The following is a 71,186-nucleotide window of genomic DNA, read 5'->3' on the forward strand; positions in this document are numbered from 1 at the left end:
TAGAAGATAAGCTGACATGGTGATGGAAGCAGCCTCTGCAGCCCAGGAGGATGTGGTCCTAGGCTGTACAGCATGACTCTACAGCAGCGCTAGGCTACTGGGTTTGATTCCTGCGGCTACCTTTACAATGGAAAAGGATGGCTGTAGGTGGCTTAGGATGAGTGTCTGCTAAAAGCCATGTTGTACTACATTGTTTAGTTGGATCAACAAACACCAATGATGTTTTCAACTACAGACTTGATGCATTTGTCCACCTCTAGAACCTCCCCTGTCTGAGGTAAATATATTATTGTAGCTATTAAATACATTATAAAAAGTTTCCATATAATAGCTATTGAATACATTATAGCGGAGTTCAGTATAATAGCTATCAAGTACAGCATAGCAGTGTTCAGTATAATAGCTATCAAGTACAGCATAGCAGTGTTCAGTATATTAGTTATCAAGTACAGTATAGCAGTGTTCAGTATAATAGCTATCAAGTACAGCATAGCAGTGTTCAGTATATTAGTTATCAAGTACAGTATAGCAGTGTTCAGTATAATAGTTATCATATCAGTCAGTAAACAAGTCAGCTAGTCAGCTAGCTAGCCATCCATCCCACCAGTCAAACAGTCAGCCAATTAGTCAGCAACCAGTCAGCCATCAGTAGTGATATAACAGTTGGGAGAGAAAGCCACTTCCTTCTGGCAGGGCTTGGGATTCTGGGTAGTCTGACTGCGGTGGATTTTGATGATGCAATCGGGTTCCTGGGATTGAACAGACCTTGACTTTCAATCACTTCTAAGTGATTGTTTGTCTGTATGTGTGTGTGTGTGTGTGTGTGTGTGTGTGGTAAATGAAATCAGTCACGTAGCAGGTTGGTCTGGATGTTATTGTAAAATATAGAGGTTCAATATTAAACACAACAGACATGCTTGTTGGTAGGATGATATATGGATAGGGTTAAATTAGCTAGTAATATGATATATGGATAAGGTTAAACAAGCTAGTAGTATGATATATGGATAGGGTTGAATGAGCTGGCAGTATGATATATGAATATGGTTAAACTATCTAATAGTATGAATAATGGATAGGGTTAAACTCGCTAGTAATATGATATATGGATAGGGTTAAACTAGCTAGTAATATGATATATGGATAGGGTTAAACTAGCTTGTTGTATAATGTGTGGAAAGGGTTAAACAAGGATTACTCAGAAGATTAGGAAACATTCCAACATTTATTATGCTGTATCTACACAGAAGACAAGGAAACATTCCAACATTCATTACACTGCATCTACCTAGAAGACAAGGAAACATTCCAACATTCATTACACTGCATCTACCTAGAAGACAAGGAAACATTCCAACATTCATTACACTGCATCTACCTAGAAGACAAGGAAACATTCCAACATTCATTACACTGCATCTACCTAGAAGACAAGGAAACATTCCAACATTCATTACACTCCATCTACCTAGAAGACAAGGAAACATTCTAACATTCATTACACTGCATCTACCTAGAAGACAAGGAAACATTCCAACATTCATTACACTGCATCTACCTAGAAGACAAGGAAACATTCCAACATTCATTACACTGCATCTACCTAGAAGACAAGGAAACATTCCAACATTCATTACACTGCATCTACCTAGAAGACAAGGAAAGCTCGGTGGTAATCAGCCAATCAGACTCTGCCTTCTCTAAATAATACAGTGTTTGTTTGCTGCCCTCCCCTGAGAAGGATGTAGATGCACATCAACAGGATGGGCAGAAGAGGATTGTCTGGGAGACGGGGGAGAAAGGGTGTGAGGAATAGGGAGAGAGACGGAGAGAGAGATTGAGCGATGGAGTCTGGATTAGGGGGTTATTTCCCTCGGGGAGAGAGGGGGAGCGGACTCAGACAGCAGCTTTCAGTCTCTATGACTGACACAATGAGCCCCCCACCCCCACCCACACCACTCCCCTCCCCCCAGCCTCCCACCACCCCCCCCCCCCACTCCTTTCTCCCACCACTCCCCCCACAACTCCTTTCCCCTCTCCACACGTCTCACCCCAGCCCCCCAACCACTCCTTTCCCCACTCTTTCCCCCATTCCTCTCCCCTCCCCACTGCTCCTCCCCCCACCACTCCTCCCCCTCCTCTCCACACCTCCCCACCACTTCTCCCCCCACTTCACTCTCACCCCACAACTCCTCCCCCTCATTGGGTCCAGTAAAGTACAGGGTAATTGCCAGGTTCCAGAAGCTACAGGTTGCCACTGAGTGTGGTTGTGTTTGTGTCTTTTTGTGTCTATACGTTTGTGTGTGTGTGTGTGTGTGTGTGCACGTATTAATTCAAAGACTCAAATGGCTAAAAGATGCTCGGGCATTCAATTGCATCAAATTGTAAAAATCTGTAAATAATTATTAACAGTATATGAGACACTATGGATTAGCGTATCACATATTGTGAAGCATCACATTTTTACATTTAGTGTCCTTAAAGATAATAATGTTTGACAGCCTTGTTTTTTTTTTCAGTAGTATGGTACAGTGTTTCAAAATTCTTATTACAAGACTCCAAACAGATCATACTTGTAAATCATTATATATTGCATTCAAAACAACTGATTTTGCTTTCATCATTTAGTCCAAGAACAAACAATGTAAGACACAAAACTCTTTGAAGTGCTAAAGGTAATCTGTTACAGTTAATTTCACTGTTTTCACATTAGACAAAACTCTAACTGTACATTTCCCATCATAACTGACAGAAAATAATTTCCAGAATTTATTTTGATCAAAAGTTTGATCAATGAACGAATCTTCTACAATCATTGATGCAAAAAAGTAATTTTTATTGCAACATGGTTTTTTATCTAATCAATTGTAACAAACACAATCAGAATAAAATAAAATAAATGTCAGTGTTTAGCGCACACTACACTAATTTGTATCAATTCTGTCTTTATTTTTCATGCACTGCGGGCAGTTCTTTTGGTGTGGCGAATCCAACCGTGACATTGGTCATCAGTGATGTCATGTCATGTCTTTTCCATGAGCTGTAGGAGGGTGACATGCTCATGGGGACGGTGGTCATAGACCTCCACCTCCATAATGAATAGGAGATTATGGGGCAGGTCTAGGGTCAGGAATCAGGGATTGGCCCAAAACTATTCCTGAAACACCTCTGAATGGTGGGACCTAACATTGTTCCACACAATTTCCCCCATGTTGTCGAGGCACATGGACAGTTGCTCATTGGACAATGATATTTCGGTGACAGTTTTGGCCCAGTAGAAGCCTGTGTTATCAACAAAGATGTACTTATGATGGTTCACTGCAGTTTAGTTTGTAGTTTGACTGGAGAGCTGGACAGGGCCATAGAAGGGCATCAACCCAGCAGCATGACCGGTATCTGCTCCTTTGTGCAAGGAGGAACAGGAGGAGCACTGCCAGACCCCTACAAAATGACCTCCAGCTTGTGTGCATGTTTCTGACCAAACTGTCAGAAACAGACTCCATGAGGGTGGCATGAGAGCTCAACTTCCTCTACTGGGACCTGTGCTCACAGCCCAGTACCATACAGCTTGACTGGCATTCACCAGAGATCACCAGAATTGGCAGGTCCGCCATTGGCGCCCAGTTATCTTCACAGATGAGAGCAGGTTCATACAATGCCGTGGTGAATGTTATGTTGCCTGCAAAATCATCCAGCATGACCGGTTTAGTGGTGGGTCAGTGATGGTCTGGGGAGGCATATCCTTGAAGGGTCACAGACCTCCACATTCTAGCCAACAGTAGCCTGACTGCTGTTAGTTACCGGAATGAAATCCTCAGACCCACCATCAGACCTTACGCTGGGGCAGTGGGACCTGGGTTCCTCCTGGTGCAGGAAAATGCCCGGCCTCATGTGGCCAGAGTGTGTAGGCAGTTCCTGGATGGCAAAGGCATTGATGCCACTGACTGGCCCTCATGTTCCCCTGACCTGAATCCAGTTGAGAACCTCTGGGACATAAAGTATCGGTGCATCTCACGCCACCAAGTAGCACCAGGAGCTCACTTATGCCCTGATCCAGGTCTGGGAGGAGATACCCCAGGACATCATCCACCATCTCATCAGGAACATGCCCAGACATTGTTGGGAGTGCATACAGGGACATGAGGCCCATACACACTACTGAGTCACTTTATGAGTTGCTGTGTTGAAATTCACGAAAGTTGGATCAGCATGTGATTTCAATTGTTTACTTTGATTTTGTTTAGTTTGAATCCATCCCTCAATCGGTTGGTGATTTTGGTTCCCATTGATCGCTGTTACGTGATTTTGTTCTCAATTAATTACACAATGTACAGTAAAGATTTTGATCTTTAATATATTTTGTTCATTGAGACCTCAATTAAGTGTTCCCTTCATCTTTTTGAGCAGTTTATACACTGAGGGAAAAAATATTTGATCCCTGCTGATTTTGTACGTTTGCCCACGGACAAAGAAATTATCAGTCTATAATTTTAATTGTAGGTTTATTGTTGCAATGATCATGAGAACGATGATAAATCAGCCCAGAACTACACAGGAGGATCTTGTCAATGATCTCAAGGCAGCTGCGACCATAGTCACCAAGAAAACAATTGGTAACACACTACGCCGTGAAGGACTGAAATCCTACAGCCCCTGCAAGGTCCCCCTGCTCAAGAAAGCACATGTACAGGCCCGTCTAAAGTTTGCCAGTGAACATCTGAATGATGTAGCCTAGCCAGTCTCCAGACCTTAAACCAATAGAAAATCTGTAGAGGGACCTGAAGGTTTGAGTTGCCAAACATCAGCCTCGAAACCTTAATGACTTGGAGAAGATCTGCAAAGAGGAGTGGGACAAAATCCCTCCTGAGATGTGTGCAAACCTGGTGGCCAACTACAAGAAACGTCTGACCTCTGTGATTGCCAATAAAGGTTTTGCCAACAAGTACTAAGTCATGTTTTGCAGAGGGTTTGAATACTTATTTCACTCATTAAAATGCAAATCAATTTATAAAATTTTTGACATGCGTTTTTCTGGATTTATGTTGTTGTTATTATGTCTCTCACTGTTCAAATAAACCTACCAATAAAATTATAGACTGATAATTTCTTTGTCAGTGGGCAAACGTACATAATTAGCAGGGGTTCAATACATTTTTCCCCTCATTGTATATGCCCTGTCAGATCGTTTGATTTTCTATGTGTGTTTGTGTGTATGTGTATTTGTCTGCAGAGACCAGAGAAATTAGAGAGCAGATGTGTAAACAACACACCTCATAATCTCTGGGTCAACCAGAGTCAGCATATATATTACAGCAGGTTTAAAGGTCATAGGTTTTGTGTGTTTAACATCTGCCCTCTATCCCCCTATATGATAGATAGATGATTAGGCTCTGGAATGATTAAGGGACATCTCATCAATGACACACCCCAACCAGAAAAGCAGATCAATCACTGATACACATGTACTAACTATACCAGCTGATTGGACATTGTTCCACATCACTGGACCAACTAGACCAGCTGATTGGACGTTGTTCCACATCACTGGACAAACTAGACCAGCTGATTGGACGTTGTTCCACATCACTGGACCAACTAGACCAGCTGATTGGACGTTGTTCCACATCACCGGACCAACTAGACCAGCTGATTGGACATTGTTCCACATCATTGGACCAACTAGACCAGCTGATTGGACATTGTTCCACATCATTGGACATACTAGACCAGCAGATTGGACATTGTTCCACATCACTGGACCAACTAGACCAGCTGATTGGACATTGTTCCACATCACTGGACCAACTAGACCAGCTGATTGGACGTTGTTCCACATCACCGGACCAACTAGACCAGCTGATTGGACATTGTTCCACATCACCGGACCAACTAGACCAGCTGATTGGACATTGTTCCACATCATTGGACCAACTACAGCAGCTGATTGGACATTGTTCCACATCACTGGACATACTAGACCAGCGGATTGGACATTGTTCCACATCACTGGACCAACTAGACCAGCTGATTGGACATTGTTCCACATCACTGGACCAACTAGACCAGCTGACTGGACATTGTTACAAATCACTGGACCAACTAGACCAGCTGACTGGACATTGTTACAAATCACTGGACCAACTAGATGATTAGACGATGATACACATCATAGTAACCAGAAGAGCTGATTGGATGTTGGTGTTAATATGTGGTTTCCATTATCTCAACCCAGACACAACCTGACAGAGCTGGCTATATTGATTCCATGTTATAATATCAAGATGTCCCCACTTAGATATTTGAAGTGTTAAGGAAAGTGTCTGTTTGTTACTGTTTTGAATTGCATTAAGTCCCACCAGTAGTAATCCACAATTTGAATTAAAAGATAATGGCCAGAGCTCACCCATGATGTTGTTAGGAATTATGTCACTAGATTAATCAATTTAGTGAAATACTCTTTTTTTTTTACTGGCAAATCTGACAGTTTCAACAAGGGATTTGCTCTTCATTTTACATTTCAGGCATTTAATAGGCATCCTTATCCAGAAAACTGACAGTAGTGAGGTTTGAATAACTTTATTTTAAGGGTGGGAATTCCCCCTGTGGGAATCGAACCAACAACCCTAGTGTTGTAAGCAACCTGCTCTACCAACTGACCAACACATCTCGCTTCTCCCATCCAATGACCTGGTTTTTATTTTCAGCCTATTTTTTATTGAAGTGGAAGCTCCTACCAGTGTGGCGCAGTGTTTATTAATCAACGTTCTTCACAAGTTGCTACGGGAGACAAGGGTTTTGCTGTAGCCTTTGGTACCTTCATAATCAAACGGGAAGTGTGAATTTACCAGATAAGACTGAGTAAAATCCACTTGAGTGGTCCTCCAACTGGTAATTGCTAGGGACCAACTCCTCTAGCGTTCTAAGCACCCATTTCTCCCACATAGTGACCTCGGACACTTATACTGAGGAAATGACGTTTATGACAACACTTTCAGCAGGAAAACACAGCAAAATATTATTTATATCAATCTGTTAATGACTTGTAAACACAGTTTACAAGCACAATAGCTTTATTTTCAGTTTGTGATTAACATAGGAGCTTAACTGGTAATGTAACTACACTAAACCCCCACAGAATACAATTAGCCCCAGCACTATACACTTGGCCCCAGGACTATTAACTAAACCCCAGCACTATACACGTAGGCCAAGCACTATTAACTAAACCCCAGCACTATACACTTAGCCCCAGGACTATTGACTAAACCCCAGCACTATACACTTAGCCCCAGCACTATTAACTAAACCTTAGCACTATACACTTAGTCCCAGCACTATTGACTAAACCCCAGCACTATACACTAAGTCCCAGCACTATTGACTAAACCCCAGCACTATATACTTAGCCCAAGATATTTAATGTTAAATAATTACAAAGTGCTTGTGTATTCCATAATGATCTTGAATTGATTTAGCTGTCTGTAACGCTCAGCTAAAATGATAACAGAAAGACATTAGAATAGCTATAGGAACATGTCAATGTACGAAATCAAATATGCATCAAATATGAACAATGTCTGGAATCTTATGGAGTTTCATAGCAATTATGAAATGGCATGTCAGACAAGCAGACCCACATTCTACCTGACACACATCTCTCCTCTAGTTGGATGTCAGTCATTTTACTGAAATAATTATTTACACCTGTCTGAAATGGTGCTAACATAAAATTCGTTAGCTAGCTAAGGTTAGCATGCTGGTGAGTTATACTTCAGTACCCACATTTCTTTATATATTACTTTTTATTAGCATATTGTATCACCTTGCACTTTCCGGACTGACTGGATCTATATCAGAAGAGGGAAATGCCCTCTGGTGTGGGGCTTCGATGTTACTGTTGAAACCTTTTGACAGTCACATAGGCTTGCGCCTGTGGTTTGGCTTGGGGACTTGGATCGCTGAGTGGAGGAAGAGGGACATTTCGGGGACCTTCCAGCATTTATTGGACCTTGACAAGCATCTAATTATTGTGGGCTAAATGTAGTGAAGATACTCCAAACATTGTGCTCCGACCACTGTGGTGTTTGTGTGTGAAGGGCTTGGCAGGGTTGATCATCTGGAACATGGAGGATATTCATCATCAGGTTCGCTCTCACACAGACACACACACACAGACTGGGGCAGTAGCTTTAAATGGCCTACATGTCAGTCATTCCCTGATAGAGCAGCTACAAAGTGGAGGTAATAAAATATATTGATCAGCTTGACCCTTAATGTGGGTATGTGTGTTATGGGGGGACTCCCAGTCTCTCTGTTTCAGATTCAGCAGAACACAACAGCTCTCTGTTGGAAATAGAATAATGACATTTCATGCCCTGACCTTTTATATCCACACTAAAGATAATTGTATGTGTGTTAGTGTGTGTTTCTTTGGTGTGTGTCTGTGTTCTGTAAATTGTTATATTGAAAGTCTGAAAGGTTCTTCAAGGCCCATCCTAGCCAGCTTTGCTTCCTGTATTTTTAAATGCAGAAATAAGTGATGATGATGAACTCTGTGGCCAGTGTAGATTTGGTCCAAACATCTCGTACCGGATCAGACATTTGGCCTCCAGAATAGCTTAGATTCTTGTGGCCCTAAAGCCTGTACCATTGATACCAGACAGGATGGATCCACATCATTACACCACCTCCACCCTCCACCAGTCTGTACCATTGATACCAGACAGGATGGGTCTACATCATTACACCACCTCCACCCTCCACCAGTCTGTACCATTGACATCAGACAGGATGGGTCTACATCATTACACCACCTCCACCCTCCACCAGTCTGTACCATTGACATCAGACAGGATGGGTCTACATCATTACACCACCTCCACCCTCCACCAGTCTGTACCATTGACATCAGACAGGATGGGTCTACATCATTACACCACCTCCACCCTCCACCAGTCTGTACCATTGACATCAGACAGGATGGGTCTACATCATTACACCACCTCCACCCTCCACCAGTCTGTACCATTGACATCAGACAGGATGGGTCTACATCATTACACCACCTCCACCTTCCACCAGTCTGTACCATTGACATCAGACAGGATGGGTCTACATCATTACACCACCTCCACCCTCCACCAGTCTGTACCATTGACATCAGACAGGATGGGTCTACATCATTACACCACCTCCACCCTCCACCAGTCTGTACCATTGATACCAGACAGGATGGGTCTACATCATTACACCACCTCCACCCTCCACCAGTCTGTACCATTGATACCAGACAGGATGGGTCTACATCATTACACCACCTCCACCCTCCACCAGTCTGTACCATTGATACCAGACAGGATGGGTCTACATCATTACACCACCTCCACCCTCCACCAGTCTGTACCATTGATACCAGACAGGATGGGTCTACATCATTACACCACCTCCACCCTCCACCTGTCTGTACCATTGACATCAGACAGGATGGGTCTACATCATTACACCACCTCCATCCCTCCACCTGTCTGTACCATTGACATCAGACAGGATGGGTCTACATCATTACACCACCTCCACCCTCCACCAGTCTGTACCATTGATACCAGACAGGATGGGTCTACATTTTACGATCTAGAACTAAAATGGATTTATTAGGATTTTCTTTCCCTGATCTACACAAAGTATTACATAATGTTGGAAAAACTAACGAAAAGTTCTCACTTGAATTAGTGTTTAGCTCCTTTGTCATGACACTTAGATGAGCTGTGGTGGAACCAGTTAACTGTGGAAGACCCTGGAGTTCTATAGACCTGTTGGGGGATGTAGTGTAGGACTATGTTGATAGTGTCTACAGACCTGTTGGGGGATGTAGTGTAGGACTATTTTGATAGTGTCTACAGACCTGTTGGGGGATGTAGTGTAGGACTATTTTGATAGTGTCTACAGACCTGTTGGGGGATGTAGTGTAGGACTATGTTGATAGTGTCTACAGACCTGTTGGGGGATGTAATGTAGGACTATTTTGATAGTGTCTACAGACCTGTTGGGGGATGCAGTGTAGGACTATTTTGATAGTGTCTACAGACCTGTTGGGGGATGTACTGTAGGACTATTTTGATAGTGTCTACAGACCTGTTGGGGGATGTAGTGTAGGACTATTTTGATAATGTCTACAGACCTGTTGGGGGATGTAGTGTAGGACTATTTTGATAGTGTCTACAGACCTGTTGGGGGATGTAGTGTAGGACTATTTTGATAGTGTCTACAGACCTGTTGGGGGATGTAGTGTAGGACTATTTTGATAGTGTCTACAGACCTGTTGGGGGATGTACTGTAGGACTATTTTGATAGTGTCTACAGACCTGTTGGGGGATGTAGTGTAGGACTATGTTGATAGTGTCTACATACCTGTTGGGGGATGTAGTGTAGGACCTTGTTGATAGTGTCTACAGACCTGTTGGTGGATGTAGTGTAGGACCATGTTGATAGTGTCTACAGACCTGTTGGGGGATGTAGTGTAGGACTATGTTGATAGTGTCTACAGACCTGTTGGGGGATGTAGTGTAGGACTATGTTGATAGTGTCTACAGACCTGTTGGGGGATGTAGTGTAGGACTATGTTGATAGTGTCTACAGACCTGTTGCAGTGGGAAGCATCAGCGATGGTTTTTACAGGAATACGTGATCAAAGGTTTCCAAGGTGACCGATGTGACTGGTACAAGTCAATAATTATAATTCAAATCTCTAATGTGATCATTTCATTAACGTCTGTAACTTGATATTCCCTAATTCATAACATTCTCATCCAATCCAATCTGTAATTTAATATTTAATCCTAATTAATATCTCAGATTTGATTTATAATTGTAATTAATCTCTCTGATTTGATATATAATCCTATTTATTTTTACTGACGTATAATCCTAATTGGTATCTCTACTGTTGGCTGCTGTTCCTCTTCAGGTAAGAGGGTCTTAATCACCATGATGTCAGGTAAGAGGGTTTTATGCCAGAGTGGAGATAGGTGGGAAGAGAAAAGAGAGACTGACAGACGCAGACAGACAGACAGGCAGACAGACAGACAGGCGGACAGACAGGCGGACAGTCAACCTCATGTTTTCTGGTTTAACTGATTGCACTGGGCTGATTTAATAGTTTAAGACCGGAAGGAACCGGAAGCACAGTAAGTGGCTCAGAGGAACAAGATCCAAACACTGAGAAGTTCTGAACACTTGTTGACAGAACATGTTCTGACCTTGGGAGCCGGCCTGCTAATGCTAAGGCCACACAGGAATGAACAGACAAAATAGTAGTCATATAACTTCGGATCGCTCTCCATCCAGGCTTCCATACGTCACACGAATATCTGGCATTCGCAAAGTGCCCTGATTGGCCAGATGGGAGCTCTATTATCATTGATTGAGAATGCTAGTTATGCTCATTCAGATAGTAAATACATCCATCACCTCACAGGAATGAATGTGCCCCAGGGACACACAAGATCTATTATAAAAGATTTTCTGAAAAACACTGAAAAGCTGTACCCTGGCAGAGTTGACGTTCTGCACAAAACCTGGTATGTAGCATCTATGCCAAAAGGTTTACCAGTGCAATGTTTTTTAATAGTTTGAATGTTTTTGATAGTATTTCAAACTACAATATTGACTAAAAAGCAATCACATGGGCTGAGTTTGACATTTGACAAGGATGTCTGAATTTTTACATTTTGTATACATATTGCAGTTGAGGCTCAAGTGTAAGGACATTTATATTGATCACGCCAATGGGCACATTTTCTCTTGTATGTATTTCTATTTGTTTGACAAAAGAATGACTTTTAGAGATATGAGACTTGTTAACCCACACAATATTTCAAGACATCAAAACAGGTTTTGACTTGTATTTACATTAAATGTGTGAGGGTTTATATGTGAGGTCTACCTGTGAGGGTTTATATGTGAGGGCTACCTGTGAGGGCCTATATGTGAGGGCCTATATGTGAGGGTTTATATGTGAGGGTTTATATGTGAGGGTCTATATGTGAGGGTCTATATGTGAAGGTTTAAATGTGATGGTTTATATGTGAGGGTTTATATATGAGGGTCTATATGTGAGGGTTTATATATGAGGGTCTATATGTGAGGGTTTATATATGAGGGTCTATATGTGAGGGTTTATATATGAGGGTCTATATGTGAGGGTCTATATGTGATGGTTTATATATGAGGGTCTATATGTGATGGTTTATATATGAGGGTCTATATGTGATGGTTTATATATGAGGGTCTATATGTGATGGTTTATATATGAGGGTCTATATGTGATGGTTTATATATGAGGGTCTATATGTGAGGGTCTTTATGTGATGGTTTATATGTGAGGGTCTTTATGTGATGGTTTATATGTGAGGGTCTTTATGTGATGGTTTATATGTGAGGGTCTTTATGTGATGGTTTATATGTGAGGGTCTTTCTGTGATGGTTTATATGTGAGGGTCTTTATGTGATGGTTTATATGTGAGGGTCTATATGTGATGGTTTATATATGAGGGTCTATATGTAATGGTTTATATGTGAGGGTCTTTATGTGATGGTTTATATATGAGGGTCTATATGTGATGGTTTATATATGAGGGTCTATATGTGATGGTTTATATATGAGGGTCTATATGTGAGGGTCTTTATGTGATGGTTTATATGTGAGGGTCTTTATGTGATGGTTTATATGTGAGGGTCTTTCTGTGATGGTTTATATGTGAGGGTCTTTATGTGATGGTTTATATGTGAGGGTCTTTATGTGATGGTTTATATGTGAGGGTCTTTATGTGATGGTTTATATATGAGGGTCTAGGTGTGAGGGTTTATTTGTGAGAGTTTATATATGAGGGTCTGTGTGTGAGGGATTATATGTGAGGGTTTATATGTGAGGGTTGATGTGTGAAGGTTAATATGTGAGGGTCTCTGTGAGGGTTTGTAAGGTTTTCATAGGTTAACCACCAAAATAGAAACATTAAATGAGGCTTACAAATGATAGCATGGCATACCGTTGCCATAGTGATTCATCTGCCTCTTTCTCGCTGTTTATTGGTTTGCATCGTATCTGTGTGTGTGGGTATGTACAGGGGGGAGAACAAGTATTTGATACACTGCCGATTTTGCAGGTTTTCCCACTTACAAAGCATGTAGAAGTCTATAATCTTTATTAAAAAATCCAGAAAATCACATTGTATGATTTTTAAGTATTACATTTGCATTTTATTGCATGACATAAGTATTTGATACATCAGAAAAGCAGAATTTAATATTTGGTACTGAAATCTATTGTTTGGAGTTACAGAGATCATACATTTCCTGTAGTTCTTGACCAGGTTTGCAACCACTGCAGCAGGGATTTTGGCCCACTCCTCCATACAGATCCTTCAGGTTTCGGGGCTGTCGCTGGGCAATACGGACTTTCAGCTCCCTCCAAAGATTTTCTATTGGGTTCAGGTCTGGAGACTGGCTAGGCCACTCCAGGACCTTGAAATGCTTCTTACGGAGCCACTCCTTAGTTGCCCTGGCTGTGTGTTTTGGGTCGTTGTCATACTGGAAGACCCAGCCACGACCCATTTTTATGTGCTCTTAATGAGGGAAGGAGGTTGTTGGCCAAGATCTGGCGATACATGGCCCCATCCATCCTCCCCTCAATACTGTGCAGTCGTCCTGTCCCTTTTGCAGAAAAGCATCCCCAAATAATGATGTTTCCACCTCCATGCTTTACGGTTGGGATGGTGTTCTTGGGGTTGTACTCATCTTCTTCTTCCTCCAAACTCGGCGAGTGGAGTTTAGACCAAAAAGCTCTATTTTTGTCTCATCAGACCACATGACCTTCTCCCATTCCTCCTCTGGATCATCCAGATGGTCATTGGCAAACTTCAGACGGGCCTGGACATGCGCTGGCTTGAGCAGGGGGACCTTGCGTGCGCTGCAGGATTTTAATCCATGACGGCGTAGTGTGTTACTAATGGTTTTCTTTGAAACTGTGGTCCCAGTTCTCTTCAGGTCATTGACCAGGTCCTGCCGTGTAGTTCTGGGCTGATCCCTCACCTTCCTCATGATCATTGATGCCCCACGAGGTGAGATCTTGCATGGAGCCCCAGACCGAGGGAGATTGACCGTCATCTTGAACTTCTTCCATTTGCTAATAATTGCGCCAACAGTTGTTGCCTTCTCACCAAGCTGCTTGCCTATTGTCCTGTAGCCCATCCCAGCCTTGTGTTGGTCTACATTTTTATCCCTGATGTCCTTACACAGCTCTCTGGTCTTGGCCATTGTGGAGAGGTTGGAGTCTGTTTGATTGAGTGTGTGGACATGTGTCTTTTATAGTTCAAACAGGTGCAGTTAATACAGGTAATGAGTGGAGAACAGGATGGCTTCTTAAAGAAAAACCAACAGGTCTGTGAGAGCCGGAATTCCTACTGGTTGGTGATCAAATACTTATGTCATGGAATAAAATGCCAATTTATTATTTAAAAATCATACAATATGATTTTCTGGATTTGTGTTTTAGATTCCGTCTCTCACAGTTGAAATGTACCTATGATAAAAAATGACAGACCTCTACATGCTTTATAAGTAGGAAAACCTGCTAAATCGGGAGTGTATCAAAAACTTGTTCTCCCCACTGTATGTGTGTGTCTGTGTGTCAATGTGCATGTGTGTATTGAGTCTTTCACCATGTAAAAGTTGTCTACTGGTGGAGATTCCTATGAGCTGGCAGGGATAATCAGAGAATTGTCTACCTCTTTATATGGCTTGGTTTGTAAATGGCTTTCAACTTTATCAGCGCCATCTAGAGGCCACAGAAAATTAAAGGCTTCAGGACTGCATGTGGTGCTGACAAGAGACCAGACCATAAGCCCCCAAAGACAGAACACCAGACATCTGTGAAATTAGGCAGTCCAAAACATATAAAAAATAATTGCTTGAGCCACACAATTAATTTACTTCTGGTCTAATATTGGACAGTTTTGCCTTTGAACAGTGAACTATTTCAAATTGTATTACAGTATGTGTCAGACATACATAAGGAGAATGTTTTGTCCAGTTCCCTGTCCAGCTCACCTAATTAATGTACTAAATAGTAATGTTAGCAATGACACATTGGTGTCATAAAGATTATACCTCATTTGATGTAAGGATTCACTTCATGAATCTAATTGTAGCCAGGTAATAGATGCTTGTGCTCAGAGCCACTTACAAGAACGACAAAGAATTAACTGAGGTGCTCAACAACAAAGCGACAGGTTTTGCATCTTGCCAGCCCTGTCGGGTTTCATCTGGGCACTTTTCACTCACTGGTCAGATTCATAGTTGCTCCTATACAGTGTACTGCTTTTGACCAGGACCCTGAGACCTGAAGACTGTTGTTTCTGTTCTGTCCCCCAGGACCGTCCAATTAGCAGAGGGGAGACCTGTTCTGTCCCCCAGGACTGTCCAATCAGCAGAGGGGAGACCTGTTCTGTCCCCCAGGACTGTCCAATCAGCAGAGGGGAGACTTGTTTGGTCTCCAATCACCGGAGAGGAGATCTGAAGTGGTGGTGCCATCCATGCTGCCGTCCTTTCTGCATCCCTCCCTCTGTCTCTCAGTCCAGCCAGTCAGAGAGCCACATTCCCTGCCACATCCAAGCTCCGCCCCCCGGCTCAGACCCCTCTCCCAGACCTGACCAAGGCCTCCTCCAGCCTCCTGCTCATGAGGTCCTAGACCCTAACATATCTCACCTAGCCCCTGTATCCCCCTTTCCCTGACCTAGTCCCTCTCTCCCCCTTTCCCTGACCTAGCCCCTCTCTCCCCCTTTCCCTGACCTAGCCCCTCTCTCCCCCTTTCCCTGACCTAGCCCCTCTCTCCCCCTTTCCCTGACCTAGTCCCTCTCTCCCCCTTTCCCTGACCTAGTCCCTCTCTCCCCCTTTCCCTGACCTAGTCCCTCTCTCCCCCTTTCCCTGACCTAGTCCCTCTCTCCCCCTTTCCCTGACCTAGTCCCTCTCTCCCCCTTTCCCTAACCAAGATCCTGCTTCCTCCAGTCCTAACCTAGCCCCTCCTCCTGTCACCCCCCACCATGATGGAGTCAGGGGGTGTGTCCTCCTTGACAGAGGAGTGCCTTCTACAGGCAACACCTACCTGTCTTGGGTGCTTCATAGAGCCCCGGGACCCCGCCCCTATCCATGACCACACAACCTCTGACCCTGACCCTGAGGTGGGGCTGGTAGGGCGCCAGGACTTCGAGGCCACTTCCTGCCCCATCTCTGACATCAGCAGCATTAGTATCCAGTGTCTGGGTCAGGCTGGCGAGGTTGTTGGGGTCGTAGGTCAGCTCCTTGGGGAGCAGCTCCTGTCAGAGCAGCTGCTCAGCTTCCCACTCAGCAAGCCCAGCCAAGCCCTCGTCTCAGCAGCTGACAAGATGGGAGATGAAGAGAAGGCCACAGGCCACAGCGACAACCTAGAGGACTCAACACCTAGCAACCTGTATGAGGGCCTGTTATTGGACAAGGTGAACGGGGACGAGGTGTTGCTATTGGACAAAGTAAATGGGGAGGAGGTGTTGCTATTGGACAAGGTCAGTGGGGAAGAGGTCCTTCTGGCCAACGCTGGGCAGGACTGGGGTTACTTCGAGTCATTTATCAGCGAGAGCAAGATGGAGCTTTTGGATCTGTGTTCTAAGACAGACCTGTCAGTCAACTTGTTCTCTGAGGATGATGTGGACAACCTGTTTGATGATGAGGATGAAGACTCCACCCTGAGCAGTGACGTGTGTTCCCTGAAGATTCGCTACGAGTCCTTCCAGGACAACATGAGAGAGAAAACCAATGTCCTGCAGGAGGAGACGCAGTTCAACTTCTTCCCCTCTGTTCTGGTCAACTGTAACAAGAGGGAGGATGGAGGAGAGATGAGGAGACAGACATCAGTGGAGGATAAAGCTGAGGAGCTGAGCCTAGTGGTGGGACAAGAGAAGGTGAAGGAGGGTGAGGACGGGGGAGGCGTAAGCCCCCTAGAGAGGTCCCAGGTCTCCTCCCCTTCCCCCCTGTCCTCCCCCTCTGCCTCCTCGGTCAACTACCTGATGGAGTTCAGTAATTCTGCTGAGGATGATGGGGAGTACAGCGACACCTCCTCCTGCACTTCCTCAGACACGCTGCAGGATACAGAGCCAGGGGGAGGAGGAGGCGCATCCCGTGGTCCCAGGAGACTCCTCCCACCAAGCCCTCTGAACTACGGCCTGCGCTCCAAGAGGAAGGTCCGCTACAGCGACGACTATTTATATGACGTTGACTCCATTGACAGCAATGAGAGAGGAGCGAACGAGAAGAGCGAAAAAACACAGACGAAGAAGAAAGAGAAGGTTCTGGCAGGTCAGAGGGAGAAGGAGGAGGATGTGGACTGGTGCCCAAAGAAGAGACGGAAATCCTCCCGGAAGGAGCCAGCACCTGTGGTCATCAAATACATCATCATCAACCGATTTAAAGGTGAGAGGCGCATGGCAGTGAAGCTGGGCCGGCTGGACCCCACCGGAGACGTTGCTGTGAATCTGGATGCCGACGCAGAAAGGCGCTACTCCTCTCTCTCTCCATTGAAGGACTTCTGGAGGAGGAGGAGGAGGGAGAGAGAGGAGGCTGCTGGAGACAAGCGACAGCGTCACCGGCCCTTTAGCCCCAAGCGGAAATACAAGACAGCAAACAGGCTTCGTGTTCAGAGGGTCCAAAACAGTTCTGTCTCCGCCTCTGTCTCCGCCTCTGTCTCCGCCTCTGTCTCTGCCTCTGTCTCCGCCTCTGTCTCCGCCTCTACGCAGGCTCTTACTTCAGAAGAGGGGGTGGACTCTTTAGGGGGAGGAGGAACAGCCACATCAGATCCTCAGCACCACACTACCAAGAGGAGCCGCACCCAGGAGAGAGAAGAGAGGGAGGGGAGGAGGACGGGAGAAGGAAAAACGGGGAGGATCAGGAAGTTCAAAAGTGAAGCCAGGCTAAGGAGTAGCAAGGTAATGGAGGGAGTCACAGCAGAGGGAGGGGGAGGAGGAGAGGGAGGGGGAATCGGGAGGAATGGACCAATGCAGGTCTGTCCGGCTGCAGGAGTGTTGTTGGTAACCAAATCGGAGCCAGCTGGTGGCGTGGGAGGGGCTGAACTCAGCTCCTCAGGCAGCCCTTCTTTCTCCCCACTGGATCACACCAACCAGCACACATTCACTTTCACCTCTCCACCTTCCGGCTCCTCTGAAAAAGCCTCTGGGGGGGTGGAGAGGGAGGGCGTATCTGTGATCCAAGGGGGGTATCTGCAGACCCTGTTGGATGCCTCTGACTCCTCTGGGGGGGCAGGTATCCACTACTATCCTCAGCCAGCCTCCAGTCAGTCCTACCCACTGGTCCTGCCTCTGGAGGACAAGCAGTTTGCCCCCCTGCAGCTGCCCCAAAGCTGCGTACTCTCTCCACCCTCCGAGTCGGAGCTCCAACAGTCCCCCCAAAACCACCCCAGCTTCCCCAACTCCCTGTGGCATCACCAGGCCCCAGTCCGCCCCAACAACCAGAGGGGCTTTGGCTCCGGGCCAACAGACACCACAGAAACCCCTCTGCTTCCCTGTGGGTTCACTGGGACACTGCCCCTGGCTGGGGGCTTGTCCGGGTCAGACTACAGCCAGCTGGAGTCCGACACCAACAGGTTGATGTACGACAAGAGCTATCTGGCTGAGGGGGCGGGCCTGGGGCTTCAGCCGGAGTTGGGGGTGGAGCTACAGCAGCTCCAGGTGTGTGAGCCAGGTGGTGGTGTGGGGGAGGGGCAGGAGGGGCGGTACCAGCGAGGCTCGCTCTGCTCGGACCACGGACGACTCATCAGCTACGACTCGGTGGGCTCCCTGTCTGCCTGCTCCTCAAACTACAGCTCCCTGAGTCTCCAGTCCTGCAGTGGGGGCGGAGGGGAGCAGCGTGAGGGAGGGGGTGAGACAGAGGAGGGCAGGGACAGCTACCTGCAGCACTGCAGCCCCACTGTGGTGTTCCAGCAGAGGCTGGAGAGCATGGACCACCCCCTCACTCCTCTCAGAGAGTCCTCCGACCTCCTGGACATCTCCAATTTCACCCCAGACAAGTTCAGACACTCCTCCCTGTCTGAGATGTCACCTCCAGAGACCCCCAACCTTTCCCCCGAGGTGACGGCGGGGGGCCGCGAGGCCTTGACGGGAGGGGCCAAGGCCCCGGAGTACCAGGATCATGTGACAGGATGTGAAGTTAGCAGGGAGGTGAAGTGGAACTGTGACGTCATGCAGCAGGCAGGGCAGCCGGGGTCAGGGGGTGTGGGGTACGGAGGGGAGGGAGGGCTGTTCCAGACACACCCCTCCTTCAACAGAGGGGGCGGGCAGGACCAGCAGACCCAGGAGGACGGGGAGGCAGGGAAAAACACACGTTCCAAAAGGAAAGGAGGTTCTAAGCAGGAGGCCGCGGGGGGGCAGGCTCCTAAGAAAGGCCGCGCCCCCAGGGCTGCCAAGACCGAGAAGGTGAAGACACCTCGACAGAGCCGCTCCTCCAAGAAGATCAAAGCTATGCTGGAGGGGAAGGCAGCCAAGGGCCAGGTGGGAGGGAACCTACAGCCTCACAGCAACGGGGGCACAGGGGACTGGTCTGGCAGTGGCACCGGGGACTGGTCAGAGACCAACAACAGCCTGGGGGGAGGGGATGAACAGCGGGAGTTTGGGGAACCGTCCAATATCCTGTCCAACATTGTGTCCGGCATGGCGGAGGTCCAGAGGTTCATGATGGCGTCTATTGAGCCGTTGTGGGACCCGCTGGAGGCTGGCCTGCCCCCTGATGCCAACAGCCTCAATATGAAGACCCTGCAGATTCTCCAGGGCCCCGACCCACCTGACGGGAGGGGAGGGAAGAAAGCAGGTGGGGCGGGGCGGGGCAGGAAGGCTGGGGGCAAGGGGGGCAAGAACCAGGCCAAGTTCAACCCCTCCCATCCCATCTTCCCCCAGCTGGCCCTGGGCTGCAACATGTTTGACAAACCCAACTTTATTAACCCCGGCCCTGCGCACAAAAAGCTGTACCGCCACAAGACCAGTGCCAAGTTCCCCCGCATGGAAACCGTGAAGGCTAAGAGAAACAAGGACCTGGCTGTCATAGCCTCTTCTGAGAAACTGAGGTAATATTTTATTATCGGCTGTTCCCTCACCCCCTCTCACTCCCCCCACTACCTGCTCAGCCCCCCCCTCCCCCCCAGCACCACTGACCGACGCTGCAATGCTAGAACTGCATGATGACTACGTTACCCAGACTCCCCCACCCTCTGTATCCCCTGAAGAGGACTGTATTAGCTGCATGAGAATCCTTCTTGTTCTTCTTCTTTGCAAACTACCTACTGAGTGACTGTGCCAAGCTTGACTGAGATTTCTTAAAACTGCCATGGCTGCATTTTTCTCTGCTTATTTTCATCTTGTTTCCTGGTTGTTTCAGTAACTGTCCAGTGAAAATCCAGCTTTTAAAAGCTGTTTACTCATACCTAAATAATGCATTTAAAGCCAAAGCAAAAAATTGGAGAAAGTTGTTCTTAATCTTAATCTCAAACTTGTATCTCAAAAAAACTTTAAAAAATGTTTTCTATTTCCCCCAAAGGATGGCCAATCAGCACTTGAATAGTTGTATTGACCAATTTATGCCCACAGCCTTCTGTGTCCGACACACACACACACACACACACACACCCTTCTAACACAGCTGCTTTTAACATGCTTAATTAAAATGTTTGGGATGACACTGTACGTTATTACAGGTCATCTGTTTCGCATAAATATAGAAACACTGGGCAGTTACTTTAAGCTGTGAATGGAAAACTATTTTATCTTTGTCTTTTTGGGGGAACTTTGTTTTTGTATTTTCTCTGTGAAAATTGCTACCCTGAGTCGTCTGTAGAGTCCTCCTTCCTTCTAAAGATGTAGCGATACACAAATGCATTCAGTGGCGTTCAAGTGACGTTCAAGACTCCCCCCATCTGTTTTGTAGGCAGAATATGGCTGTCTGGTTGTCGCTGTCCTTCATACACTGCCTGGCTCAGTTCAAGAGGGAAACCTACAGCCCCCATAACACCCCTCTCTCTTTTGAGCCCCACCCTCTGTATTACCCCAGGACATCTCTAACACAGGATGGGACCATTTTGTATCAATGACAATAATGACATATCAATTACATAACATTTTGTCTTAAATTTCTTCTTATTGTTGGAATGAACTTGTTATTCTCTGGTTCTCTATTGTTCTGTTGTGAAGAGGAACTGGTCGTCCTGAAGAAGAGACATTTCTATGCCTTGCATATTCACAGTGCTTCACTACCAGAGTATTTTTGTCTCTGTTGTTGTACAGCTTCATGATGCACTACCTGCAGAACAAGGATCATTGTTATAATCTTCTAAATCAATGTGCCAAAAGTTATAGATGCTGTGGAAAGATGACCTCTAATATTTGTGAATACTGACTATTTTATTTTTATTCATTGTAATATCAGTTGCTCATGTTGGCTGCCTCTATCTCCTCATCTCATCTCTGCTCCTTTCCTCTGCGCTCCTTTCCTCTCTGCTCCTTTCCTCTCTGCTCTCCTCCTTTACCTCTGAGGGGTGGCTCCTGGAGCAGACACTGGTCCACAGCCACTTAATACTAAAACCAAATTACAAACTCTTTAAGCTCTTCTTCTTCTGTACCCTCATTTACAACACAGCCTGGCACTGAGAGGCAGAGATGGAGAGAGAGACTGGGAAAGATGGAGGTAGAGGCAGAGACATAGTGAGATGGAAAGAGAGGCAGAAAGATGGAGGTAGAGGCAGCGAGTGATGGAAGACAGAGACAGAGAGATGGAGAGACAGAGAGATGGAGATAGAGGCAGAGTGAGATGGAGAGACAGAGAAAGAGGGGAAAGGAGGAGGCAGGGTGAAGACTGAGAGACAGGTGTTTAGAGAACTACAGCCATCCGTCAATATAGAAACATGAAATGGTCAGGATTTAAATAGAGGTGTGAGGTTAAAGGGGTTATATCTGGGAGCAGCATTTTCAACAACTCGTTATTTTAACATTATGCCATCTCTGTTCAACATTCTCTGTCAAAACAATGATAAACCCTGGTTCCATTCTCTGTCAAAACTAACTAAACTCAGTTTCCATTCTCTGTCAAAACTAAACCCTGGTTCCATTCTCTGTCAAAACTAACTAAACCCCGGTTCCATTCTCTGTCAAAACCTACTAAACCCCAGTTCCATTCTCTGTCAAAACTAACTAAACCCCAGTTCCATTCTCTGTCAAAACTAACTAAACCCCAGTTCCATTCTCTGTCAAAACGAACTAAACCCCAGTTCCATTCTCTGTCAAAACTAACTAAACCCCAGTTCCATTCTCTGTCAAAACTAACAAAACCCCGGTTACAGTCTCTGTCAAAACTAACTAAACCCTGGTTCCAGTCTCTGTTAAAACTAACTAAACCCTGTTTCCATTCTCTGTCAAAACTAACTAAACCCCAGTTACATTCTCAGTCAAAACTAACTAAACCCCAGTTCCATTCTCTGTCAAAACTAACTAAACCCTGGTTACAGTCTCTGTCAAAACTAACTAAACCCTGGTTCCAGTCTCTGTTAAAACTAACTAAACCCTGTTTCCATTCTCTGTCAAAACTAACTAAACCCCAGTTCCATTCTCTGTCAAAACTAACTAGACCCCGGTTACAGTTTCTGTCAAAACGAACTAGACCACGGTTCTATTCTCTGTCAAAACGAACTAAACCCTGGTTCCATTCTCTGACAAAACTAACTAAACTCCGGTTCCATTCTCTGACAAAACTAACTAAACCCTGGTTCCTTATGCCTGTAACTCAATTAGAGTTTTTTTTTATATATATATATGTTTGCCTTGTGGCTTTTTTTTAAGCCAAAAAGCTTCTGTTTTGAATATGAGGTTTTCATTGGACGGCGATTCTGTTTACTTTGATAGGTTCTGGTTGCATGTTGTTTGTTTCTAACATATGAGTCCTTCACTTGGCTGTTAGTTGGGTATCACTCCTTTCATTGGGATCTCGTTATCAGAATGGATGTTTTTTAAGTGAACGACATCTCACTCTCTCTCCCTCTCTCTCTCTCTCTCTCCCTCCCTCTCATTGCGGTTGTGTCCCAAATGACACGCAGCCATTCCCTAAGATGCACAGTCCTTCTGACCAAAGCCTCTGAGAAACAAGGTAGTACAGGAGATAGGGACACAGGGGCCATTTGGGACCCAAGGCTCTGTTCCTCTGGACCTTTCAGACTAATCACCTTCTCTACTGAGCCATCTGACACCATTACACCTTGTTGGTAAAGAACATTCAGAAATCACTCTCAAAAATGGAACCCTGCTCGTATTTATATCTAATTGGTTAAAATATCTGGAAAGCAGAAATGAACATGTCCCACTTTTTCTAATCATCATCATCATCATGTCTGTTGACGATGGGTTTCAGTATAAATGTACCACATCAAGCTGCTCCTGACAGACCCACACTGTACATGACAAGCCAGTAAAAAACACATACAGAGACCGATGGAAAGAACACGGTCAATTCTGTGTGAATTCCTTTCAGAAAATTGTAAATGTTCCTCAGTGAAAAGGGTTGAAGACAAAACTGGAATTTAAGTTCAATTATCACAATCCAACTCAGGTGGTGACAACTACAGCAAAACGTGACTAAACAAATGACCATGTACATGATGTCATCATTTATCCAGTTGAATACGTAAAGTTATACGATAGCAAGATAGAAGCCACAGTCTAGGATGTGTGGGGTTTCTGTCCACTGCAGAACAATGTGATGGAAGTACTGGAAGATTACGTATTTAGCGCTCCCTTCGTTTGGTTCTGTGATTTTATGTTTCCTTATAAACCACAAACCTTTATGTCGGTCAACTTAAGGACCTGATAAACAAGATGGAATTCAATTAACACACATCATTGAATGTGTTTGATAGGAGCTGTTTTAAGACTATGGTACTAATGAGCTGAAGGTATCTGTCATGAAATACTGCCATAATGCTTGATCACAGGATCTATCTGATTGATAAATCAGCACAGTCTTTACTTCATATGCTGCAGGAAACTTTGTCAAGCATCTGTCTTTGTCTGTCTCTCACTTTGTATCTCTATCTGTCTTGCCTTTGTTTATTTTCTCCATCACGCCAGGTAATCATGTGATATGACTGCACATTGAGCCGTGAGGCCGGTCGTTTTGTTGGCCTTTTCTCATTCTGCCTCTGTCTAACTGAATGTAACTTCTGCTGTTTCTTTGGTTTTAAACGTACCACTGTTGAGCAGCCTCATCTCAAGGTGCTATGAAAGATGAAGATTATCGTTTTGGTTTTTGATTTGTTTACTTCCAGAGATGACAAAAAAGAAATGCAAACTAGACTAGCTGAACCTGATCCTCTTTATGAATGTATATTATATTGTTATTATTATGTTCTGTTTGATGTATTCTTTCTTTAAAGACATTTGATCGGTATTTTACTTTGTTGTCTTTGTGTTGACAGAATATGGAGCTTTATATAATGATACGAAGATACTGTCTAGAGTTGTTACCAGAAGGAATCTTAATGGACTCTTGACACGCCAAAATCTTGTATATTTTTTGTGTGCCAATTTGTAACATATTTTGTAAGTGTATATTTTTCTTAGAAAGTGCTGTGATGTGTCTGTGTGTTTGAGTAACCCTAACCTGTGCTGGGAGGGCAGTGGAAAGGAAGTACGATGACAAACTTCTGGGTGTAGAAACCCAACAATGAAAGTAACGACAGGAAAATATTCAACATTTTGATGGGAGTTTTGTAATGAGATCTTGATCTTGTTGTGAGAGTATTGTGTTATTGTGCAAAACACAAATAATCAAAGAAAAAATGAAAATCTGGGAAAAATATTCAAAATTTGTGAAGAATTTGCTGTTTTATAGAATTTCATGTAAATTCTTTGAGTATTATTTTGTTTTTATGTTGTAACTGTTGCAAAGGTTTTAAATATTTGTGATCAAGCCTGTATGGTGACAATGTATTATTGGTATCTTGATGAGTTTTGTAATAATGTTTATGGAGTAAATATACAAATTAAAAGAAGATTTTGAATGCTGCTTTCTGAAGAGATTTGGCTTGTGTTTTTCCCCCTGTGTCCCAATGACATTAACCTTTTAGACTATGTATGTGTCTACAAAAAACAGAAAGTCCAGTATTTCCTCGCCAGTCTCCTTCCAGATCAGTCTTCCTCGCCAGTCTCCTTCCAGATCAGTCTTCCTCGCCAGTCTCCTTCCAGATCAGTCTTCCTCGCCAGTCTCCTTCCAGATCAGTCTTCCTCGCCAGTCTCCTTCCAGATCAGTCTTCCTCGCCAGTCTCCTTCCAGATCAGTCTTCCTGACCAGTCTCCTTCCAGATCAGTCTTCCTGGCCAGTCTCCTTCCAGATCAGTCTTCCTGGCCAGTCTCCTTCCAGATCAGTCTTCCTGGCCAGTCTCCTTCCAGATCAGTCTTCCTGACCAGTCTCCTTCCAGATCAGTCTTCCTGGCCAGTCTCCTTCCAGATCAGTCTTCCTGGCCAGTTTCCTTCCAGATCAGTCTTCCTGGCCAGTCTCCTTCCAGATCAGTCTTCCTGGCCAGTCTCCTTCCAGATCAGTCTTCCTAGCCAGTCTCCTTCCAGATCAGTCTTCCTGGCCAGTCTCCTTCCAGATCAGTCTTCCTAGCCAGTCTCCTTCCAGATCAGTCTTCCTCGCCAGTCTCCTTCCAGATCAGTCTATGTTGAAGCCTGCTGAGAAACACCCTGTCACATCCCCACTCATGGTTTCGTGGTATTTTAATGTTGTTGTAATTAGCATGCAGGCTCAGGCAGTGCTTGAAGACATCACTCATCCTTGGTTGGTTCTGACCCTACTGCTCAGCTACAGACCCACCGTGTGTCTGTCTGTGTGTGTGTGTGTGTTTGTGGCTGCCTCTGTGTGTGTCTGTGTGTGTGGCTGCCTCTGTGTGTGTGTGTGTGTGTGTATGTGTGTGTGTGTCCTACTGCAGTTCTGTTGTGAATGTTGCGGTGTCACCTGGCTGACTGACTCACTGACTAGCTGGCTGACTGGAACCCTTTTTTATAACCATTAACAGTACTTCTCTGGTCAAACCATGAAGTACCATTAACAGAACCTCTCTGGTCAAACCATCAGTGGCAGGCCGTGTATTTTACACTAGGCCTTCAGCACAATTTTCCCGTAATTAAACCACATTCTAATAACGTCACCATGACACTATAGGGCTACAGGCTATTGACATTCAACATAACCACCCCATATTCACAGTGACAGTAACCTTTATCGAGTGGAATCAACTGATTTCACACGAGGCTCAACACCTATGAGACTTACAGTACACTAATTGACTGGACATGAATCCCCAGTGACTGAACCCATCAGGAATGTACCAGTATAACAGAGTATGACAGGATGCTGCATCACACATAGCCATCAGAGAACCCAAATCAATGTTCTTACCAAATAAACAAAAACAAACTCACAACATCCAGTAACATTTATTCATACGACCAAGAATCAAGCAAATATGTAGGGAGGAACAACACAATCAGGATTCAGGCTTCCCCAGAGATTCCAGCCAAGCTGCTGGACCTAAACCCACACGTATGCCACCACACACACTCAAAGGCACCACCAGCCAGGCCACTGAATCTGAACATGCTTTACACCAGCAGTAGCAATCTAAAACAAGCAATAATATTAAATAGCTATAAACGGGCCTGGCGCCAGGATTAAGTTTGTCGGTTTATCGATCTGCTCCTGCTGTGTTTCAGTCCTAAATACAAGTGAATACAAAAACACTAAGCGCCCTTAAGACCCCTCATGGCGCCGGCCTTGCTAGTAAAAATACATACAAATCCATCAAACTTACCAAAGCTGCTTATTGTTTGAAGACAAATTCCATCCTCCTTTCCTTTTTTGAAAAATACTTATTTTTTTAATACATTTGCCACCAAATCTATTTCTTCTCCATCTGCCATTCTGCCAAAAGTAAAAATCTAAAGCACTATAGCTAAAAAATGAAAGTTTCAAACAACTGGAGACAATGCTAGGTTAGGTGTCAGCTAGTTTTCTTTGGTACACTAACTGCCACTGACCTGAGGCTAGGCCAAGACTCGAGTGTAGGGTGCAAATTCGCAAATGATTTGTTCATATTGAACAAATCTTTTTAGTGACTCGGGACTCTCGAGTCCTGTTTTCTAGTGACTCATTTCATCTTCATCCGCTTATCCGGTATCGGGTCGCGGGGACAGCAGCTCCAGCAGGGGACCCCAAACTTTCCCTTTCCCGAGCCACATTTGCCAGCTCTGACTGGGGGATCCCGAGGCGTTCCCAGGCCAGTGTCGAAATATAATCTCTGCACCTAGTCCTGGGCATACCCCGAGGTCTCCTCCCAGCTGGACGTGCCTGGAACACCTCCCTAGGGAGACATCCTGGGGGCATCCTTACCAGATGCCCAAACCACCTCAACTGACTCCTTTAGACGCAAAGGAGCAGCGGCTCTACTCCAAGTTCCTCACGGATGACCCAGCCTTCATGACCATAGGTGAGGGTAGGAAGGAAAATTGACCGGTATATCGAGAGCTTTGCCTTCCGGCTCAGCTCTCTTTTCGTCACAACCGTGCGGTAAAGCCAATGCAATTCCGCCCCTGCTGCTCCGATTCTCCGGCCAATTCTAGTGACTCGTTCAATTTTATTGTTCATTTGAAAGTTTGACAGCAGATTTCTAAAACATGACCACTTGCTTCACACCCGGGCCTCCAGCTCAGTTCTCTGGTCAACGTCTATGTAACATTCACAGAGAAAATAGATGAAGGCAGGAACACCATAAAGACGTGTTTATAACTGATAACTGAACCCCCACTATAATTATTAATATAGTTATTTGATTACTGATGTCATAAAAAAAACTGATGAAAGTAACGGAGCCGCTGCATTTGCCTAAGTCAAAAAGACTTGTGAACGACTGACTCCCTTCCGTTTCATTGTTCGATTGAACGGTTGTTTCGTTCATTTGAACAACTGGCAACAGTGTTCTACCCAACCACAGAATACGCTGTTAGTTTTACGCTCGCAAAGAAAAATAGATCAAGACAGTGGCATTATAAATACATGTTTGTAACAGATAATTGGACACATGGTAGGTCTAATTATAACTATGCTAATGTAATAGTTGATTTTTTATTGTAATGATAAACATAAGAAATCGTACACCAAGCCTTTGCCTAAGTAAAAGACTCGTTCAGGGTAGGCATTACGGACTGAAATGAACAAAATGACTCGTAAGATTCTAACTTTTTACTTAACGACTCGATAAGGTCAGAGTCAGTTGAAAGAGTCGAACTTCCCATCACTACTCTGGTGTGCCAAAGAATATGCCCAACACGCCAAACTTGAAATCTGATTCGTTAATAAATATGACAATCAACAACATGGTCCTGTTCACTTCAACTGCAGAGGGGATTCACTCAAAATTCTGATGGCCTCCAGTTTACACGGAGACTGCACAGGTGAAAAATCTGATTGGATAAAAGCTTAATATGAGCTGTACAAGAAGCAGCAGAAGTTAGGGAGAGTAGCATTGAAATTATGTTAATAGACTGGTGGGAATTAAATTTGTAAAATACATATAGCGTTAATGAAAACATATTAAATAATACAAATATAATTTTCTGATTCTGATCATATTTAGGCCAGCAGAGAAGTCATTGCTGGCCCTGACGGCCCACCACTGTAAACCATAAAGTAACATTAACAGAACCTCTCTGGTCAAACCATAAAGTACCATTAACAGAACCTCTCTGGTCAAACCATAAAGTACCATTAACAGAACCTCTCTGGTCAAACCATAAAGTACCATTAACAGTACCTCATTTGCCAAACCATAAAATACCATTAACAGTAATGTCTCTCAGCAAACTGTAACACAACATAAACAATATCTTCCTGTTGCATATTGTTTTTCTACTTTAGATTGGGGTTGGACATTGGATTTAGTATTTTAGGTGTTATTACATTTCTCATGTATTCTTAATGAATTGTTTGATCTTCAATCTCTAAAAGAGAGTGAATGCTTTAGGCCGTTTTAAAATACATTAACATACCACATATGAAAGGTTTAACATCAAATTACATCACACCACAGCCAAACATTTACTCCACAGTAATGTCCTCATGACACTATCAGTTGCATTCACACTGTGGTGCCTGATATTAATGTCTTTACTAGTACTTCTATAAGAGGGTGTGGAGTGGCCACTTGGCCTGTGAACAGTGTACTGTCCTTAATGACTATGTTTAAGTCATTCTCAAGGAGTCTTATCTGACTGAAGAGCATGATGATCCTCAAGCAACTCCAGATATTCTGAAGAGAGATGTGTATTCGAAATACCTCACTCTTCCCTAGTGAACTGACTGGACTACACAATAGTACACTATAAAATGGGGTTTAATAAGCCTAGAATATACCTGACTGGAATAGAAAATTGGGTTTAACTAGTCTAAAATGTATTTGACTAGATTAGTATAGTTTAATATGCCTAGAATTCACTTGACTGGACTCCATATTATGGATTCATTGGCCTAGAATTGTGCTAAATAATAGGGTTGAATTGGGATGGAATTCACCTGACTGTACTGCATAAAAGGGTTTAACAGGCCTGAACTGCTGAATAACTACGTGGAACAACCACACATCAGCAAAGTTAGTGCAAAAAAATGATTCAACAATGGGGGATGGTGGAGGCTGTATCTGCTTTATCTGTTTGTGACAATTCCACAACTCACCACACCGTAGCGCTGCAGTCAAAGCACTTTCCTTGGAGACCGACTAAAAACAAACCTCCTCCATACGTCTCATGCTCCCCCAGTTTCCGGAAGATCCGTGTACAATGATGGAGAAAATGGAATCCTGAGACCGTTCCTTACTAGGCAAGCAAATTTGCGAAAATAAAACTACGAGAGTCCAAGATAACGAATAACGATACCAATACAAGACAGGTACTATGTGAAGACATAACACATAACAATGTTATTCATTTGAGTTTCAATACGAAAGTGGGTTGTTCATTTGTGCTAACCTGTTAGCTGGCTAGGTAGCGGTCAACTAACGTTAGTTAGGAAGCTAGCTAGCTTGCTACGGTAATGTTAGCGCTTTGCAAGCAGCTAACGTTAGATAGCTGTGTTAGTCTTTTGGGTAAGAGGTGGCTTCATTTTTTTTGTTGACTATCTTGATAATTGGTATTGCTTATAATTCGCTATCGAACATAATGTAAATGTGATAATGTTAATCAGACTGCTAGCCATCAGTAATTGAACGTTGCCGACTTAGTTTCGTCTTAGTGAAAATGTCAGTCTTCCTTGTTGCTGATGTCATAAATCAGTCTGCTACGTTATCATTAGCCACATAACTAGCTCGTTAGCCTGCTGTATTTTCCGGAGGTATTTTTTCCTATACAGTACTAGTTAACTAGTTATAAACAACGACAAGTTACTCCCACCTGATACAATATTATTAAGCTCTCGTATTAGCGAATTTGTATTGTCTGAGGGGGTGTCAGCAGTTTAACGTACACAAAGGTATAAAAAGAGTTACTAGCTAACGTGCTAATTCCACAACGGACTGCAATTGAAAAGTTTGTCGTTAGCCTGCTAGCCAACGTTAACTGGTCTGCTAACTAGCCAAAGGTTTATACTGTACTGGGTAGCTGGTTGCATTTAATCACGTCAAGCGCAAATGTTAGCCAGGGTGACAACTTGGCATGTTTTAATAATGTTAAAATGTTTTTGGCCAATTGTTTAGTTCGTATGGTTTACGGTAAATGCGTTATCTAGGTAACATTAACAAGCCTACAATTGTGTAAATATTTTAGTTGGCATTGGTTCTTTGCTAACGTAAGGTAGCTAGTAGGCTAATACCTAGCACTCCAGATGATGCCATTTTGTTTTTCTCGACTTTGGTCTTACTGGCTATCTTCAGGTTCTTAATCAAATCAAGGGATTCTGTTTAGATAATTACTGCTTTCCAATAAGGTGAGGTATTGTATTGGAATAACGGAAAGCAAAAGCAAGCCAGGAATCATTTAACTTAACCTCTGTAACGTCTTCATTAATGAGACTTTACTGAACGCTAGCTAGTTTGCTAACAGGCTAGTTAACCTGTTCTGTTTTAGTTTGATCATGTCTTTTGGGTGAATAGAATATAACTTTATTTCCTTTTGGATCTTGTTGGGATCAAGTATTTCGTGTATTGGATGTGCAGTCTGTCAGGAATCTAATGGTAGTCTCCTGCCAGTGTCCATCACAACCTTCACCCAGTGTTTCGGCTATGCAACACTTCGGTTTGTGGGTCAGTCTGTTGTTACCGATGCAGCTGTGCATTTCCATTCTATCCCTGTTGTCCACCTGGTAAAGCTAGACAAGGATGACCGTGACTAACCTTTTAGAGCTTGGTTTCTCTAACTTCCTTTTCTGGAGTTTTACCGGGTCTACTCCAACTGTGATTTCTACCGGGTTGGCTACATGTCACTGAGACAACTTGTGTATAAAGAAGGAAGATGATGATTGATTACATATCAATGATGCATTGATTCCAGCAGCTGGATCGTGGTGGCTCGGCGAAAGACAGCGGTACTATTCAACCTATTTCCCCTTGACACCTGATGGAGGGCTCAGACAGTTCCGAGCCAGGCAGCAGTGACCAACCCGAGGCCCAGCGAAGGAGGCAGCGGGACCGCCTCGACCGGGAGGAGGCCTTTTACCAGTTTGTCAACAACCTGAGTGAGCCTGACTACCGTCTGATGAGGGACAACAACCTGCTGGGCACCCCAGGTAGGTGACTGATAGACACCACTATTACACCTATAGGGTGGGCTGTTGATAGAGCTCATTGTGGCCACAGGACAGGCTGGACTTATAAACACTTGGTTTTGAGTCTCGTTGTTCTGTTTGGTTGTTTTTCAGTTTTTTTTCTTCTCTAGATTGTAGAGTTGGACATTGTATTTACTTAGTTTTTTGGTGGGCAGCTTTTTAGATTGGCTATATAAGGTCGTTTTCTCAGGTTTGAGTTTTTCTTGTTATGATGTGCTGAAAAACCCAAAGCCTGAGGACAACCGAAGATGCCCCATCCAGGCCAGTGGAGTGGGAGGGGGGCAGTAAGTTTGGAGCGTCTGCTAACAGAGCACCTTGCCTGCGGAGAGCAGTGAGAGGACAGGGCCTGTCCTGGTAAGTCTGGTGGTTCTCTGTCCTGTTGCTGTGTTACCTGGAGACATGCTACAGCTCTATGGGCCAATGCTGTGGTAGTTATGTTACTAAATGAATGAGGTCACCATCTGTATACTAAGCTGTGGTTTTGTCTCTCCTAGGTGAGATCACTGCAGATGAGTTGTTGAGTCGGCTGCAACAGATTAAGGATGGGCTGGAGCAGCAGCCGGTCCGAAACGACAGCACCAGCGTTGAGACTGGAGAAACAACAGGAGGTACGACTGGACTGCGTCCCCTCCTGGGTTTACTGCACGGCACCATATAGGGATTATGATTCTGCTTTGCTTTTGTCAGCCCTACGCAGACACATTCTGGCAGTGTCGCATGTTTATGTTCTAGAATGCTGACATGTCCTCTTTGTCCCATCAGAGCCAATGGAAGGCCCAGAGGACCCTTCTAATGGCGACACGCTCCTTGATTGGCTGAATACCGTCAGGCGGACAGGCAACACCACACGCAGTGGTCACCGAGGCAACCAGTCATGGCGGGCGGTCAGCAGGACTAACCCCAACAGCGGAGACTTCCGGTTCAGCCTGGAAATCAACGTTAACCGCAGCCTGGCTGAGCAGCAGGCTCGTGCTGAGGCTGAGGGAGAAGTTCATGAGGACGTCCCAGCAGGGCCACCTGGACCTGGGGTGGATATCCTAACAGAGACTGGGGCTGAGGTAGAGACTCCCATGGAGACTGGTGAGGTGGTGGAGGAGCCAGTAGTGGAAGACCTGGCCGTCATAGTGGAGCCAGAGTCTCCCATAGAGGCTGAAGCAGAGATGGAGCCTGAAATGGCGATAAACCTTGAAGCTGAAGCGGCGATGGGGCCTGAAGCTGAGGCGGCGATGGGGCCTGAAGCTGAGGCGGCGATGGGGCCTGAAGCTGAGGCGGCGATGGGGCCAGAAGCTGTTGCGGCCGTGGGGCCAGAAGCTGTTGCGGCCGTGGGGCCAGAAGCTGTTGCGGCCGTGGGGCCAGAAGCTGTTGCGGCCGTGGGGCCAGAAGCTGTTGCGGCCGTGGGGCCAGAAGCTGTTGCGGCCGTGGGGCCAGAAGCTGTTGCGGCCGTGGGGCCTGAAGCTGTTGCGGCCGTGGGGCCTGAAGCTGTTGCGGCCGTGGGGCCTGAAGCTGTTGCGGCCGTGGGGCCTGAAGCTGTTGCGGCCGTGGAGCCTGAAGCTGTTGCGGCCGTGGAGCCTGAAACTGAAGCGGCCGTGGAGCCTGAAACTGAAGCGGCCGTGGAGCCTGAAGTGGCTTTGGAACCAGAAGCAGAATCAGCCTTGGTGCCTGAATTAGACTTAGAGCCTGAAGCTGAAGCAGCCATGGAGCCCGAAGCTGAAATGGAGGTGATTCCAGAGTTGGTAGCCGAAGTCCTCCCAACTTCCTCTCTTTTAGCCACCAGCCCCTCTACCTCCCGACCCTGCAGCCCAGTGATCCAGGGTCCCACTCCAGCTCCTGCAGCCTCCGACCCCCCCAGCCCTTCTGAGGAGCCCCCGCGACGCGGCCAGAGACGAGCCCGCAGCCGTAGCCCAGAGCAGCGCCGGACCAGGGCTCGTACCGCTCGGAGCCGCTCACCCCTCACCCTGGACAGATTGGACGGGCTCCCACACCCACGCCACCTACCCCCACCCTCCCACAGCCTCCTGCCCCCCCAGGCACCCACAGAGGGCAGCTCCAGGACTCGACAGCACATTCTGTCCCGGCAGAGCACTGCAGAGCACGAGGCTCAGGCGGCAGGAACAGGGGCCCCTGGGCTAGAGCCTGTAGCCGGCCCGGAGCCCCCTACTGCTCCGCCCCTGGAAGGAGAGGCCCAGGGTGGGGAGGGAGGAGCCGGGCGGCGCCCCCCCACCATCATGTTGGATCTGCAGGTTCGTCGCGTGCGTCCAGGTGAGTACCGCCAGAGGGACAGCATCGCTAACAGGACCCGCTCGCGCTCCCAGAACTCCAACAACACCTTCCTGTACGAGAGCGAGCGAGGTGGATTCCGCAGGACCTTCTCCCGGTCGGAGCGTGCCGGTGTGAGGACCTACGTCAGCACCATTCGGATCCCCATTCGGAGGATCAGTGACGCCGGGCTGGGCGAGGCCACCTCCATGGCGCTACAGACCATGATACGCCAGATCATGACGGGCTTCGGGGAGCTCAGCTACTTCATGGACTCGGACTCTGACTCCTCGGATTCGAACCGCGGAGCCGGCAACGCAGCCGGGACTGCCGACCTGGCAGAAGCCCTCAGTGCTCCAGAGGGAGGGGTTATGGCGGAGCCTGCCGTCAGTTTGGGTGGGCCTAGTTTGGGAGGCGTTGCCGGGGAAGCGAGGACAGAGGGGGGGGAGGAGGTGCTCGGTGTTGGTCTGGGACCAGGGGTAGGGTTAGGGCTCGGGGGTAACCCTCGGGAGGGCAGAGCTCGGCCTCGTGCCCCCGTCAACTTGGAGGAACCAGGTTCACTGCCCTTTCTGCGCCTCGCACACTTCTTCCTCCTCAACGACGAGGATGAAGAGCAGCCCAGGGGCCTCACCAAGGAGCAGATCGACAACCTCTCCACCAGGAACTTCGGGGAGAGCGACGCGCTGAAGACGTGCAGCGTGTGCATCACAGAGTACGCTGAGGGCAACAAGTTGAGGAAGCTCCCGTGTTCCCATGAATACCATGTCCACTGTATCGACCGCTGGCTGTCTGAGAACTCCACCTGTCCCATCTGCCGACGCGCCGTCCTGGTGTCCACCAACCGCGAGAGTGTGGTCTAACCGGCTGCTTCTAAACAGGGTCAGGGGTCAGTTCCTGTTCAGAGGACCTCTCTTTCTCTTAGTCACACCATTTACATCGTTCATGTTTTTTCTTTTTAGGCCGTCAGTGAGTTTTGTCTGACGGTGCTGCAGAGGTTCGGCAGACATATTGGACAGACAGATGGACCCTGGCAGACTGACAGGTCACAGTGACACATGGTGCTCTTAATGACTCTGTAGAAGTGACAGGAGCGCTGTGAAAGACTGGCTGCAGACAGACTGGAGACCGACAGAGGAAGACCACTGTCGAGACACATCCCACGCTTCCCTAAAGACCGGCGGAGGGGACAGACCCCCCAACTCTGCCTAAACACAGAAACCACAAGACTAACAGGATTTCTCGATACTCTGGAATGGCTCACAGACTGTTGGTGTGTCCATTCTTGCTGAATTTGTTTTTAAGTTAAACTTGTAGAATGTTGTACATGCTTTATAGGGAGAACACAAGGTACCACTTGGATTCTGTTGGGAATGCTTAGTGCTCCGTTGATTTGGAATCATATGAATGGCTTCATATTCATGAGATTGGAATTATGGGATCAATAATCATGCTTGTTGAGTGTGTGTGAGTGTTTGTGTGTTTGTGTGTGTGTGAGTGTTTGTGTGTGTGAGAGTGTGTGTGTGTGTGTGTGTGTGTGGCCTAGCCCTGCTCTAGGCAATCAGATGGTGTCACATTAGCTGTTCCTTCTGAACCTCTCACAGTACTGGTGTTGATCACATTCATTATGGTCTGAAGATTAAATTGGTCCTAGAACAGCACTCCTATGAGACATATTTTCAAGGGGGCTTGAATTATAGTAGCCACACAGTGATCCTTCCCCCTTGTGATGTCATTACAATATAACCTAACCCATTGGTTCTGCAAAATTATGAACAGGAAGTGAACAGATTGTTCCATTATGTCCTCATCCCAAAAACAACATTAATAGTTCCAGGGGTTGTTTAATTAAGCATTTGACTGTTCAGTAGGCCTCTACCACCAGTCTAGGACTGTGCCCTGACCCTGGTCCTGTTCAGTAGGCCTCTACCACCAGTCTAGGACTGTTCCCTGACCCTGGTCCAGTTCAGTAGGCCTCTACCACCAGTCTAGGACTGTGCCCTGACCCTGGTCCTGTTCAGTAGGCCTCTACCACCAGTCTAGGACTGTTCCCTGACCCTGGTCCAGTTCAGTAGGCCTCTACCACCAGTCTAGGACTGTGCCCTGACCCTGGTCCTGTTCAGTAGGCCTCTACCACCAGTCTAGGACTGTTCCCTGACCCTGGTCCTGTTCAGTAGGCCTCTACCACCAGTCTAGGACTGTTCCCTGACCCTGGTCCAGTTCAGTAGGCCTCTACCACCAGTCTAGGACTGTGCCCTGACCCTGGTCCAGTTCAGTAGGCCTCTACCACCAGTCTAGGACTGTGCCCTGACCCTGGTCCAGTTCAGTAGGCCTCTACCACCAGTCTAGGACTGTGCCCTGACCCTGGTCCAGTTCAGTAGGCCTCTACCACCAGTCTAGGACTGTGCCCTGACCCTGGTCCAGTTCAGTAGGCCTCTACCACCAGTCTAGGACTGTTCCCTGACACTGGTCCAGTTCAGTAGGCCTCTACCACCAGTCTAGGACTGTGCCCTGACCCTGGTCCAGTTCAGTAGGCCTCTACCACCAGTCTAGGACTGTTCCCTGACACTGGTCCAGTTCAGTAAGCCTCTACCACGAAGACAGACATCTTCTGGAACATCAGTGCAATTATTACAACATGGAAGAGAGGAAAACAAACTGTGATATTCTAAACTTTTTTTATTATTATTATTATTTCGAAAATATTGTAGACTGTGAATATTCACACTTTAATGAAGACTTGTTTCCTTGTTAAGCATTTCACTTTCCTAGAGGTTGGTTTATGTCTGTTCTGAAAGCACTATGTCCCTAAAAGTGTAGGAGCCAATACATGGGCGTTAAATACGCTCAAGGGTGTGCAGTGTTTTGTGCCATGATGACATCACATTCTATAGATTCTAAGTGTTCTCACAGTTGTCGTTGTGGTTACCTCCCTTTATAAATAAAGTTTTGGATTGTTGAATTGCTGTTATTGTTGATAATGGCCATTTGTAAATGAAATGTATCCTAACTCTTGCATTGTTACCCTAGTATAGGCTGGCTGTCTCTGCGTCATAGCCTGCTGTAGGGAGCTATGTTCAATGTGTTCTCAATGACGTTTCCTATATAGGGCCTGGTCTGAGGTCGAGTATGGGACCTGGTCTGAGGTGCTGTACTGTGTAGGGAATAGGTTGGCGTTTGGGACACAATGTTGAATTATTTTGTCAAATAAACAGGTTTTACTACAGAGCATTGTAGTCACACATTGTGTTGCCTGTGTGGTGTTTTAGACTGTAAGACTGTTGTATGGTTGTTACCCAGTCCAGGACTGCATCCCTTTAGGCTCTGTTCTAAAGGAGTCCACTATATAGGGAACCGGACTCTGTTCTAAAGGTGTCCACTATATAGGGAACCGGACTCTCTTCTAAAGGAGTCCATTATATAGGGAACCGGACTCTGTTCTAAAGGAGTCCACTATATAGGGAACAGGGATCTGTTCTAAAGGAGTCCACTATATAGGGAACCGGACTCTGTTCTAAAGGAGTCCACTATATAGGGAACCGGACTCTGTTCTAAAGGAGTCCACTATACAATTGTGCTCTTAAGTTTGCATATTCTGGCAGATATTGTGAAATGTTGACATTGATTTTGAAAATATGAATGATCATGCATATCCTTATTGAAGGATAGTGATCATATAAAGCAATTTGTTATCACATAGCTGTTTGGCTCTTTTTTAAATCATGATAACAGAAATCACCCAAATGGGACCAAAAGTTTACATACCCTTGAATGTTTGGCCTTGCTACAGACACACAAGTGGAAATGGTAATTAAAGGTGAAAATACCCACACCTGTGGCTTTTCAAATTGGAATTAGTGTCTGTATAAATAGTCAATTAGTTTGTTAGCTCTCATGTAGATGCCCTGAGCAGGCTAGATACTGAGCCATGGGGAGCGAAAAGAACTGTGTAATGAGGTAATGGAACTTTATAAAGAAGGAAAATTATATAAAAAGATATCCAAAGCCTTGCAAATGCCAGTTAGTACTGTTCAATTACTTATTAACAAGTGGAACATTTGGGGATCTCTTGATACCAAGAAAGATTTCAGCCAAACTGCTGGAAGAATTGTTTGGGATACAAAGAAAAACCCACAGGTAACCTCAGGAGAAATACAGGCTGCTCTGAAAAAGGCTGCTCTGTCGTTGTTTCCAGGAGAACAATACAATGCTCCCTGGTCGATATGCCATTTTTCTATAAATTGATTCCCAGTTCACACTTAAACAACCAGGTGAGAATAGAAACTAACCTAATTAGTAAACACAAGGTGAGAGCGAAAACCTGCAGACGCTCTGCTTTCCGGGGAACTGTTTCAACACCCCTGTCCTACACAGTTCACGTGCTTCAGATCAGTTTGTAAAGCTGCTAGCAGCCTCTCCTTTCCTAGGGGGCCACAGCTGAGACAGTCCCTAAAGCTACGTGATCTCAGTCAGGGTACGCGATTTGTATATATAAAGATATGTGCGTAAAACCCCAATAGATAATATCAATTAAGATTGGCAAGCTTTGTAAATAACGTTGGAATAAACAACGTTCAGATGGAGCAGATGTACTTTGACAACATGACATTGCCTTTTTACACTTTGCTTGTGTTGATTAATCAAGTAGCACGTACCAGGAAGACAAACGCGGGTCATTACGGTAAGGTCGAGACTTAGGGTTGAATCGCCCACCTTACCGGTCTTGCAAGAAAGCAGATATTTTCGTTTTTCAACTTATTGAAAGTAAAGAATAGATTCGGGGAACACGGTGTAGGCGTTTCATATTTGGCCCACTACGTGTATATCGGGCGTAATTTGAGAGTAGTGTGAATAAGAAGGAAGTGAATGCCAAAATTATTCGTTCGTTTTCCACGGGAAAAGCCACGATGTCGCTCCGGACTGTGGGTTCTCACATAATGCATTTCTGTGGAAGTTACCGCCAGGTAAGACTGATAGCTGTCATGATTTGTGGAAAGGAACATTTATTATGGTTATCACTTAAAAGAGAGATGTGATCATCATCGCGCAGTATATCTATTTAAATTTAATGTACATTTGAGTCCAAATACAGTATAACACTGTTAAAACACATTTAGACTACCTCTTTGGACATATAAATTGTGTTGTCAACTGGAGCCAAAGCGGTTTCTGTTCACCGATTAACCGTAAATAACCGAATAGTAAGGCAAAGAGGCTCAGGCTACTGTAACCCAGGTGTTTGAATGCATTGTAGTATTACTTAGGTCGACCACATAGAGGCGCTGTCTACAAGCTCATGTTAATATAAGACCAGTACATGCTGAACTACGTTCACACACCGATCTCGTCCCTACTCAGCCCCTGTCATGTCGACTCCGCTCAGAGGGGATGCGGGCAGTGCGGCTTAAGAGCTCCAGCCCTGTAACCGTGAGCCATCTGGATCACCTGGTGTTAACGGTGAAGAGCATTCCAGAAACATGCACCTTCTATTCCAGTGTCCTCGGTATGAAGGTCATAACATTTAAGGTACCTGGCGCTGAGACCTCTTTTTCATCGATCATTAATCAAATGTATTTATAAAGCCCTTTTTACATCAGCAATTGTCACAGTGCTTTTACAAAACACTGGCCTTAAACTCAAGGAGCAAAACACAGTAGTGTTGCATTTCAGTGGCTAAGAATACCCCCTAAGAAGGCTGAAATAAGAAACCTAGAGAGGACCCAGGCTCAGAGGGGTGACTAATTTGATTAGTCTATTAACCACGGTTTGTATGGTTTTCTAACTCCCTTCCATGCTCTCCAGAGCAGTTTCCACAGTTAAGGTCATCATAGATTAACCTTCCCACTAAAATACCGCCACAGTTTGCCTCTACCCAGTCCTGATCTTTTTCTTGTCTGTCTTCGTTTGTATCCCAGGGTGGTCGTAAGGCTTTGGTTTTTGGACAGCAGAAGCTGAATTTGCACCAGGTGGGCCAGGAGTTTGAACCCAAAGCCTGGCGTCCCACATCCGGATCAGCTGATCTCTGTCTAATCACCCTGACCCCGTTGACTGCTGTGGCAGCACACCTCCAGGTCACACAGCCAGTTTTCATACGTCCTTGAAATCACCCCAAAAATATTCCCCATCCAATTATTTGTGGATGAATGTAACCATAAACCCAATCCTAAACCTCAGAAACGTAAGATAACTTCAGCCTAATTCTAACCCCAATTCTAACCTTTAACCTGAACTTTGACTCCAGTTTGAGTCCTACACCTGAACCTTTTGGATATACTTGTCTTCCAGTAGAATGATATTCTCCCATGTGTCTGTCTGCTGTGTCTGTCTGCCATGTCTCTGTCTGCAGGCTAGTGGTGTGGAGATTGAGGAGGGTCCGGTAGAGAGGAGTGGGGCTGTTGGTCCAATCACGTCGCTCTACTTCAGAGACCCAGATAACAACCTCATAGAGGTTTCCAACTACAACAGAACAACAGAAGACAACAAGTCTTAGACCTGCCTTCAACCCATAACAGACCAACAGAATATGTACAGTTTTGCATAAAAGTTGGTTATTAAAAAGCTTTTCTTTTACTTCTCTTGTACTGGCCTTTCTTTTCTACTTAAGCCGAAAGCTTTGTTTGGCCTAGAACACGTTGTGAGGTGGAACCATATAAAAAGTAGTTATGGCCTCTCTATTTTTTTATGGCCACTTTGTTAAATGCGTCACCATCTACTTACATGGGATATTTTCACCTCTGACCCGTGTTTTTATTAAAACGACTGTTCATTTACAAAGTTAATGTAGCAGGCAGCTATTATCATCCCACAGCAAATAATGGCTCTGTTATTTCCGTCCCGCTGCTGCAGTTATTGTTAACAGGAGATCCCGTCAGGCGCTAGCTTCAGTCCAGATACTATCAGCAAGCTGCCGCAGGCCATGAATGCACTGGCCGTGTTCTTACACAGTGCAGCCCTTATGCCTAGGGTCCATAGGGCATTGTAGGGAATAGAGGCCCATTTGGGGCACTGCCTCTAATTATCCTGCCCCTCTATTTTGAGAAGTGTAGTGTGGTCCCAAAAACATCTTCCCAATGGGGCACTGATGTAAAGCAGAGCACTAGATTGGAGATAGAATGTGTCCTGCCTGAATGGTCTCCGTGGTAATGAGACAAGCAGAGCACTAGATTGGAGATAGAATGTGTCCTGCCTGAATGGTCTCCGTGGTAATGAGACAAGCAGAGCACTAGATTGGAGATAGAATGTGTCCTGCCTGAATGGTCTCCGTGGTAATGAGACAAGCAGAGCTTGGCTTTTTTAAGTTCCTTTAAATAGTATGTGTACATGTTAAAAACTAGCTACTTATTTATGTGCAATATTATTCACTGAGCACAGCGTCTATCAGTGGGGAACCGTCAGAGCCCTCTACACCCTCAGAGAGGGCCTACGGATAGATGCAAATCGCTATATATATTTTTCTATATTAATATTAGCAATTTGGTTTTCATTGGTTTAATATTTTTTGTCTTTATTGTAATGATCTTGAATTTCTTCAGTTTGTGTTGGAAAAAGAAGGGTTAATATCCAATATATCCAATCAGACTTTTTCTTTGGTAGTCTCTTGGTAGACATGATCTAGCTGTGCTCAATACTCATTGGCTAGGCCCTTAGGCTTTGAATAGAAGGCACCAGCCAACGTCATTGACATTGACTTCAATTAGAGCAGCATTTTGGAATGAAAGTATAATCAACCAATCACAAATTGTCTTGTAATAGGTGGAACAATTGAAAGACACCTCAAGGCTTTCTAGAGGGCCTAAGTATACGTCACTAATTCAGAGCCAATAGCAACCCTTATCTTGTTTTCTCACGCTTGAGCCGAGCTAGCTGGCTGGTTTTTACCAGTGACGGTACTATACATAAGGATGGCGATGGCCAGGCCGTCAGTCCTGGCTTTGATTTCAGTCAAACTTTTTTTGGATTTAAAATCAAAAGACAAGCTACATGAACCTGCCATTATCCATTTCACGACGAAGGCCAGTAGAATGAATGATAATCATAGTGGTGAGTGGATTTTTTGTTTTCATCTACAGCTTGCTTTTTGTGGTTTTTCTGGTTAATATCATTTTGAATACAATGTGTAAAATATTATTTACATTTTTATATCGCTGGTTGTGTTGTGGTAAAAAACAAAGGTAATGATGTTGCAGTTGGAAGTACAGGGTAAATTACATTTCTTGTTTTGGTTCATGTTTTTATTTTTGCATGCTGGATATTGAATACAGCGCAACTTTTCTCTGACAGCATATACTGTCCACGGTCTTGAAACAATGTGAGAAGTTGTGGTTGAATTTATTCCGTCACTGTTTGAGTGACTGTTTTGGCTAATGTTTCTTTGAAACAACACAACCGTATTTTCTAACGTATCGATATTTGCAACCGTTGTGTACGTGTGCTGCTTCTGTGAGCCACAGCCGAGGCCTGGCTTAGGACCATTTGACTCTTTCATCAAATTATTGCTTCTACGTAGGTCAGCAAAATAAAGGTCTCAAGTCATGCTCTGAATACACAGGCATCCGATATGTATTTCTTCAGATCTTTTTCCTCTACTGGGGCCCTAGTTCCAATAGTCATGGTTCACCACTGGTGTCTATAACAAGTCTACACCACCCTTGAACGTTTTCACATTTTCCAACATGGCGTACTCTACACTTTTAAGGGGATTTGTTTCATTATCGTGTTATTAAATGATATATTAAAACACACAGCTGAAGTATTATTGAGATGAGACAGCTGAAGGTCTGAACCCTGTTTGTTTGGTGGAAGCACATTTAGCAATAAGTGAAGTTGTTAGTTGGGTTAGCTTTCTTTGCACACCTATATTTGGCAATGTTGAACCATACTTATTTACAAAACCATCCCTTTGCAGTGGTCCCTTTGCAGTTATACATAGTTTTCTGTATAATGCTCCATTCATTTTCCATTCCATCCTGCCCCCGTTTCTGACATTGAGAAACATCCCCATTACATGATGCTGCCACCTTGCGTGCCTAACACTAATATTGGTGTTCATTGAGTGATGTCAATTGATGGATGTGGCCAAGAACCATATGGACAAATTTAACAGAGCTGATCTAGTGAGCATAGGACCTCAGACTGTCCTGAAGATGAATCTTAAAGCACAACAAAAGGGGAACATTTTGAACGTGGGTGGTGACTTTCTATACCCACTGAGACCACTGCACCTTTTTCTTTATAAAATAGTTGAAAAGGAAAGTTTCGAGTGAGAAACAGAAGCGTTCAATTTGCAGTGGTCTCTTAATTTTAACCCCACTGTTCCTCACTCAAAACCTTCCTTTTCTACTTTTTTGGAAAGGAAAGAAAAAGGTGCCGTGTTCACTTAATTTTTCTGGAGCTGTATCTACTTGTGATCCATCTTGGTGATCGCTGTCAGATGTTCATCACCCTATCTGAGACCTTTCGAAATAATGGTCCCTAGGGTCTTTATTTATGATTTAGCCATATATCCAATGCAGCTCCAGTTGGACACGTTCAGTCTTTCCCCAATTGTACAGGCCACTGGATTCAACCCAAGTTCTTTCGATAATGAAATTCTAATAACCATCATTATCACTAATATGCAAAATGTCAATACACTAAAATAATTTGAAAAACAAAGGAAGAATTCTACAAACAACAATTGTCTGCCAAAGGTTTGGATCACAAACAAATATAGAACTTTTTATCATAATTTATCATATTCTATATCAAACCTCTCCCTCAGACCTTTATTATAACATGGGTCTGTATTCTACATCTAACCTGTTTAGTACTCCACTGCCAGGCAGTCCAAACCAGTTATTAGAAACACTCGGCCTTGGAATTTCCAGTAAAACAACCAGAGTCCACATATCTGGTGTCACAGGAGTCCTTTGAACTGTATTTAATGGAATGGATTCACTGCAGATGACTGCTAAAGACCTGCGTCACTGAACACCCCAGGCCATTCTGAGCCTACACCCTGGCACCTGAGAGGCGGAAGTCATTGCTCACTGCATCAATAGTCCCAGACACAAAGCTGTAAAACCCATCAACCACCCACTGTTTTATCCCAGAGGATATTCCCAGCCCATCATTCTAGGATTGAAAAGACACTGAAATGTCGAGCAGGGGATGTGTAGAATTAGAGATAGAGACAGGAGGATTCCTCATGTTCTGGGTGGGATGGCTCAGCATTGTGCATCTCTTTGTTCTGTGGTCTGTGAAGAGAAACCGGTGCAGTCTGTCCTTCATGAATAAGGTCATTGTAACGATTCATTGCGTTTGTTCACATGATAGTTTCCACCTTGTTTCCTCTGATTCTGTCTTTGTACTCCAACCTGTGAGTTTCTCTTTTACTAACAGTCATCAGGGTTTTTTTCAGTGAAGCAAAGTTTATCTGTTAATAAAATTATTGTGTCTGAAATAATGATCGCATACCCGGTTGTCAAGGGTGAGAGTAATTCAATTATTTATTGCAGCATTAGATAGTCTAGTCCATGAGGTTATGGAGCCGGTCTTCCTTACACAACCTCAATCTCATCTCACTCAATCTCAAAGAAACTTCCGGTTGTTCTCACCTTTATAGTTATCTATACCTAAACAAGCATACACTTCGACACACACCCAGCAGTATGTCCCTAACAAACACGTGCACACACCCACACACACACAATTGTTTTCTATGCTTGTATGGACCAGAAGAAATATGGCTTATTTTCCCTATCCCTTAACAATGACCCTAACCTTATCCCCAATAACCCAACATTCATGCCTAAACTTAACATAACCCTAAACCCAACCTGTATTGCCTAAATCTAAAACAAACACCAGATCTAACACCAACCCCAGCTATATGTACAATAAAATAAGTATGCATAAAAGTACTGGGACAGTAAAGTCAGATTATTTTTTTTTGCTGTATACCGTACATACGATTGAGATGAAAATATGAAAATACATAAGTACAGAATGTCACCTTTTATTTCCGTCAGTTTCAACAACATTGGGTTTACCAAGTAAGAATAAAAGCACTGTCAGTGTTAAACCCCCCTGTTTTATGTTAAGTGGTGGTCAGATACAGTGAGGCAAAGTAGTGTTTTGATACAGTGAGGTTAACTAGTAATTTCAAACTTGAAGTAATATAGTGCTCTGATAGAATGAGGTAAAGTAATGCTTTGACACAGTGAAGTAAAGTAGGGCTCTGAATCAGTGAGGTAATGTAATGTTTTGATACAGTGAGGTAAGATAGTGCTCTGATACAGAGGGGTAAAGTAGTGCTTTGATAAAGTGAGGTAAATAAAAAAAGTCAGATGGAGTGAATCATTTACAAAAGCTTTCTTTTAATGCAAATGTATAATTAAATAATACATGTTTAATAAAGTACATTTTAAAGAAACATTCTCAAGTACGTGTAGTAAAGCATTATTTAAGTGTATACAGAAAAAGGTGGAGTACAGTTTGGATTATTTAATGTACGCATAAAGGTTATAAAGATTCATAATGATATTTCCCATCAGACTCATAGTCAAATTATATTCTTGATTAAAATCTGATTTAGTTTAAATTCATAAAACTATTCAAATGTGTCTTCTCTCACTTATATTAACTATTTTTATTTCATTTAGCTTTGATTCCTTAGATCAATACTTCATTCTGTTCGCAAAACCCCTTCTTATTACCATAGTAACTAGGTAAAATAGCTCTACATCCTGTCACCAGAAGACACAAGCAGTAGCAGAATGCCCAGGATTTGTTCGGACTCGAGATGTACAAAACAATAACAGCTGGTCAGAAAGTGTTTGTTTACTGCAATTGTGCCAGTAGAGAAGAGCAGTCTCCTAGTGTTTCCAGGCCATCCACGGCCTCAATCAGCCCCTCCACCTTCTCCCAGGGAAGGACCGCCCCCGCGTTACTACAGAACTTCTTCAGCAGACTCTCATTGGTCAGTGGATTTCTCCAATGTCCATAGAATGTATCACAGCGTCCCTTCAGTACGTCCCCGCCCACCAAGGTCACCTGCACCTCTCCATACATGCGGTCAAAGTTAGCAGGGTTGTCATTGGGATGCTCCACATGGACACGCCCGAGCAGGGTCAGCAGGTCGGGGTGCCGCATTGCCTCCTGGGAAAATGAGTCCACGGTGACCTCGCCGTGGAGCAGGGCAGAGCAGGCGTTGAACTGGAAGGAATGTCTGGCCTCATGCTCTGATTCTGGGAATGGACGGTTGATGTATTTGGAACGCGGAACCCTAAGCAGGATGTCCTGGACCTGCCCTACGACCCCTGACCCCTGACTCCCCACCCCTGGTTCCCCCAGCAGCAGCTTGTGTATGGCAGCAGCAGCGTCGGCCACCCAGTGCATCCCCAGATGGGCGGGGAACCTCTTGAACGCCATGTCCTGGTCCTCCAACAGGAACCGCGTCCCTTCCTCATCAGGGGAGGTCAAAGGTTGCACGGCATAGTCCTCGTAGAAGGCGCTGAAACCCGCCACACCAGTGGTGTCGTCCAGTATGGTGCGTGAGGCCTCCAACCCTTTGGAGGCCAGTAGAGCGGCCTCTAGTCCCAGCCGCGCTGCATTGCCAATATGGAGAGGTTTGGATTGAGTGGCGGCATTAGCCATGGGGGCTCCTGATAGGCTGGCTGCGATGGCCAGGGCGTGGCTACATTGAGCGTGATCCAAACAGAGGAGTCGAGCACAGGCTGCTGCACTTCCCAGAGTCCCCACTACAGAGGGGGGGTGGAACCTGGATGGGGGGGGAGTCAGATGTTTTGGAAACAAAAGTTAAGATTCAGCATCTGTGGTCAAACAGAAAACAGTTTTCTGGTTCCTAAATAGGGAAGAGAGACAGAGCGTCTACTTCAGCAGTCATAAGGGAAAGACTAACAGTTATTGGTCATTTCAGTACAGACAGAGCACAGGTCTGACTCACTCCACCTGTTAAACCAGTGAAAGAGCCCACTGAGCCTCACAGAGCACAACTCACAAACAGCCCACTTAACATCTCTCTCCCCTGTCACCACACTAAATGTGACATTGGGTTCACCCCAGTTCAATCCCAGACATCCTGCCTGCATAAGGACTCTCCTAGTCTGCCTACCTACAGAATGTGCAAGCCATTCAGCCTTAATGATTACAGTAAAGATTAGGGTAGGGGTTAGAGTTCAAGGGTTTGGATCTCACCTCTTGGGGATGTTTTGAGCCTGATTGGAAAACCTCATAAGTCGTCCCTGAACCTCTATTCCCACGTTAAACGCCAGCAGGAAGTCCAGCCCACTCGGCTTGCTGGGCAACATGTCACTAAGCGCCAGCAAGGCAGGAAGGACCGCCCCCGACGGGTGAGTAGCAGGGTGCCAGGTGTCATCGAAGTCCATGGAGTGGGTCTGAACAAAACAAGGAACAGGTGCAACAACCGGTAAAGACCAAATCAACCGTTATTTAAAGGCCTAGGGTTATTATTTCACTAAACTAAGGAAGAGAGTAAGTGTCCAGAGAGAGAGAGAGAGTGAGACAGACAGAGGAAATCTCAAAGTATCCTACAAGACTGTCATAGAGTGAATATTGTGTTAACAACCAGGACATCCTTTGGTTCGTCTGGACCACAGGAAGGGGAGCTGAGCATCCTGGCAATAGATCATGGAGATCCCCCCCCAAAAAACAAAATATATCCGTCAACTCCACCCTGCTGTCCTCTCCAGCTGGTTATCCTGGTTCTGCCGATTACTGTTGTAATGTAATGGCCATGGTGGAAGTGGTGTGATAATGTAATGGCCATGGTGGAAGTGGTGTGATAATGTAATGGCCATGGTGGAAGTGCTGTGATAATGTACTAGCCATGGTGGAAGTGGTGTGATAATGTAATGGCCATGGTGGAAGTGTTGTGATAATGTACTAGCCATGGTGGAATTGGTGTGATAATGTACTATCCATGGTGGAAGTGGTGTGATAATGTAATGGCCATGGTGGAAGTGGTGTGATAATGTAATGGCCATGGTGGAAGTGCTGTGATAATGTACTAGCCATGGTGGAAGTGGTGTGATAATCTAATGGCCATGGTGGAAGTAGTGTGATAATGTATTAGCCATGGTGGAAGTGCTGTGATAATGTAATGGCCATGGTGGAAGTACTGTGATAATGTCATGGCCATGGTGGAAGTGCTGTGATAATGTAATGGCCATGGTGGAAGTGGTGTGATAATGTAATGGCCATGGTGGAAGTGCTGTGATAATGTACTAGCCATGGTGGAATTGGTGTGATAATGTACTATCCATGGTGGAAGTGGTGTGATAATGTTATGGTCATAATTCTACTCACGGCAACTCCATTGACGAAGGCAGCCAGTGTTGGGGAGAGTTTGGTTCCTCTGCGTCCATACACACTGCTGATGTCAGCAGGAGCATACATGTGCTACAGGACATAGCAAAGAAAGTAGAGAAACAGAGAGTAGACAGACAGTAGGGAGACAGACAGTAGAGAGACAGACAGTAGAGAGACAGACAGCAGACAGACATTAGAGAGGCAGACACATAATAACATACTGATTACAACTAACAGTCTTCATTTTGAAAGACATAGGTTATTCTGACATGTCAACTGTCTCAATCTCACTGGACAGTGCTGCCTGTCTTATCTGGCCATGCTGTTTCTCTGTCTGTTTTACCTGGCCATGCTGTTTCTCTGTCTGTCTTACCTGGCAGTGCTGTTTCTCTGTCTGTCTTACCTGGCAGTGTTGTCTGTCTGTCTTGCCTGGCCATGCTGTTTCTCTGTCTGTCTTACCTGGCATTGTTGTCTCTCTGTCTGTCTTACCTGTCAGTGTTATCTGTCTGTCTGTCTGTCTTACTTGGCAGTGTTATCTGTCTGTCTGTCTTACCTGGCAGTGTTGTAGTACCAACTGGAAGACATGTGTGGTGCTGCCCAGCAGGCCCACCCCCAGGCTGTCCAGGACCATCCGTTTGGAGCGGTGGAGCAGAGTGGGAGTCAGGTGATGGGACTGGACACCCTGGATGAAACGGCCAAAACTGTCCGTCACATTATCCTCTGGCTCTGGACGCTCTACCACTACAGGAGAGGAGAGAGGAAAGGAGGCAGGAAGAGGGGAAGAGGAGGTGAAGGGAGACAGAACGAGAGTATGAGAAGGGAGGGAGGGAGGGAGAGGAGAGGAGAGGAGAGGAGAGGAGAGGAGAGGAGAGGAGAGGAGAGGAGAGGAGAGGAGAGGAGAGGAGAGGAGAGGAGGGAGGGAAAAGAAGAGAAGGACGGAGGACATTTTTGACCAGTCAGCCAGGATGTTATAAACTGTTTACTCTGGTATGAATCAAGGAACAAAACCAACACAGACTGTCCACTTATGCAGCCTACTTCTATGTACAGTACAGACCAATATTTACTACTGCCATTGTGTCTATAATTAGAGACAGGGACCGACAGGGAGAGAAGTGGAGAAATGGAGAGAGGGAGAGACAGCTGTTACCTTTCCGAGCAGCCTGGTGAAGTCCTCTCAGTGTAATGGACACAGGCCTGAAGGACTTCTGAGAAACACAGACACACAGTCATACAGACAGACAGACATGTCACTAATACTGTTGTAAGGGACAGAGAAAATGAGAATGAAAGTAAAAAAAGGTAACTTTTCTATCATATGACATTAAGACACTATGCTGTACTGTAAAGGAAAAGGCTCTCATGACAAATATAGCCAGACGGTTAGTTTATAATGAATCTGACTACCTGCTCATCAGTTTGTATTGAATCTGACAAATCTAAGGCTTTACAGTGTTGAGTTTAACAGCTGAAGTGTTTTTCCAGACCTGTTGCTCTGCTAATCTTTCAAAGATTTACTACCTGATATCTGCCTCCTGTACAGGTGGCAATGTGTTTTTGATTTGAATATTTAATTTCTCTTTTATTCAAGTGTCTGAAAAACATTTTTACAAATAACACAATACTGTTTGCTATATTTACACAATGGTGTGAGGTACTTACCTGTGCTTTGGAGAGCATGTCTGTTGGATCAGTCAGTTAGTCTGTGGTTGAACTACTCCTCTGTTGTTTAACTCTTTGTCCTGTTTTTCTTTGTTATGATGTCTTCCTTGTCTGTCCTTCTACCTTGGATTGATGGGGAGACTGCAGGTTGACGCTCAGGTGAGTTCAGGCTCTTATATACAGCACAGACCGGGGGAGGGAGTGGAGCAGGCAGAACATTATCTTCATCATCATTATCTTCCTCACCAGCATCATCAACAGGAAGTGACAGCGTGACAAGGGTGAGGCCATGGAATTTTTAGCTCAAACTCCTCCCACCCCTAAGATGGGATATTTATGATGATAAACGTCAAACACACCTGCAGACCTTCAGGCTAGAGCAGCATCTCTCTCTCAGCATCATCCTCGTTTCCATTGCCAGGTAAGTCCACTTTATACTTGCCCTGGGTGGCTTGTTTCCATGACAGAAAATTGTGTGGTTGGCATGGATATGGACAAGACAAGTCTATTGAGACCTGGTCTGTAAAGTTAGCAGTGAAGTGATGGATGCTTGGGTGGAAAGCAGACTGAGAAAGAGGGAGAGAGAGGGAGGGAGCGTTATGTACATTAGATTGTTCTTCCTTCGGCAGGAAACCCTGTCCTGGTCAACAACCTGACAACAGGTCAGGTATCACAGATCAACCTGTTTGATGATCACCTGGCTGATAGTATGAATGCTCCTACCTTCCAGTCCCTGATCCCTGTAGGCTGGGTTCTGTTGTCCTGGACCCTGTGGTTCCTGTCTCAGCCAGTCACCCCTCTCTGTCTCCTGTCCCTGTCACTGGCAGCAGGGAAAGCCTCAGTGTTTGGCCGGCTATTATCAAACAGAAAGCTACTCTTTTTCTCTGCACTAACACAGACAACTGCCCTCTGCAGTCTGGTGCCTGTAAATGTGAGAGACTGAAAACAGTAAGACCGATGGGGGCGTGTGGTTCTGTGAATAGGAGCAGATCAAGTACTTCCCTCTATCTTTCCCTCCCAGATCACCTTCCCTCCAGTCACACCTACAAATCAGTGGACAAATTACTGGGTTTCAAATTGCTGAATGTGGGAGGGACAGCATAAATCAAAGCACACTGTAAAGGTCCTTTTAAACATTCAAACACAAATCCTAATTTCTTTGACTCTGTATGCTCCAAAACTACCTGTGTTTTTTTGCAGTCTATCCTAAAAATATGTGTCTGTCTTTGTGGGTATGTGTCTTGGTTTTACCAGTCTTGTAAAGATCCGACATTCCCACAAGGATAGTAAAACAAGGAGAATCAACCCAGAAGGGAAGAGGTTCCGGTCATAATTCACGTTTGGGATTGGTCTCCGGTTAGGGGTTAAGTTTAGGGGCTGTGTGTCTGTATGTATGTGCAATGTGTGAACAGGTTTTACTACAGTATATCAATCGAGGAAATAATGTGGTCAAAGAATGTCATTCAACTGTGTTAAAACAATGTCTTGAAACTTTGCTTAAACCAGGAAACTGCAGTTACTATGGATATGAATGGGCAGTTTTGTTGTATTAAGTATTTAAAGAAAATATTATGGTTGGGTTTAGGGGTAGAGATAAGGTAAGGCATTAGACGGTTTCTGGTTTGGCATTAATGTTTTTGGGTCATCAACATATTTCTCTTCCATGGCTGTGCTGGTGACATCATCAGCTTTGCAAATATTATTTAAAGGTTTAAGGCCAAAACACACTAAAAACACACATCCTCTGTTTCTGTTCCTCGGGATAAAGAATCAGCCAACACAGGAAAAGAAGGAGCCAATGTTAGATTTTAACTCTGAGTCTTAGGGTTGCAGGAGACCGATGTCTAAGTTTTAGCTCTGGGTCTGAAGAGACAAAACACCAAACCATACTAGACTAGAGCTACAAAATATCCCAAAAAGCACCCTATTAATATTTTCCATCCTCATGTTGTTTTTCTTTTCGCTGTCGTCTCTCTGTCAGTCTTCCTCCACATTGTTAAGCAGCTAAACTACAGACGCCATGATCACCTCAGATGGTTTTCCTGCCAGTTTCTATAGCGAGCCAGGAGTTTTGGGGATGCTAGCCAATGGGATCAGCGCGTTTCTGGTTCTACTGCAGAACTTCAACAGCGCTCGAACTGGAGTTCCTGCCAAGGGCGTGGAGAACATCCTGGCGGGTACGATGATCTGTTGATCCATCCACCCCGATCCTGGTCTGGACCAGTACCATGATGACTGACTCTCTCTGTTCCTGTTTTCAGGTGTTCATCTGATCCTCGTAGGTGGAGTGTGTCAGCTGGTTGCAGGACTCCTGTCGTTCCGTAAATACGACCACTTGAGCGGCACAGCCTTCATCGGCTATGCAGCACTCTGGGGGAGCTACGGCGCCACGCGCATCTTCCTCGGTTCCTCGCAACCAATCACAACCCTGTCTGGTGACCTCCTGGGCAACATGACCAACCTTTCTCTGTCAGCGGAACTCTTGACCAGCCCCATCCCCCAGTCTGCCATTGCAGGATTGGTCCCCTACATCCTCCTCTCGTTCCTATTGGCCTTCTGCTCAGCCACAGTCAACATAATCATGCCCTTCGTGTTTGGCGCCATCACACTGACCCTGGTGTTTGAGGCTGTTGCCGTGGGCGTGTCCTCGTCCTGGCCGCTGGTGGTCTCTGGGGTTCTAGAACTTCTCATCCTTCTCTTTGCCATGTATGGCAGTGCGGCTCTGCTGGTGAAAGGCCTTTCACAGCGATACATTCTCAAGGGGTTTGGCACGCCCCTGTTTAACGTGCTGCTCCTCGGGGCCAGTCAAAGCCCTGGGGCCAAAGGTCAGAGCCTTGGCCAGGAGAAGAAGAAGAACACCAAATATGCTGAACCCCAGGCGCTCTGCTTCTTCTGCGACACGGTGTCTCCCTTCCTCCTGCTGTTCTACAGCTTTGGCTATGTCACCTCCTTCTCCCTGGGAGCAGTGTGGGTCTCCATCATCTCTGCTGCTCAGCTCTTGTCAGGCTACTATGCACACCTGCGCCAAGATGGCTACCTGGCCACCAAGTCTGCGCTGCACGCCGCCTACTGGCTGACCAAGGCATGGGAGGAGTTTGTGTTGTCCGTTGTCATAGTGCCGAAGTTGGCGGGAGAAGTGTCAGCTGGGAGGCAGGCGATGGTTGGGGATTGGTTCTTTGTGGCGGCGGCGCTGCTTCTCCTAGTGGTCAGTGTGAGCAGTGACACCTTGGAGGTTACCCAGAATGCACTGTTCCTGGTTCTCACCATCTCCACGGTGCCCCAGATCCCCCTCCAGGGGTACTACATGTTCTTCGGGGTGTCCTGCTCTCTGTTCGCCGCCGCCTCACTCTATGGAACGTTCTGCCGCCTCATCAACACCATCGCTGAGAAGATCCTGATTCCCGTAGGTCCTCAACCAGTCTCCACAGACCGCCTCCGCTCCATCCTGTCCTTCTGCCGCACACCGAAGACACTTCAGGAGGTGCCACAACAATCAGCACACGCCAGTCAGATTCCAGATACCCTGTTCTACTTGACCAATGGGGTGGCTGCGCTATCGGCGCTCCACACATCCTCTTCCAGTCAGAGTTCAGCGTTCCTGCAGCTTAGCGTTCCATGGGTCCTCGTGTCCGGAGCGCTGGTTCAGGGATTTGTCAGCAGACTGCAGGTCCGAAGAGGACATAGGTTTGGTTCTGTCATCCCGTCGTTCTACGTGGTTGTCTGGGCCACCTGGACATGGTACCGCTTTGCAGGTATGTTGTTGACTTCTGCCAACCCCAATAAATGCTAACTGGAGGTGTCTAAATTGGCCACATGGGTTATGAGGAAGGTCCATTTAATTAAGTATGGTCGACAGAGAATAATGTAAAGAGGTCTGCTGGACAGTGTTTGTGTCTGAGGTTGTCTGTGCTGCTCTGTGACCTCATTAACAGTGACCTCTGTGTTCCTCGGCCAGGGCCTCTGCTCCAGATCTCTTCAGCAGGGTCTTATGGGTTCACTGCTGGAGCCATCGCTTTCCTGGTCATCAACTGTTTCCTGGTTCTCATCGGTGAGTCTCTAAATTTTAGAAGGTAATGGAGAATGGGAACATTTGGAACGCAGGAAATATATTAACGCTGTAGTGCTCACTTTGTCCACGTCTTCTTACCACCACCTCTCCATCTCTCCACCCCGCCATCATTCCATCTCTCCATCATTCCATCTCTCCATCATTCCATCTCTCCACCCCTCCATCATTCTATCTCTCCACCCCTCCATCATTCCATCTCTCCATCATTCCATCTCTCCACCCCTCCATCATTCCATCTCTCCACCCCTCCATCATTCCATCTCTCCACCCCTCCATCATTCTATCTCTCCACCCCTCCATCATTCCATCTCTCCACCCCTCCATCATTCTATCTCTCCACCCCTCCATCATTCCATCTCTCCACCCCTCCATCATTCCATCTCTCCACCCCTCCATCATTCTATCTCTCCACCCCTCCATCATTCCATCTCTCCACCCCTCCATCATTCCATCTCTCCATCTTTCCATCTCTCCACCCCTCCATCATTCCATCTCTCCACCCCTCCATCATTCTATCTCTCCACCCCTCCATCATTCCATCTCTCCACCCCTCCATCATTCCATCTCTCCACCCCTCCATCATTCCATCTCTCCACCCCTCCATCATTCTATCTCTCTACCCCTCCATCATTCTATCTCTCCACCCCTCCATCATTCTATCTCTCCACCCCTCCATCATTCTATCTCTCCACCCCTCCATCATTCTATCTCTCTACCCCTCCATCATTCTATCTCTCCACCCCTCCATCTCTCCATCTCTCCACCCCTCCATCATTCTATCTCTCCACCCCTCCATCATTCCATCTCTCCACCCCTCCATCATTCCATCTCTCCACCCCTCCATCATTCCATCTCTCCACCCCTCCATCATTCCATCTCTCCACCCCTCCATCATTCCATCTCTCCACCCCTCCATCATTCCATCTCTCCACCCCTCCATCATTCCATCTCTCCACCCCTCCATCATTCCATCTCCCCACCCCTCCATCATTCCATCTCTCCATCTCTCTACTCCTCCATCCTTCTACCTCTCCATCTCCATCTGTCAATCTCTCTCCCTCAGCGGCGTATGGTGACCTGGTGCTGTTGGGTCTGACCATGGTCATGGAGGTGGTTCTGGTGTGTTTCCTCCTCTCCACGCTTCATCAGCTCCCCTACCAGCTGGAGAGTAAGAATCCTGCTTCACTTCTCTGACCGGACCTGGTTCTTAAGCCCTGTTCTATCACATCACTACTCTGACAGGACCTGGTTCTTAAGCCCTGTTCTATCACATCACTACTCTGACAGGACCTGGTTCTTAAGCCCTGTTCTATCACATCACTACTCTGACAGGACCTGGTTCTTAAGCCCTGTTCTATCACATCACTACTCTGACTGGACCTGGTTCTTAAGCCCTGTTCTATCACATCACTACTCTGACAGGGCATGGTTCTAAAGCCCTGTTCTATCACATCACTACTCTGACAGGACCTGGTTCTTAAGCCCTGTTCTATCCCATCAGTACTCTGACCGGGCCTGGTTTTAAGGTTATTTTCTACCCCTTAATACTCAAACAAGACCTGTTTTCTCCAATCAGTACTCTGACTAGACTTGGTTCTGAAGCTCTGTTCTTTAGATAAGTCAATCCATGAACGAAAGTAAAAAAATAATAATAAAGAATTCCATTTGAAGTAAAATTTCCTCTATTCTGGCCCTTAGGGGTTTCTCTACCTTCTAACCAACTTCTTTCTGTAGAGAGGCGTGGCTAGTGTTGGCTGCCCAGACAAATATTGTGTAATATGTCCATTGTTTTGTTATCTAAAGTTCAGTTTGTATAAGGTGTCAATTGTTTTGATATCTTGAAATAAGTCGGTGTAATGTGTCCATTGTTTTGTTATGTACATTTCAGTTTGAATAATGTGTCCATTGTTTTGATATGTTTAATACTATTGTTTTGTGTAATTGTACATTGCTCTGTTGTCACTCTGCAGTTGCCATGCTATCTGTGTTCTCCATCATCTGCCTCTATGGGGCCCTGGCTTCCCTGGTCAACTGTACCTTCTCTGGGAGACTGCTGCCTCTGGGGCCTCCTCTGATCAAGGTAAGAACAAGATAATTCCTTACAGTCTATTTTATTCCATTACATTCTAAACATATAAGAAGGTTAGGAGGTCAGCAGTGAACCAACAGTTGGTGGAATATTTGTATGGATGTCAACATGAACCCCAATACACATTGAACTGAATTACAGCTAAAAACAATTCAATTTCTAAATGTTATCCAGAGAAATTCTTTATATCCAGAATGGATTTGAGTAACAACATAGTGGGTCTGTTACAGTACATACATCCTCACTCCCTCTTCACCGTTCCTCACTCCCTCCTCACTCCCTCTTCACCCCTCATCATTCCTCTTGACCCCTCCTCACTCCCTCCCGTCTCTGTACTATCCACCAGGATGTGAAGAAGCAGAAAAGGTCCTCAGCCTCACCATCTGGAGTCTGTCCCCTAACAGACTCCAGATTGACCAGCGGTCTTCTGGAAATTGCCAGACTGTTGGATGAGGGCGGGGTCTGTGGCATCCCCACTGACACTGTGTATGCCCTCGCTGCTTCCTGCAAGAAGCCGGAGGCCATCGAGAACATCTATAATATCAAGGTAGACCTCATTTACCCCTCCAGCCATAGTGAACATCTACAATATCATGGTAGACCTCATATACCCCTCTGGCCATAGTGAACATCTACAATATCATGGTAGACCTCATTTACCCCTCCAGCCATAGTGAACATCTACAATATCAAGGTAAACCTCATATACCCCTCTGGCCATAGTGAACATCTACAATATCATGTAGACCTCATATACCCCTCCAGCCATAGTGAACATCTACAATATCAAGGTAGACCTCATATACACCTCCGGCCATAGTGAACATCTACAATATCAAGGTAGACCTCATATACCCCTCCAGCCATAGTGAACATCTACAATATCGAGGTAGACCTCATATACCCCTGCAGCCATAGTGAACATCTACAATATTAAGGCAGACCTCATTTAGACCATTCCCTTATCTGATAGTGTGTTTTGAATCACATGTTACTTTGTGAATTATAATGTTGTTTTGAATGATTTTTGGATGAAAATGAATGATCTTCACCATTTGGTGCCATCTCCTTAAATCCTGCCCTTTGACCTCTTCTGCCCTCCATCAGGACCGCCCAGCAGAGAAGCCAATCTGTATCTGCATCTCCAGCGTGGATCAGCTGGTGGCGGCCAAGCCCCCGTTCAGTCCTCTACTCTGGGAGTTCATGAGGAACGTCTACCCTGGAGGAATCAGCTGCATCGTCAGCAAGGGGGACTGGCTACTGAGACTGGGTAAGGAGGGGGGAGGAGGGGAGGGCAGCAGAGGGTCTTGGACAGGCTCTGATTTGGTGAGATAAATTGGTGTTGTTGGATTTTAACATTATCTTCATCTACATATAATGTGGTTTGGTGGATTATTACATTATCTTCATCTAAGATAAGAATGATCATCTAAGATTAAGAATGTTCATTCCTTCCATACACGATCTGCACTGAGTTACTCAGAAAATGGTTTGGATCAGATGCAGATTTCTTAGATGTTTTAATGTTTGTATCCATGGTTGTCAGGTGTGGGCCCGGCTTACGAGCGCGTGGGGACCGTGGACAGCATCATGATCAGAGTCCCTGACCACACCGTTACTGGACACCTGTGTGACATCACTGGACCACTTGCCATCACCTCAGCCAATCCTAGCGGAGAACCTGACAGTACACATCATGACATGATCATCAGGTAACAGTCTGCCATGACACACCAGTACTTTAACACACTCCAGAACATTCACCAGTACTCACCCACACTCACCTGTAATTTGCCGTTATCACATTTAATCACCTGTAATTACCTTTACACACCTGTAATTATCTACAATCACCCACAATCATGTTTACTCACCTGTAATCCCCCTCACTCACTCACTTGTCATCCCTAACCCTACCCCCTCGTTGACACTATCTGTTGTTTGTTTGGTTCCAGCCGGCTGGGCCATAAGATCCAGGGTGTTCTCTGTGACGGGGAGTCCAATGAACTTGTAGGGTCTACGGTGGTCAACTGCCTCAAGATAGATGAAGGTAAGACAGAACAAACCACACTACAGCCACTCATAACTGACCTCCTGGGCTCTGTATTGTCACACATGGTTGCAGCATTCCACTAAATCTGCCCAAATTCCTGATATTCCAGAAATCCTGGTTTGTATACTCCTGTATTTGACATAGTTTATGCTGGAGTTCCAGAAGCCTCTATCCAGGACTTTCTAATGTCACTGGGACTTTGCAACAATGCCACCAAGGGTCCTTTGTATCAATGTCTGTTCAATCACCATTATGTTCTTCCTCCCCAGGGACAATTGGCATCGTCAGGGAAGGCTGCGTCCCGGCGCTGAAGGTTCAACAGATATTTGAGAGGGTGAAGAGCAATATGCTTTGAGGAGCACCAATTCCTCCATCCTCCCTATTTTTTCTTCTCCATCAGTCCTTTTTCTTTCTTTTTCCACTCACTTTTCCTGCCCTTCCTCATCCCCTATTTTCTACTGACCAATGAGGACACTCAGATCAACTACTGGCCACCATCCAATGAACAGACTTATAGACACTGGAACCACCCACCTCAGGCTCACATCGAATGAACAATGTTTACTTGAAGATAACGTGGAAAGTGCTTAAAATGACCTGTATTACTGTTGTAACGTTTGAATGACTGCCTGACAGATATAGTCATGTGAAGAAAGCAATGAAAGACAAATACAATGTTTCCTTGTCATTCAAACCTGGAAAAGGAATGTTATGTATTTATTTATTTTGTATATTCACTGTAGTTCATATAGGTTTGATACATATTTTATTTTTTAAATCGATTCTGGCAAGTAACTAATAATTCTGTTAAATCTAAAACCAGATCAGTTTATGAAGGATAATAATGAAGGATTATTTATTAGTGGTGATTATGGAGTTAATGTAAGTTGTATACATTTACCTGGGAAGTACTGTACGGATTTATATGGTAGCTATTTATATTATTGCATTAAATCTAAGTTCAGATGAGTTTATGAAGGATGAAAATGAAGGATTATTTATTAGTGGTGGTTGTGGAGTAATTTAATTTTCATACATTTACCTGGGAAGTACTGTAAAGATTTGTGTGGTAACTATATATAAATATATATAAAACAGAATTCCTGCTTGTTTGTGTGATTTCTTTTGAAACCTCTTTGTGACATACACATATTATTGACATTATTATTCTAAATTTGTGTGACTCAAGTCTGATTGACAAAGTGTTCTGAATGTGACATGGACCATGGTTACAGCATGATTGTCAAATAGTGTTCTGAATGTGGCGTGGTTACAGCATGATTGTCAAATAGTGTTCTGAATGTGGCGTGGTTCCAGCATGATTGTCAAATAGTGTTCTGAATGAGGCTTGGTTACGACATGATTGACAAATACTTTTCAGAATTTGTGTGACAAATGTGATTGACAACTAGTGTTCTAAATATGTGTGACTCAAATGTGATTGGCAAAACATTTTCTGAATGTGTCGTAACTCCAGCATGTCTGTTTCTACAAAGAATGAAACATAAGGAGAACACTGTGGAAGATGTAAAAGTGTCCACAGTTTATCAAGCAAAACTCTTTAGTCGTATGTATAGGAGTTCATTACTTTAGGCCTTTAATCGTATATATCCAGGAACAAGTAGAAAACCAAATGCAGATTAAGTAATGTCACAAAGTAAAAAAACTAAGTAATGTCATGACAGTTGTTCTGAAGTCACATTATTGCTTTTACCTTTTCTTACCCCTCCTTGTCAGTTCCCAAAATATTTTGTCTTATGCTCAAGATACATACAAAGAAAATAGTCATCGCACAAATACAAAATGAACAGGTTATGACAAGAGGAGCATTTATCTTTTTTGGCTTTAGTTATGTAAATGCTTTGTAGGCATGTATGTTACCAATGATATCAATGATATCTCGCACCAAAGAATTTGTTCAAGAAATGACTGTTGGAGGGGCTTATTAAGACCAACCTTTAGTTCATGTTAATTCATAGTATAGGGATGAAATCCTTCAAGATGCAGGACAATTTACCACAGGATTACTTTTAAACAATCGCTCAAAATTCTATCAAAGGTTGCCCTAGCTGATTGGTTAGTGGCTTTGTTCATTCATTTATCTTGGGAAAGTCACAAGGAAGTTCCCCTGCCTGTCATAACTGATTATATAACAGTAAGGAAGCTGTACCAACAAAATAAGAGTCATCATCTTGTTGTTGTGAGGTAATGCATTATTTTTATTTTATCAGGGGAGATCATGCTGAGACCAAAGTCTCTTTTGCAAATGAGCCGTGCACCAACACAATTATTGAACAATGGCAAGCTGTAACGAGGAGGCGCGTGGAGGACGCACGCCATCCCCCCCAACGTGGTATTTGGCGCGCGTCGTCGCCGGTCTTCTAGCCACGCCGCTCCTCCTCCCACGGCACTGTCATGTCTTGTTATTGCACACACCTGGTGTCCATTCCCTCATTAGGTTGCCTATATTAGTTCCTGTGTTTCTGGGTGTCTTTGTGTGGTTTTGTTCCATCGTCTCCACCGTCGCCAAGGAGGACCATACAACTGAGCCTTCCCAAGGGATTCGGCGGGGACGCTGCCCAGTGCTCTGGGTTTTTGCTCCAGTTGGAGCTCTACTTCGCCTCCATCAGCCCTCACCCGGGGGATAGGGAGAAGGTCTCAGCCCTTGTCTCCTGCCTGAGGGGCAAGGCGTTGGACTGGGCCAACTCCGTTTGGTCCACTAACGGGCCGGAGTTGGCCCATTATGGGGCATTTGTCTGCCTCTTCCGGGCCGTGTTCGATCATCCGCCCGACGGCAGGGAGGTCGGCGAGCGTCTCGTGCACCTCAGGCAGGGGACAAGGAGCGTGCAGGCCTTCGCCCTGGAGTTCAGGACCCTGGCGGCGGGGTCGGGCTGGAACGACAGGGCACTTACTGATAATTTCCGGTGCCACTTACAGCCTAGGGAGCTGGCATGCCGGGACGCCATGTTGACATTTGACCAGCTCGTCGACATGGCGATCTGGCTGGACAATCTGCTAGCCACCCGCAGACGCACCGGGAATGATCAGCCCCCTCCGGTACACCCCGTCGCCAGACCTGAACCCATGGAAGTGGGAGGCGCCGCATGAAGGGAGACGGTGCGGTCTAGGGAGTGTTCCTTTTGTGGGAGGAAGGGACACTCTGCCTCCCACTGTTTCCAACGAGAGAGGGTCGAGCGGAGGAAGCCTGACACCACTACACCGAGTCAGGTGAGTAGACCACACACACTGTCAGGGCTCTCTGCGAAGCACATGACACTTTTGGTGGCCTTCCCTGATTTTCCTGCTAACTCCCAGTGTAAGGCGCTCGTAGACTCAGGCGCAGCTGGGAATTTTATGGACAGCGGTTACGCACAGAAACTGCGCATTCCGCTGGTGCCATTGTCTCCACCTAGGTCCATTACGGGCTTAGACAGCAAACCACTAGGCACTGGTCTCGTTGAGCACGTCACAGTCCCTATCACGATGACCGTACAGCACGCCCATACCGAACAGATTGAGTTTCATGTTATTCACTCTCCTGCTTTCCCTGTGGTGCTGGGTCTTCCATGGTTGTCGGGACACAACCCAACTATTTCCTGGTCGCAGAGAGTGTTGACAGGGTGGTCTCAGGGGTGTCAGGAGAGGTGTCTAGGTGTTTCCGTTGGTGCGACCTCGGTGGAAAGTCCAGACAGTGTCTCCGCAGTGCACATTCCCCCGGAATATGCCGATTTAGCGCTGGTCTTTTCGAAGACCATGGCTAGTCGTTTGCCACCACATCGGTCCGGGGATTGTGCTATAAACCTAAAGGGAGATGCTGTGCCGCCTTATTGTCATGTGTATCCCCTGTCGCAGGCAGAAACCGCAGCGATGGAGACCTATGTGGCCGAATCCCTGCGGCAGGGGCAGATCCGCCGTTCCACCTCGCCCGCCTCCTCGAGTTTCTTTTTTGTGAGGAAGAAGGATGGGGGTTTGCGTCCGTGCATTGACTACAGGGTGTTAAACAAACTGACGATCCGGTACTCATATCCTATCCCCCTGATTTCCCAATATATTGAGTCAATGCATGGGGCGCGCTTCTTCACGAAACTGGACCTCCGGAGTGCGTACAATTTGGTGAGAATCCGAGAGGGAGACGAGTGGAAAACCGCCTTCAGCACCACCACGGGTCACTACGAATACCTGGTGATGCCGTATGGGTTGATGAATGCCCCGGCAGTGTTTCAGTCCTTTGTGAACGATGTGTTTAGGGACATGCTGGGGCGCGGAGTTGTGGTTTACATTGACGACATCCTCGTGTATTCCATTACGCGTGCTGAGCATGTGTCTCTTGTTCGCAGGGTGCTGAAGCGGCTGTTGGAGCATGGCCTGTACGCTAAAGCAGAGAAGTGCGTGTTCTTCCAGCGAGCCGTCTCTTTCCTCGGGTTTCGGATTTCCGCCGGTGGGGTGGAAATGGAGGTCGATCGCGTGTCAGCCGTGCGTAATTGGCCCGTTCCTACCACGGTTAAGGCGGTGCAGCGGTTTATTGGGTTTGCCAATTTCTACCGTAGGTTTATACGGGGCTTCGGCAAGGTGGCAGCTCCTATTACTTCCTTGTTGAAGGGTGGGCCGAGCCGGATCACCTGGACGGCCGAGGCAGACGTGGCTTTTCGCACCCTTAAGAGAATGTTCACCTCTGCCCCGGTTCTGGCTCACCCCGATCCGTCACTGCCGTTCATAGTGGAGGTGGATGCCTCGGAGGTGGGGATAGGTGCTGTGTTGTCCCAACTGTCGGGTACCCCTCCTAAGCCCTGCGCTTTTTACTTGCGAAAGCTCAGTGAGGCAGAGCGCAACTATGGCGTCGGTGACAGGGAGCTGTTGGCTGTGTTTAGCGCCTTGACTGTTTGGAGACATTGGCTCGAGGGAGCGAGACACCCGTTTGTAGTCTGGACCGACCACCGTAACCTGGAGTACATCCGGGCGGCGAGGAGACTGAACCCTCGCCAGGCCAGGTGGGCGTTATTTTTTGCCCGGTTCGATTTCACGCTTTCATACGTTCCGGGTACGAAAAACGCCAAGGCAGACGCGCTGTCTCGGTTGTGCGACGCAGGTGTGAGGCGGGTAGATGATACACCGATTCTGCCCGCCTCATGCATTGTGGCACCGGTTGTGTGGGACGTGGATGCGGACATTCAGCGTGCGTTACGCAGCGATCCTGGGCCACCTCAGTGTCCTGCGGATCGTCAGTACGTCCCGCTGGATGTCCGTGACCGTCTCATCTACTGGGCCCACACGTCCCCTTCCACGGGTCACCCGGGCATAGACCGTACTGTGCGCTGCCTTACCGAGAAGTACTGGTGGCCTGGTCTGGCTAAGGATGTGAGGGCGTACGTGTCCTCCTGTTCGGTGTGCGCTCAGTGTAAGGCACCTAGACACCTTCCGGCGGGTAAGTTACTCCCTTTGCCCGTTCCACAACGACCATGGTCTCACTTGTCCATTGATTTTCCTACCGATCTCCCCCCCTCACTAGGCAATACCACAGTCCTGGTTGTTGTGGATCGGTTTTCAAAGGCCTGCCGGTTCCTTCCACTCCCTGGTCTCCCAACGGCTCTGCAGACCGCAGAGGCTTTATTCACACATGTCTTCCGGCACTACGGGGTGCCGGAGGACATTGTATCTGACCGGGACCCTCAGTTCACGTTTTGGGTCTGGAAGGCCTTTATGGGCCGGTTGGGGGTCTCGGTCAGCCTCACCTCCGGGTTCCACCCCGAAGCTAATGGGCAGGTGGAGCGCGTGAACCAGGACTTGGGGAGGTTCCTGCGGTCCTATTGCCAGGACCGACCGGGGGAGTGGTCGGAGTTCCTGCCCTGGGCAGAGTATGCTCAGAATTCACTCCACCACTCCTCCACGTCCTTGACTCCCTTTCAGTGTGTCCTGGGTTACCAGCCGGTCTTGGTACCATGGCAGAGCCAGCCCGAGACTGGGGTTCCGGCGGTGGATGACTGGTTCCGGCGCGCCGAGGACACCTGGTCTATAGCACATCAGCACATCCGGCGCGCCGGGGTTCGCCAGAAGTCCGCTGCTGACCGCCGGCGTAACGACACCCCGGTCTACGCTGTGGGCGACAGGGTCTGGCTCTCGACCCAGAACCTCCCTCTCCGCCTGCCCTGCCGGAAGCTGAGCCCGCGGTTTGTAGGGCTGTTCAAAGTCCTGGGGAGAGTGAACGAGGTAACCTATAAATTGCAACTTCCACCTGATTACAGGATTAATGCCTCGTTCCATGTGTCTCTCCTCAGGTCGGTGGTGGCTGGTCCCCTCCAGCAGTCTGAGGTGCGGGAGGTCCCTCCGCCCCCTCTGGACATCGAGGGGGGCCCGGCGTACTCTGTCCGTTCCATCCTCGACTCGAGGCGCCGGGGGAGGGGCCTGCAGTACCTGGTGGACATTCTTGATCCTGAGCTCCTCACCGACTTCCATCGTCGGCGCCCTGATCGTCCTGCGCGGCGTCCTGCGCGGCGTCCTCCGGGTCGGCCTCGGGGTCAAGGGGGGGGTACTGTAACGAGGAGGCGCGTGGAGGACGCACGCCATCCCCCCCGACGTGGTATTCGGCGCGCGTCGTCGCCGGTCTTCTAGCCACGCCGCTCCTCCTCCCATGGCACTGTCATGTCTTGTTATTGCACACACCTTGTGTCCATTCCCTCATTAGGTTGCCTATATTAGTTCCTGTGTTTCTGGGTGTCTTTGTGTGGTATTGTTCTATGTTTGGTGTTTGTATCGCGAAGCTGTTGCACGTTTTTTGCACTCTTGTTTGTTTTATGCGTGCCATATTTTTCCATTAAGAAAGAAAGAAGAGTAACTACCTCCCTGCGTTTGGCTCCCTTATTCACGCACCTTGACACACCTGTGACACAAGCATACCCTGAAGTAAATAAAAAAAATAAGTTCATTAGACCCAAACAAATTCTTCATGCAAATATTCTTCTATCATCCTTTTTTATTACCTAGAGGCACCAATCCATTTAGTTCAAAATGATCATGGAATATATTCCAAATGTGACGTGCTGAAGATCTAAAAGCTATCTAACTCTGTGAAGATTTAAGGGATCTCTATATTTAACCATCCCTGGGATTGTGGAGATTGAAGGGATCTCTAGATTTAACCATCCCTGAGACCATGGAGATTGAAGGGATCTCTAGATTTAACCATCCCTGGGATTGTGTTTGATAGTTTGTGCTTCTGTATGTCAGCAGAGTAGCAATGTACAGTGGTAATTCATGCCAAAGTGCTTTAAAAACAAAAAGAGTAAAATGCATGAATCAACGTGACTTAAAAGAGGGCCAACCTACTTTCTGACATAAACAGTCAATCTACATGTTTTTTTAAATGAAAGATTTTCATCTATCCATATGCCCAGGAATGTTTATGCAGGAAAAAATGTAATACTTTTGATAGATCAATACAAAGTGCCACACAGTGTTGGCTGTTATCTCTAGTCTATATATCACATGACCAAGGTAGCAGCAGAGATCATGCCATCGGTCTGAACACTGACTGATATTTGAAAAAAGGTTGTTCCAAAAAAGTTTGAGCTGCTTATTTACCACAGACTCTAACATTTTAGCAAGGCAAGAGAGTTCAGAAATACGCCAATAATTATTTAGGGCGGGTCTTCACCTATCTGAAGAAGTACATAGAGATAATTGTCATGTAAAAAACATGTATCAGGGATTCTGCAATAAAGGGGCAGTAAAGCAGGAGAAAGAATGGGTCAAGAGAATCTTCTCTGGTGGACTTCCTAATATCAATCCCAGTTAGGGCATCCAACAACACAATCTTCAGAAAGTGTTTGAAGTGAAAATAAGGATTCAGAGGTTGCTGACGGAGAGTTCGCTATTTGTGCAATCTCACACTCTGTGATGTTTAAAAGGACATGTCTATCGACTAAAGGGATAAAAATGGATGAGAAATAGTCCAGAGCCAGGTGTGTGAGTGCTAGGGCAAAAACATGCACCCCTTGGGGTTAGGGTTAAAACCCCTTGGGGTCCCAGGGTCCAGGACTAAGAAACCCCAGACAGGGCCAAATGGGCAGGAAGTCACTCCACCCACTTTGTCAAGCATCACCCACAGGGACACCAACAAACCGCAACCACCCAAAGAGGGCCGAATATCACCCACAGAGTTCACTCCCATTATACATGGACAACAAAGGAGAACAACAGTAAGCCAGTGACTCTTGTAGGTATGTATGGCTGGACCAATTCAGCAAGGTAAGTAGGAGCTAGTCCATGTATTGCTTTATTTGTTTAGGATAAAACCGTAAAATCAGCCCTAGCTTTAACAGGCAGCCAGTGTAGAGAAGCTAATACTAGAATAATGCATCAAAGTGTTTTCATTATAGATTCTTGCAGCTGTGTTCAGCACTAATTTAAGTTATTTATTGTTTTATCAGGGTTACCGGAGAGAAGATCATTGAAGTAACCTAACCTTGAAGATACAAAAGCATGGATTAGTTTTTCTGCATAATGTTTTGATAAAAGGTTTCAGATTTTTGCAATGTTCCGAACATGGAAAAAAGACTAATCCATGCTTTTACCCCCCTTTTTGCCCATCTTAATGTTCTTTTGCCCATCATAATCTTTTCTTTTAATGGGCCAGACTGAGATATGTATTTTTCTTTGCAAATCTGCTAAAAGGCCAGCATCCCACCTTTTCAGTGTTGATGTTAAAACTGGTGTTTTTGCATGTACTATTTAATGGAGCTGCCAGTTGAAGACCTGTAAGACAGAAATACAGTTGAATGTATTTGTCATCTTGCTCAGTTGTGCACTGGGGTCTCCCACTCCTCTTTCTATTCTGCTTAGAGAGTTTCCGCTGTTCTGTGGAGGGAGTAGCACATAGCGTTGTACGAGATCTTCAGTTTCCTGGCAATTTTTCTTCCGGGCCGTGTTCGATCACCCGCCCAACAGCAGGGAGGTCGGCGAGCGTCTCGTGCACCTGAGGCAGGGGACAAGGAGCATGCAGGCCTTCGCCCTGGAGTTCAGGATCCTGGCGGCGGGGTCGGGCTGGAACGACAGGGCACTTAACGATCATTTCCGGTGCCACTTACAGTCTGATGTCCGTAGGGAGCTGGCATGCCGGGACGCCATGTTGACATTCGACCAGCTCGTCGACATGGCGATCCGGCTGGACAATCTGCTAGCCACTTGCAGACGTACCGGGAATGATCAGCCCCCTCCGGTACACCCCGTCGCCGGACCTGAACCCATGGAAGTGGGAGGCGCCGCATGTAGGGAGTGTTCCTTTTGTGGGAGGAAGGGACACTCTGCCTCCCACTGTTTCCAGCGAGAGAAGGTCGAGCGGAGGAGGCCTGACACCCCTACACTGAGTCAGGTGAGTAGACCACACACACTGTCAGGGCTCTTTGCGAAGCACATGACACTTTTGGTGGCCTTCCCTGATTTTCCTGCTAACTCCCAGTGTAAGGCGCTTGTAGACTCAGGCGCAGCTGGGAATTTTATGGACAGCGGTTACGCACAGAAACTGCGCATTCCGCTGGTGCAATTGTCTCAACCTAGGTCCATTACGGGCTTAGACAGCAAACCACTAGGCACTGGTCTCGTTGAGCACATCAAGGTCCCTCTCACGATGACCGTACAGCACGCCCATACTGAACTAATCGAATTCCATGTTATCCACTCACCTGCTTTCCCTGTGGTGCTGGGTCTTCCCTGGTTGTCGGTACACAACCCAACTATTTCCTGGTCGCAGAGAGTATTGACGGGGTGGTCTCAGGGGTGTTCATCTTTCAGCACGACAACGACCCAAAGCACACAACCAAATCCACAAAAAAGCATGGCTTCATCCAAAGAAGATTAAGGTTTTGGAATGGCCCAGCAAGAACCCAGACCTGAATCCAATTGAACATCTGTGGGTTGATCTGAAGAGGGCTTGTGCACAGGCGATGTCCTCGCAATCTGACAGATCTGGAGCGCTTTTGTAAAGAAAAGTGGGCAAATATTGCCACATCAAGATTTGCCATGCTAATAAACTCCTACTAAAAAAGACTGAGTGCTGTAATAAAATCAAAAGGTGCTTCAACAAAGTATTATTTTAAGGGTGTGCACACTTATGCAACCAAGTTATTGTGAGTTTTTTGTTTTTTATTTTTCCCCCTCAAAGATTTCAGTTTGTTTTTCAATTGAATTGCTCAAGTTACTGGTCACATTAAAGATGGAAAAAGTTCTGACATGATTTATCTTTGTCTCATTCTTTTACATCACTAGAACCTGGCATTTTAACAGGGTTGTGTAGACTTTTTATATCCATGGTATATGCATGTTATACATTTTCTTCCCTCTTCAGTTTGCTCTTCTGGTTAGATGCTAACTGCATTTCATTCCTTGTACTGTTCAATGACAATAAAGTTGAATGTGATCTAATTGCATCTAATCTAATCTAGTTCATTAGTTTACCTTGGAAACGTCTCAAGGAAGTTATCCTGCTGGTCTTAACTCATTATGAAACAGCATGGGGTAATAGTGACACATATTGAACAATAGTTCAAAACACACAGTGAACAATTGTATTTATTGTCAGCATGTCAATATTGTGAGTTGATTGTGCTGAGGGTTCCGGGAACTTCCTTATTGGTGTCTCTTCTCCAGCACTGGCAGTTAGTTCTTCCACTCATGAAGCCAATCTGACCCTGTCTACATGCCACAATATTAACTAATCTAGCCATCATAAAGTGCAAGGCAGCCTTTTCTTTTCCAGTGTTTCTTAATCCTGGTCTTGAGGACCCAAATGGGATGTTTTTGTTTTTGACCTCGCACTCACACACTTGATTAGTTGTAGAAGAGTCAATAGTTTTCTCACCCAGATCAGCCTTCTTGTCGTCACAGTTCAGGTATGAGGGAAGTAGTGAGAAACCTGTTTTGGGTTGGAACTAGAAGACTTGGAAGGCTGGAATTTTCTATATAATTGGACAAAGGACTCCTTGTGTGCTTGTTATGAAGAATGTTATTCCAGAGTTAAATGACCCTTCATTTCTCCACCCTGAGCTTGCAACCTGTTCTCAGGAACCTACGTAGACTATTTTACGAAATTCGATGTCACCCGATTTCGTATGATATGTGACGTTATGTTAGGTTACATTACAATGCACCACCAAAACGTATGATACATGACAAAATTATTAAAAAGTAACACATCTTACGAACGCTATTACAACGTATCAAATGTTATGAGCGCTATTAAAACGTAAATAACATTCGCCTTACCCACTGCCCCACACTACACATACTACACATTTAGGATGAGTAACAGCAGTAGCAAGGTCGCTAGAATATTTTATAAAAGCATTTTATCCTTATCAGGTCACCGGTTTGAAACTTGGTTGCTGCTTTTATTTTCTCCGTTCCGACTCTAATGTTATTTTACTGCACGTAATACATTTTACGAAATCCTCTGCCTAAAATGTATGTAAAAAATTGTCTACGTCATCCTTCTGAGATCTGGTTGGAGCATCAAGAATGTTCCTGACCGTGTTCGATGTCAAGTGTTACATTTACAACAAAACTCAGAACATCTAAGTAAATATTACAACCAAGTTTCAAAAGGATATAATTTCCAATGTAGTAGTGGCATATCCTACAAGATGTTTGGGAAAATGTACCACAGGTCCATCCATCCATCCATCATCTTCCGCTTATCCGGGGCCGGGTCATGGGGGCAGCAGTCTAAGCAGAGATGCCCAGACTTCCCTCTCCCCAGACACTTCCTCCAGCTCTTCCGGGGGGACACCGAGGCGTTCCCAGGCCAGCCGGGAGACATAGTCCCTCCAGCGTGTCCTAGGTCTTCCCCGGGGTCTCCTCCCGGCGGGACGGGACCGGAACACCTTCCCAGGAAGGCGTTCCGGAGGCATCCGAAACAGATGCCCAAGCCACCTAAGCTGACCCCTCTCGATGTGGAGGAGCAGCGGCTCTACTCTGAGCTCCTCCCGGGTGACCGAGCTTCTCACCCTATCTCTAAGGGATCGCCCAGCCACCCTGCGGAGAAAGCTAATTTCGGCCGCCTGTATCCGGGATCTTGTCCTTTCGGTCATGACCAAAAGCTCACCTATGGTCATGGTACCACAGGTCTATTAAAAAAAATACATCGAAATCACAACAATCAAATCCAATTTTGACTTGTGAATAAATGGCAAAGAAATGTTCTAAGTCATTTGCAAAGTGCTATATAACCAAAGAATTTGAAAAAATATAACCCTATTTTCAAAAGTTTTGGGATGCTGCATGAAACGCAAATAAAAACAGATTGTAATGATGAAAAATGATGTGAAAATCCTTTATCACTATGTTTAATTGAAAATAGTACAATCGTACATAAGAAATGTTATTGTTGAATTGAAATCAAGAAATGTTATTGTTTTTGGAAAAATATACGCCCATTTTGAATTTGATGCCAGCAACACATTTCTAAAAGAGTTGGGACAGGGTCATGTTTACCATTGTGTTGCATCACCTCTTCTTTTAACAAGCATTTGGGAACTGAGGCCAACGGCTGTAGTTTTGAAAGTGAAATGTTCTCCCATTCTTGCTTGATATAAGAGTTCAGCTGCTCAACAGTTCAGGGTCTCCATTGTGGAATTTTTCATTTCATAATGTGCCAATTGTTTTCAGTAGGGGACAGGTTTAGGCAGCAGGAAGGCCAGTTTAGCACCCAGTCACTTTTACTACGGAGCCATTCTCTTGTGATGTGTGCCGAATGTGGATTGCCGTTGTCTTGCTGTAATAAGCAAGGTCTTCCCTGAAAGATACATT

The 71,186-nt window shown here is 45.8% G+C and overlaps 4 protein-coding genes across 6 annotated transcripts; 3 read left to right on the forward strand and 1 right to left on the reverse strand.

The window, feature by feature from the left end:
- The first annotated feature begins 15,963 nt into the window (after positions 1-15,963).
- nexmifb (neurite extension and migration factor b) lies at positions 15,964-25,126 on the forward strand. The gene is made up of 2 exons (XM_010903791.5): positions 15,964-20,155; positions 21,013-25,126. Exons 1-2 carry the CDS (start codon positions 16,095-16,097, stop codon positions 21,173-21,175), a joined length of 4,224 nt encoding a protein of 1,407 aa, XP_010902093.3. The 5' UTR covers positions 15,964-16,094; the 3' UTR covers positions 21,176-25,126.
- Positions 25,127-29,917: 4,791 nt separating this feature from the next.
- Positions 29,918-37,431, forward strand: rlim (ring finger protein, LIM domain interacting). Of its 2 annotated transcripts, none has more exons than XM_013133699.4 (4): positions 29,918-30,065; positions 31,664-31,895; positions 32,429-32,542; positions 32,697-37,431. In XM_013133699.4, the coding sequence occupies exons 2-4, from the start codon at positions 31,727-31,729 to the stop codon at positions 35,048-35,050; spliced, it is 2,637 nt and encodes an 878-aa protein (XP_012989153.3). In that variant the 5' UTR covers positions 29,918-30,065; positions 31,664-31,726; the 3' UTR covers positions 35,051-37,431. The 2 variants fall into 2 exon arrangements, with proteins under 2 accessions (XP_012989153.3, XP_010902067.4); XM_010903765.5 differs by having other exon boundaries at positions 29,919-30,065; positions 31,661-31,895.
- A 1,207-nt stretch (positions 37,432-38,638) lies between these two features.
- glod5 (glyoxalase domain containing 5) lies at positions 38,639-40,757 on the forward strand. Its single transcript, XM_010903777.3, has 4 exons — positions 38,639-39,151; positions 39,546-39,713; positions 40,103-40,258; positions 40,534-40,757. The coding sequence occupies exons 1-4, from the start codon at positions 39,095-39,097 to the stop codon at positions 40,675-40,677; spliced, it is 525 nt and encodes a 174-aa protein (XP_010902079.1). The 5' UTR covers positions 38,639-39,094; the 3' UTR covers positions 40,678-40,757.
- Positions 40,758-45,857: 5,100 nt separating this feature from the next.
- On the reverse strand, positions 45,858-51,056 carry LOC114828687 (cis-aconitate decarboxylase-like). Of its 2 annotated transcripts, XM_029119566.2 has the most exons (8): positions 50,904-51,056; positions 50,540-50,746; positions 50,181-50,352; positions 49,669-49,726; positions 49,072-49,259; positions 48,516-48,608; positions 47,385-47,584; positions 45,858-46,947 (listed from the first exon to the last, which is right to left on the reverse strand). In XM_029119566.2, the coding sequence occupies exons 3-8, from the start codon at positions 50,196-50,198 to the stop codon at positions 46,008-46,010; spliced, it is 1,497 nt and encodes a 498-aa protein (XP_028975399.2). In that variant the 5' UTR covers positions 50,199-50,352; positions 50,540-50,746; positions 50,904-51,056; the 3' UTR covers positions 45,858-46,007. The 2 variants fall into 2 exon arrangements, with proteins under 2 accessions (XP_028975399.2, XP_028975400.2); XM_029119567.2 differs by lacking the exons at positions 50,540-50,746; positions 50,904-51,056 and having other exon boundaries at positions 50,181-50,444.
- Between the last annotated feature and the right edge of the window lie 20,130 nt (positions 51,057-71,186).

Source organism: Esox lucius, chromosome 4 (assembly GCF_011004845.1).
Source record: "Esox lucius isolate fEsoLuc1 chromosome 4, fEsoLuc1.pri, whole genome shotgun sequence".
NCBI classification, from domain to species: Eukaryota; Metazoa; Chordata; class Actinopteri; order Esociformes; family Esocidae; genus Esox; species Esox lucius.

Coding starts and splice junctions, on each gene's coding strand:
- rlim (XM_013133699.4), top strand. CDS start 31,727: ATGGAGGGCTCAGACAGTTCCGAGCCAGGCAGCAGTGACCAACCCGAG. Junction 31,896..32,428: donor CAACCTGCTGGGCACCCCAG/GTAGGTGACTGA, acceptor TGTCTCTCCTAG/GTGAGATCACTGCAGATGAG. Junction 32,543..32,696: donor GACTGGAGAAACAACAGGAG/GTACGACTGGAC, acceptor TTGTCCCATCAG/AGCCAATGGAAGGCCCAGAG.
- glod5 (XM_010903777.3), top strand. CDS start 39,095: ATGTCGCTCCGGACTGTGGGTTCTCACATAATGCATTTCTGTGGAAGT. Junction 39,152..39,545: donor TCTGTGGAAGTTACCGCCAG/GTAAGACTGATA, acceptor GTCCCTACTCAG/CCCCTGTCATGTCGACTCCG. Junction 40,259..40,533: donor CTGTGGCAGCACACCTCCAG/GTCACACAGCCA, acceptor CTCTGTCTGCAG/GCTAGTGGTGTGGAGATTGA.
- LOC114828687 (XM_029119566.2), bottom strand. Junction 47,585..48,515: donor CCTTCGTCAATGGAGTTGCC/GTGAGTAGAATT, acceptor TGTTTTGTTCAG/ACCCACTCCATGGACTTCGA. Junction 46,948..47,384: donor GCTCAAAACATCCCCAAGAG/GTGAGATCCAAA, acceptor CCCCCCATCCAG/GTTCCACCCCCCCTCTGTAG.
- nexmifb (XM_010903791.5), top strand. CDS start 16,095: ATGATGGAGTCAGGGGGTGTGTCCTCCTTGACAGAGGAGTGCCTTCTA. Junction 20,156..21,012: donor GCCTCTTCTGAGAAACTGAG/GTAATATTTTAT, acceptor TCTGTTTTGTAG/GCAGAATATGGCTGTCTGGT.